This window comes from Panthera uncia, chromosome D2, assembly GCF_023721935.1.
Source record: "Panthera uncia isolate 11264 chromosome D2, Puncia_PCG_1.0, whole genome shotgun sequence".
Lineage (NCBI taxonomy): Eukaryota > Metazoa > Chordata > Mammalia > Carnivora > Felidae > Panthera > Panthera uncia.
In genome coordinates, this window is record NC_064818.1 from 45,407,877 (window position 1) to 45,479,965 (window position 72,089).

Genomic DNA, 72,089 nt, shown 5'->3' on the forward strand with positions numbered 1-72,089 from the left:
CGGGTCCAGAGAGACAGGGCCCACACTGGCCAGTGCCTGGAGTGTCACGATGGTGGCCCCGGCTCACGGAGCCCGTGGCCTGTCTGATTGGCCCAGCTGCCCTTGCTGGAAGTGCCCAGTGGGCACCCCCAGGCCTGGCTGTGCCAGCCCGTCCTCACCCTACAGCTCAGCTTCTAACCTAACCCAGCCTACAACCAATATCCTCCAATAAGAGGAAGGGGGCGACGGCTGCTAGTCTCGGTGGTGGGCAGTTGAGAGTCCGTTGGTGCGTAATGTAACAGCACGACCCCGCTTCGGAGCGCAAGACTCAGCCCTGGATGTCTCTCAAGGATGGCCCATGCCGCAGTTCTTTGGGTTGGTAAGACCTTCAGAGGCAGCCCAGGAAAGGGTCAGGAAGGCGAGGGGGTGAGTAACTCTACTTCCCTCCGAGACTTCTGGGCCCAGATGGAAACCCCAACGGTCTCACCACAGAATGGGCTCTGGTGCCCACGAGTTCCATCCAGACTTGTCACCAAAGAAGCCAGGACAACACAGCCCCGCCGGTAGGACTCCAGAAGCACTCTCCAGATGCCGAGGAAGCCGTGGGTCTCACTTCCCTTCCTGAGTCCGTGAGGAGGCCCTGGGCCGCAGTCTTCCCTTTGCTTTTGGGGGAGTTTTCCACAGGGGCTGAGGCTGGGAGAAGCAGGGGGCAGGGGAGGGCGCCTCGGGCCTGGGCACTCCGGACCCTCATACACTCTTGTCTCCCTCGCTCTGTTCCTTGGCGGGAGGGTTCTTGTCCTGGCTGCCATCGGGGGGTGCCGGCTTGGCCACAGGGCTGGGGCTGCTGCTGGCCGAGGGCAGGAGGTTGGCGGACTGCAGGACGGCCTCCGAGTGCTCGCGAGCCTTCATGCGCAGGGCGGCCACGCTGGCCGTGCGGTTACTCTGGCAGCCGTAGGTGGGGAGGAACGACAGCCCCATGGGGTCTGGGACACAGCAAGAGCACAGTGGGCCCCCTGAAAGGAGGAAAAACAACAGGCTGCCATCACTGCTCACATTCTGTCTCCCGGGGACACGAGGTAGGAGCAAGGGGCCGAGTGATTGTTTGGTTCAGGACACTACAGGGAGAGGTGACGTGACAAGTGCTCAGGACCCCGAAGATGGACAGCACAAGGGATCCAGTTGCTAGCCCAAGGGATTAGCAGAGCACTGGGGCGACCTGACCAGTCCTGCTTCCCTCAGCAACCAGCAGGGTGGCCTTGGGCCAATGTCTTGGCTTCTCCTTCTGCAAAATGGAATGTTACCTACTTCACAGGATCATTACGAGGATCCAATGCAGTAATCCCACACTCCCCAAACTATGTGCCAAAGCACCCCTGTGAACTCAGAGGGACACTGCAGGAACATTTTTGACTTCTGAAGACAAAGGGAACCCAGCCATTTATCAAATGGCTACTAAGTTGTTGGGACATTAATACTTCCGGAGTTGCTCAGACCCAACCATTCGATGAACAAAACTGCTAGGTGTTTCTCATGGCCCAAGAGAGTCATGAAAAATTAACTGAGACCCTCAGGGCACTGTGAACTGAGGTTTGAGAACCTCCGAAGGAATCAGTTTGGAAAGCACTTAGCACAGGTTGGGTATGTGCAGCGGGGCTTAGGAACAACTGCCCGGCCCCAAGCCTGCTGGCCAGCAGTACATAAACCATCCCAGAAATACAGTGAGCACAGCCCTCTGCTATGCTCAGTCTGAGGATAGTACCTCAGACTAATGATAGGCCATCCTCAACTGTGCATTCATTCAACGACTATCCCACGAGCACCCAGCATTTTTCTAGAGCCTAACGACCATCAGCAGGAATATGGCAGCAAGACCCGCTGTCTTGGAGTGCAGCTCTAGTGGAGAGGCACGCCGGAGCCCTCGAGTCCCTGATACAAAGGCAGGTGGTAGCGTGTGCTATGGAAAACTCGAGTAGAGCATGATGCTTGGCAAGAGATCTGAGCACAGCTAGTCAGAGTGACAGCCGTGTGAATGCCCAGGAAGGCGCAGGCAGCCAGGGAGAAGAGCAGTGCAAAGGCGCAGACACAGGAACTGATGTCACCTGTTCGGGGAGCAGTGGCATGTTCAGACTGACCGAAGTCAGAGGCTGCAGGCAAGGGCAGCGCCAGATGGGTCAGGGTCATCAGGGCCAGGCTGCCTCGCAGGCTGTGCAGGATGCAGTGGGAGGAAGCCTCAGCAGCTTGGAGCAGAGAGTGTTGCGAGCTTATCCGCATGAGGAATGGGGCAGGCAGGCTAGCGGGAGAGTGCCGTCCTAGGGGAAGGGAGCTTGACTCAACATGGCTGGAGGGAATGTGGCAAGGGGTGGCCAGATTCTGGTTTAGGATGAAGGTTACAGCCTGTGCAAACTGCTCCTGGACCACAGGGAAGGGGATGGATAGGAAGGATTCACACATGATGACTAGGTTTGGGCCTGAGCACCCAAATGAATGGAGATGCCATTGCTAGGATGGGGGCAAACAGAGAAAGTGGTCTGTGTGTGTGTGTGTGTGTGTGTGTGTGTGTGTGTATGTGTGTGTATGCATATGGAAGAGGAAGATAGAGTCTGGCCATAGAATCCTGTGGTCCTGTTGCCCATCTGAGTTCCGAGGAGAGAAGTGAACAGCACTCAACAGTGCTAGCCCCACCCCCGTGTGTGAGGGACACCCGTGGGCTCCAGCTGCCCACCACAGCAGGTGTGGGGGCAGGAGTCACATAGACTTTGCCCCCAGGCTGGTGGGTAGACTCGGCTGTTGGGATGACATACTTTGAGAGACTCTCTGAGCTCCCAGGACAGGTCAAGTGGTGGCCCCCGTGTGTGATCCTTGTGGGAGACGCGTATCCCCACAGCCTCCACGCCCCTCCCCAGCCCTAGTCATCCCGGACCAGATCCAAAGCCATATCCTACAAGGTGAGCGAGAAATGGATCACCATGGCCCCGCCAAGGACGGTGGGGATTTATTGCCTGTCCCTGAAGCCGGAGACCTGAGTCAGCCATGGCCACTGGCCCCATGTGGGTGGGCCAACCACTTCGCCCCTTCTGACAAGGGAGGCGTCCCAAAGCCAGTCCCTCATCTCTTTTTGAAAGTGCTCACCAGCTTTGGAAGAAGCAGCACTGGACATCAGGTGTATTGGGGAACAAAATCCATATTTGTCAAATGAACCCAGATTCCTCCCAGCAGCCTCCAGGCCCTTGTGTGATCATGTCCCCAGGGCCCTCCCCTCCTTGCCATGTGCCAGACAGGCCTCCCTTTCAGGTGCTCACGGCAGCATCACAGCAGAGCCCTACACAGAGCTGTATTACAGAGAGCAAAGGCTCGTGTGGGCCAGGCACAGCTCGGAGCATGCCATGCCCCACACATCTCGGCTTCAGAGAAATTCTAGGAAGCAGACTCCGTAGTCATCCCCTCCCGCAGGTGAGGAGACTGAGAGTGAATAATAAGTGGCCGGCCCGGACCTCACCAGGCAGGAGGCCTGCCCCTTAACCATTGGGTCCCTCTGAAAAGAGGGCACATTCCTCCGCCTGTGAGGGAAGAGAACCTCCCTCTGCCTTGGAATGCTCTCCTCACACCTCTGTCTCTCGTTAGGGCTCCATTTGACCACCACCTCCTCAGGGATCCTTTAGGTCCTCCCCATCCAAAGTAGGCTCCCCGGTTATGCACAGGCTGCTCGAATCTTCACAGCATTGGCCACAGATGGCAGGTGGACTATTGACGTGTTTGTTGTCTGTCTCCCCACCACATACCCCCAAGACTGCAGACTCCCAAGGGGTCAAGTATCTTCCTGTCTCATTCCCCACTCTGTGCACACCTAGCACAGCGCCTGAAACAGGCCAGGCCTTTGGAAAATGCCTATGGAAGAAAGGGAGGGGGGAAGGGCCACCAGCCCCAGGACCCACTTGTAGGATCAGCCTTCCCGAGGCAGCCTCAGCAGCATCCACAGGGATGTGCCTGCCTCCTTTCCCCGGGGACAGGCTTCCCCCTGCCAGGGCCAGCCACCTTCCTCTCCCCTCAAACACATCTGGGCATCTCTCTGTTCCTTTCCAAGCCTGCTCAGAGACAAAAGGCAGCTCACGTTTACCAGCACCCACAGTTGCCTCTTGTCACCTTCCCGGCCACCCTGAGGGATAAGCATTACTCATCCCTGCTCTCCAGGTAAGGAAACTGAAGCTCCAGGTCCCAGTTTTCACAGTTCATTGATAGGTGGGACCAGAACCTTCTGGTGGTGTTTCAGTTCTCCAGTACTGTAACAGGAAGTTCAAATGCAGCGGTGGCCTCCTACCTCAGTTCTGAGTGAGGGTCGATACAGCAGGTGGCAGACCCCAAGAGGAGGGCCGGAAAAATCACAAGTGCCAACTTTACAAAGGGAATTCTGAGAGCCCATTTCACAGCCCCACACCCCTGGTGGGCTTCCAGCCTGGGACCATTTCCAGCAGCAGCAGGAAACACACAGAAAGTCACATTCGGGCGAATCCCGAGTCCGCTCTTCCCACTGGCCCTTGCTTAATGCAGCCAGATACACAGACACCAGTTGGGGCTCTGCGGGGAGCTGCAGCCTTTGCTGGGATGGTGCCTGTGCTGTGCCAGCCAAGGACTGGGACCCCCTCTGGGTCTCCCTCCCAAAGGGAGTTCATGGGTTGAGGAGATGGCATATGAAGAGCGGTGAACCCTCTCAGCAGTGAGAATACTAGACATTTTCCTCTCTGTATCTGTTTGGAATTTTTCTCATTTTCCTACAACAAATGTGAATTTCTTTTTTTTTTTTTTTAATGTTGATTTATTTTTGAGAGAGAGAGAAGAGCGGGAAAGGGGCAGAGAGAGAGGGAGACACAGAATCTGAAGCAGGTTCCAGGCTCTGAGCTGTCAGCACAGAGCCTGATATGGGGCTTGAACTCATGAACCACGAGATCATGTCCTGAGCCAGAGTCGGACGCTTAACCGACTGAGCCACCCAGGCGCCCCAATGTGAATTTCTTTTAAAATCAGAAACATAACTTTACCTTTAAATGAATGTTAAAAAGAGGCACATGTGAGGAGGGGCCGTGAGAGGCTGGGTTGCCTGAGCCAGGCAGGCACTGGAAGTCTGAGGGGAGCTTATCTGGAGCTATATATTGTCAGGAACCCAGGAGGGGCCACAGTCCTCAGGCTCAGCCCAAGGCAGCCCTGCCCGCATCAGACACGCCCCAGAAAGGCGGGCTCCACGTGATCAGGCTGATTCTTGCCTCCAGCCATGCTTTGCTCCGATGTAAGCATCAAGCCAGGGGTTAAATGGTCTGTGACTCAGTGATGAAGAGGCCACTTACAGGATGAAGAAGTGCCACGTGGACAACACAGAGCCTTCTTCCCTGGGATCCACAGCCTACACCTGCTAGGTCACATCTGCCATCGGCGGGCTCCTAAGAAAGCCACCAATAACTACACTCCTTGCCCTCAAAACCCAGATTCGGTGATAAGAGAAATACATTCGTTCACAGGACCGAGGCTGCAGACGGGAGCAGAGTCTGTGCCCAGGCCCTAGTTCATCCCCCACAACAGATGGATGAGGAAACTGAGGACCGCGAACCCAACAACTCTGGGACACTCTGATTAAAACTATAAGGGCTATGCATACAATGGAGAATTACTGAGCCTTAAAAAGGAAGGAAAGTCTGACACATCGACAACATGGGTGAACCTCAAGGACATTATGCTAAGGGAATAAGCCAGTCACAAAAAGACAAATCCCGTGTGATGCCATTTACACAAGATTCCTAGAGTAGACATATTCATAGAGACACAGAACAGAATGGTGGTTTCTGGGGTCTGGGGAGAGGGGAATATAGGAAGTTCTTGTTCAATGGGCACAGAGTTTCAGTTTGGGAAGATGAGAAAGTTCTAGAGGTAGATGGAGGGAATGGTTGCCCAGCACAAGGGACGTATTGAATACTTTGGAACTGTACACTTAGAAACAGTTAAGATGGCAAAGTTTATCTTCCACATATTTTATCACAATCTAAAATAAAGTAAAATAAATTCTTAAAAATAAAGCTGTAAGAGCCAAAAGAGAGTTCAGGTCAAGGTGATCGGGAACATGAGGAAGGGAGGAAAGAAGGAGGGAGAAATGAAAAATGAAAGAACTGGGGTTATTTAGCTGCGCTGACCCCAGGGCACAGTGGATACGAGGTAACTGTCTCTGTATCTCTCTTGGTGCAGAGGGTGAAATCGAAGCAATGGGCAGAAGTGTGAAAAAAAGGAGTTTTTCTTTCCTTACCATCACATGCTATGTTTATGCAGAGGGCTTGTGAGGTTCCTGGTCTGCACCCCCTGAAGGTCCCCTGACAGGACATTAGAGAAACTTCATGCACGATATGGGCCATTGGACAAGAAAAGGTTTGAAATCCCTTTCAACAAAAAAGGAGGGGTTTTAGAATGGGATGTGAATTATAAAGTTGAGTTCTTCCAACTTTAACGTGTTTTCAGAATTTCAATTGGTTGTAAATGAACTTAAATTATCCAACAACCAGAATCTCTCTCAACTCCTACAACAATTTTCTAACAGAAAAAACAAGTGATTTCCACAAATAGGATTCTCATAAAAGTAACTCTTGATTTCTTCATGATTCCACAGTACCAAGAGCATCCCCAGCTTTCCCCATACGCCTCCTGCCTAAACAACGTCAGCAACCCGCCCAGAAGGACGCTGACTGAAAACCAGAAATAACAAAATAGAGATTCATCTGGATGGCAGATGAACACATAGTTACCAAATAAAATCCCAGATCCCAAAGCACTGGCACTTTGCCCCTGCAAAGCCATACTCAAGACCCTCACCAAGTGCTTAAAGTTTCTTTCAAGAGCACTTCTCACAGAAGTTGTTCAGTTTACAAGATTACCACAAACTAGAGAGAAATGTGCTAATGGGAGACATACTGATGGATAACATTGAGAAAAGAGACAAAAATTCATGACAGCCAAAAGACTCAACATGCACAGAAACCTGGAGCCGATTGGCACAGGGGTGAGCAAGCAAAGCCATCCCCATGAAGATGGCCTGACACCGCTGGCCGACAGCAGGAATCATCACAAGAGATGAAGTCTGGAAGTCTTTCAGAAAACTGCACCAAGCCTGCACGTCGCTGTTAGTGATGGGGTGACGCTGAATCAGCCACAGGAGGGGCCGAGCACCCCCCTTTATTATGTCGGAGAGGTGACAGAGACCCTTGAGAAAATGTCTACCCCAAAAGCAAGTCATCCATTATCAAGATTCCATAAAATGAGAACGACCATAGGTCATCTCTGGGGCATCTCAGCAGCCTGCTATGGCAGAAGAAAGTGGACTTGGAGGTTTGGCCCCCAGCCCCATCCTTCTTCACCAGTCATGGGGTTTCACACCATCTTTCCACATTTCAGGTTCCTTATCTGTGAGAGGAGGAGAGACACCTACCTTTGAGAGACATTCCGTAACGCAGCTAATATGAAGGCCTCAAACAATTACTATTTTCATAACCCCATACTAATTAAAGGGTAATTCTAAGTCACAATTCACAGTTTATTCCAATTACCGATTCGTTTCAGCCAGCAGCTGAAGAACACAACTTGTAAGCATCCCCCGGGACACCCAGGATGAGCAGTGAGCTCTGCCACAGGCAGGGAGTGTGCAAGAGGCATCCCACCACCTCTACTAGCCACACACACACACACACACACACACACTCCTGGAGATGCAGGGCTGTCCTGCTTCCTGGGTGGAACCTTTCCTATTGGACCAAAAAGTAAAATAACTTTTTCTGCCAACAGAATTGTAAGGAGTAAGACAAATAAAGTTTAAAAGTGTCATCTTTTAGGGGCACCTGGGTGGCTCAGTAAGGTGAGCATCCAACTCTTGATTTTGGCTCAGGTCATGATCTCAGGGTTCATGAGTTCGAGCCCCGGGTCAGGCTCTGTGCTGTCAGCATGGAGCCTGCTTGGACATCTCTCTCTCCTTCTCTCTCCCTCTCTGCCACTCCCTGTGCGCTCTCTCTCTCTTTCTGTCTCTCGATAAATAAACTTTTTTTAAAAACTTTAAAATACAACAAAATAAAATAAATAAATAAAAGCATCATCTTTTAGTTACTAGATTTCCAGACCTGGGGCTCTAGGGTTCCGCCGGCCTTTTTTTAAACCTATCAAAAAGCTATAAATCATGAATGAGCTAAAAATTAAATTAGCTACAAAGGAAGTCAATCCAGTGTGGCATATAGTAACAAAAACTGTGACTAACCTCATGGCCCAATACTAGGGAACTGACTGAAGAAGTTATAGTCACCCACACAGAACACACTAAAGCTCTGGCAAAATTCTATTACAGGAGGACACTTAGTGCCATGAACAAAAAAATAATAATGAGGGGCGCCTGGGTGGCTTGGTCGGTTAAGCGTCCGACTTCAGCTCAGGTCATGATCTCACGGTCCGTGAGTTCAAGCCCCACGTCGGGCTCTGTGCTGACAGCTCAGAGCCTGAAGCCTGTTTCGGATTCTGTGTCTCCCTCTCTCTCTGCTCCTCCCCTGTTCATGCTCTGTCTCAAGAATAAATAAACGTTAAAAAAATTTTTTTAAAAAATGAAACACAATAAGGAAATGTTAAGTTTAAAAAGCAGATTGAGGAACAATAAGTCAACATGATCCTACTTTGGTATATGCATGTGTGTGTATACATAATACACACATGTATACACATAGTATATATGTGTACGTGTATATGCACAGTGATGTGTCATATCCATGTGGAGTCACAGGTATAGCACAAATATAAATGTATTTATGAGTAGAAAATATTGATAATTTTAAGCTTTTTGGTTAAAAATTTTTAATTTCTAAATAAGCTATAAAACACATAAATTCATTAGAGATACACACATTTATAGATGGAGGAAAACAAATGTACCAATATTAGATACTCATACTGCTTGATTCTGGGTACCAAGTTTATGAATGATAATTATCTTTTTCTTTGTGTTTTATTGTATTTTCCACCCTTTCTATACTGACCAGGTATTATTGTCATAAAAATGGTGTCCTTTTCGTGACTCGTGATTTCCAGTCTCCTTCTATTCAGATGATGAGAACAGATGTTCTCCTTTAGAACAGAGTCTCACTGAAATTGCCAAGGAATAAGGGCTGTGTCCTCAGCACCTCACTGTACCTCCATAACTGCTAATGGAAGGTCGGCACTGACCAGTGAACATGGGGCAGAGGAAGCACCCTGGAAAACCCACCAGGAATACTCCACCCCCCTCCCATTCGGTGGGATTCGAGGTCAGTGAGTCCCTTTGCATGGGGTATGACCAACCTGCCAGCAAGCGAACCCCCTAAAAGGCTACAACCTCTCCCCTCTAGCCCTACCAACATGAGCCATCACCAACGTCTGCACAAGAGCCATCTGACCCCTAAATGCAGCCTGAAAATGGTTTTGTTTGGAGAACATACTACCTCCTGGACACTAAATTAAAACACACAATTAGATTTCCATTAAGTTACAGCAAATTCTGCTGAATTGATCTAATCGGCCTACATTCCTATATGACATCATGCTTTAAAGGCTTGGCCTGGACATAAATACTTAATGTAATAAATACAGTCTGAAATATTTGATCTGCTTGGCAGTTTAATTGATCTACTACAGACTGACAGGAAAAATTAAGTTAGTTCTGTCTCGTCTCTGCCGATAGCACATTTTCATCATAAAGGCACGTGAACTACAATTTCGGTTACAAGTAAAGCTCTTGCGCACTGATTTCTTGTGGAATGTTCAGGTTAAAGATAACAGAATTGAACGAGGAAATGAGTATGTGGATTTATGAGACCTTTAACACAAATACTGTAGTTCATGTCTTTTTCTGTGTAGATAGATGATAGATAGATAGATAGATAGATGATAGATAGATATAGAATAATAGATAGATGCTAGACAGAAGGAAAATGTATTTTATAATTCATAATACCAGTTCCTTGTCATTCACAGGAGTGCCTGAGTGGAAGGTGTTGGCAGATGCCTGCCATATTTAAGCACGGATTTTTAGATGTGGTGGTTATGCGTGCTCACCAATAATCAAGTGGACAAGGTCTCATAACCAAATGTCTTCTGACTCAGAACCCCTGAAGTGCTTTCTCCTGTCTCCGTTTTATGGTCTAAATTGCCTTTTACCATGAGTTAAATGTGGTAAACGAGTTTAACACGTGGTGCCTTACACCACGAGTTGTGTCTATCTGTGTACCCAGCTCACCTCCCAAACTTGCTGGAAGCACCCTTCACCCACTCTCACCCCTGTACTCCTGATGCCAGAACTGAAATGCCCCATTTGGGCACAAGGTAAACACTGAATACTTGGGGAAGGAAGAAAGGGAGGAAGAGTCTCTTTCCTGACTGCACTGGCAGAGTTTAGGTCCTCAGAGTTACCATCTCCCAGGTGGTAATCTTCCTCAGCACTTCATGGAAAGAGAAGCCGTGGTCATGACAAAGTTGCTCAATCTGATTAATGTCAAAACCCCCAGGTTAATCTGGCAGGGTATTCTGCTAGAATCAACACTAAATCCCACCCCGGTCTGAACTCCACCTGTTACTTGTATACTCGATGTCTTGACGTCTGTTCATTTGCTCAGCAAACACTCCCTAATGAGAGGCAGCCCAGCCAAACATTCCTGGGACTGTGATAGTCTCAGGGCCAGTGCCACGGCCCCCTTTCTGCTTGGATGTCTTTGAAGGGGCAAACAAATAACGACAACACCCAGCTCCAAGGACCCTGGCACAATCAGATGCCCAGATTCTGGGCAGACTGATGCCAGTTAGCACCGCCCTCCCTCCTTGAAGCAGCAGCCAAAACCCTGGACAGGCAGGCTGCTTCTCCCACTGCCTCTGGGCACAAGCCAGAAACCTTCTGCTCAGCTCCCTGCACTCCAGGGCCCCATTGATTAGCAGGAAGGGCAAACCCATCAGCACCCATAGGAAATGGCTTCTGGAAAGTGAGTTGCAGTTTTTAAAGCCAGAGAATGACAGCAGGTGCCTGTAAAAGGAACAGAATCAATAAAGGGTGTAGGGGGCTTGCCAATGGGACACCTGGGTCCCTGACTTGTCCTACTTCTCACAGATGCACTATGTGACCTTGGGCAGTCTTATCTCCTCTCTGAGCCTCAGTTTCCCCACTATATCCTGGAATGGTAACACACTCATTAAGAAGATTCCTAGGGCACCTGGGTGGCTCAGTTGGTTAAGCATCCGACTTCGGCTCAGGTCATGATCTCGCAGTTTGTGAGTTCAAGCCCCGTGTCAGTCTCTGTGCTGACAGCTCAGAGCCTGGAGCCTACTTTGGATTCTGTGTCTCCCTCTCTCTTTGCCCACCTGCTCGCCCACTCTTTCTCTCTTTCTGTCTCTCAAAAATAAATAAAACATTAAAAAAAAGATTCCTTACAAATCTTAGGTGCTGGGATTCTCTACCCCTGTCTTCCTGATATCAACTAGGCATGGAGAAGATTAGGGTTGACCCAATCACTTTCCCCATAAGGATTGACCACCTTCTGCCCCTCAAGTTTCCCTGTTCCCCAAATACCTATACCCTTACAAACAATACAGGGGCACCTAGAGGGCTGTGTTGCTTTTCTGGAGCTGCACACACCCCAGACTTCATAAAGTGTGCCTTAGAGGCTAAGAGGCTCTCCCATTGAGGAGCAAATGCTTGCAAGAAATAAGATCCTCTGCCCCAGAGTCAAAAACCAAACACTAATTAGATCCCGAGTGACTCTCAGCCTCATTAACATAGCCCTAACAATTTCCAGCACCTACTGGATGCTTAGATGTGCCAGAGCACAGATACACAAGTCCTGTTGGGTATGGCCATCATGATCCTCATCTCACAGGTGAGGAGACTGGGGTCTGCCCTAAGTTGACCCCAGGATGAGAGGGAAGTAGTTCTGGGTCATGGCCAGACTGACTCCAGAACTTGGGCTCACCTTGAGGCCATGCCATCCTCTCCTGAGAACATGCCTCTGTCCAACTTCATGCTCTGCCCTTTCCTCGACAAACTAACCCTGCCAACCTCAGTGCCTTTGCTCACACTGTTCTGTCTGCCTGGGGTCCTCTTACCCACTGGGCAACTCCTATGCTTCCTTCAAGTCCAACTCAAACATCTCTTCTGGAAAGCCTTCCTTATTCCTACAGGGAAATGTGTCCTCCCTCCTCAGGGCTTCCCCCACTCCTTGCATGCCCTTGTTGGCTTCTAAGAGAGCACATGACTATGTCACATGAGATGGAATTCTTTGTTGACTATCTCTCCAAGCTCACCCTTAGCCTGTGAACCACTTAAGACAAGGATGTGTCTAATTCATCACCAGAGGCTCAGCCTCTGGTTTAGTCTGACAAAGTAGGGTACTCAGTAGATGAAGAATGAAAAAAAGGAGGGCCCAGTTGTTCCTGGCATCCAACAGGCAGCCAGGACTGCAGGCTAGGATGAATAGACCAGAGCTTCCCAAGTGAGGTCTGTCTCCCACACCAGAGCAGCATGACTTTTCCTTCTTTACCCAAGCCTAACTACCATTTGCTCTGCATTTGGGGCAGATGTAAGTGGCTTGGAAGGTCCTAGAGGTGAGCCAGATATGGCCAGTGCCCTCAAAGTGCTTGTAGTCAAGATTGGGAAGCAAGGTAGGTTCAAAAACACCCCAACTCAAATCACAATGCTGGAGTATCTTTGATGCTTGTGTCCATCAGTGTCTAAAAAGGGCCTTCAATGAACCAACCTCCTGGCATTCATGCCTGTATGCAGTCCCCTCCACTAAAGTCTAAGTTGGCCCTGTGACCAGCTTAAATCAATAGACTGAATCAGAAGCAACACGGTGCCTGTTCTGGGTGTAAGCTTTAAGAAGGTCTGGCATCTTCTTCTTTTACACTCTTGGGAATCAACCACCATTCAATCTCACCCCAAGTTCACCATGGGGAGAGAGAAAAAGAGAGCTCCCAGCCTCCCAGCATCCCTACCAAGCCCCCAGACAAGGAAGCAATACTATGTTGTAAGTAGCTGAACCAAGCCAGCCCTCGGAATCAGGAGAGATAATAAAACAGCTGGGCAGTTCTGCTGCTGCTTTTACTAGACTCAGTTTTGGGGGTAAAGTAAAACAATATTAAAACCTGGAATGGAAATTATAAGAAAATCACAAGCCAATCTTCTCATGATCATAGATGCAAAAGCCCCTGAACAAAGTATTAGCAAACAGAATCCAGCTATAGATAAGAAGGAAGACATGTCACATCTAGTCTGGGTTTATTCCAGGAATGTACAGTTGGATTAACATTGAAAAAATCAATCAATGTAACTTACTGTATTAACCCATTAAGAAAGAAAAATCATGTGATCGTCTCAATAGCAGCAGAGAAAGTATTCAATGAAATGCAACATTCATTCATATCCATGATTTTTTTAATAATAATTAAATAAAACTCTTAGAAAACCAAGGCAAGAAGAAAATATCTTTACTTGATAAAGGATATCCAAAACATAAATAAATAAAAGACCACAAATATAACTGAAACCCTGAGATCAAGAATAGGCAAGGAGTGGTCACAAAGACCACATATTGTATGTCTCCATTCATATAAAAAGTCCACAGCAGTAATAGCAAAAATGTTCACGGTCAGTGGTGTCCTGAGGCTGGGGGCATTGGGGAGAAGTGGGAAGTGATTGCTTATAGGTACAGGGTAATGACAGTATTCTGTGGTTGATCCTAGTGATGGCTGCACAACCCTTTGAATATACTAAAAATCATTGAGTTGTACCCTTCAGGGGATGAATGGTATGGTGTGTGCATTATATCTCAATAAAGCTGTTATTAAAAAATAGAATAAGGCAAGGATGCCCGTCATCACCACTTCTACTCAATACTGTGCTAGGGCTTCTGGCTGGCACAGACAAGAAAGAAAGAAAGAAAGAAAGAAAGAAAGACCATCAGGATCTGAAAGGGAGAGACCAGCTATCTTTATCTGCAGATGACCTGATCATACACATATCATAGAGAATCTACCACTGAACCTAATTACATTAATAAATCTCCCAAACTTAATGCTGAGCCAAAGAGGCAGACATGAAGAACCTGGGTCTCGTATGATTTCATTTATACGTAAAGTTCAAAAGAGTCATGATTCAATAGTAGTGTTTTTGTTTAAGAAACAAAACAGGTGAACACAGAGGAAGGGAAGGAAAAATAAGACAAAAACAGAAAGGGAAGCAAACCATAAGAGACTCTTAAATACGGAAAGCAAACTGAGGGTTGCTGGAGGGGAGGGGGGTGGGGGAATGAGCTGAATGGGTGATGGGCATTAAGGAGGGCACTTGTTGTGATGAGCACTGGGTGTTGTATGTAAGTGATGAATCACTAAATTCTACTACTGAAACATAACTTGGAAGAAGTTTCTTGGTAGAAGAAAGAAGAAAGAAAGAAAGAAAGAAAGAAAGAAAGAAAGAAAGAAAGAAAGAAAAAGAAAGTTTCAGAATGCCTGCTTAGGTGGTTGACAAAGCTATATTAGCATAAAAGTCAGCACAGTGCTCTCATTTAAGGGGAAGAAAAAGGGGCCCAGGCATTGGGGGGCTTCTGGGGTGCAGGCAAAGTCCCAGAGGGTAGGTATATTAGGTGCTTAAAATGGGTCACTACACTCTAGATGCATGCTTTATGAATTTTTCTCATGAATATTATATTCCACCATAAAACACTTTTTAATGTTCTTTAATTGTGTGTGTGTGTGTGTGTGTGCGTGTGTGTGTGTGTGTGTGTGTTTTAAACTCCCAACCCAGAGGAAAAAAGTGCTTAAAGAGGAGTAGAGGGAAAATGCTTTTTGGGGGACTGGGAGAAGGAAAAGACTGCCTCCAGCTCTGAGTTTAGCTTCGGTGGGCAGATGTTTATTGCGCAATAAAGCCCTTTCAGTTCCAGAATCTGGACACTTTAGCCTGGCCTGAGCCCAAGGCCAAGGCCAATGTGAAGCAGGGAGGGAACATACTTGGCTAAGTAAGGGGCCTTGCTCTCTGGAAGGATGTGGCCAGACCCTTCCCCAGTATGGACGCCCTGTCCCTCGCCTCCCCTTGGTACAAACACACACACACACACACACACACACACACACACGGGACTCAGGACCAGGACTGCTACTCCAACTGCTAGCAGCTTCTGAGCTGTGCCTCAAACAGATAATAGGAGATGGGATCAGAGCTGTCTGCCTCGGGCCCCTCCAGCATGGGATGGCTGGGGCCACCTCAGCTCCCTGGGAGGGGATGGAAGGGGAGAGTAAAAAGAGGTCAGACCTCATTCCCTTGCTCTGTTGCTGTTCCCTCCCCTCAGACATGACTCCATGACTCCAATGCCCCCATGCCTGCCTTGCCCAGCATGCTTTCTCACCTCCTCCCCTTCACCGCCCCCTCCAGTTAAGGACAGTCGGATGGGATGCCCCTGCCCAGTGCAGAGAGTGACTGTGATCCCTCAGCATGAGCCCAGACTGAGTTATGAAAGCTCTCCCCTGGCAGCTGTAATTAGTCTCCACCTCACACCCCGCTCTCCGCTCTCCGAATCACAGGTTAGAGGCAGCCAGGCTAAGTGCACCAGGGAGAGGGGGCCTCCGCCAACGACCGTGGCTCTCCTGCCCCCATCGCGCTCGTCCTGTGGCCAGCACTTCCCCGGAACAAACCCAAGCGCCTCCCTCAGCCATTAATAACCTCCTCTGCATTAATGAATTGTGAACACAAGGCTGGCCATTAAGACAGCACAGGAAAATTCTTTGTGTTGCAAAGGCTTTTTCTCTGGACACCCATTACTGTTATGCAAACCCTCCCTGCATGGGGTAGGGTCCTGCTGCCTTTTTATTTGAGAGTTTCCATGGAACCCTCAATAAGGAAACACACTAACTGCATGCCTGGCCAGGACGGGCCCTCTCTGACCATCCCAAAATACAAAACTTATCACTGCCTGTCAAGTCCCAGAGAAGGAATGGGTGCCCTGCCCAGGAAATCCTACCAGGGACAGGAAGGAACCCCCATCGTTGCCAAATTTGGAACAAGGAAGGTTACAAGAAAAAGATAAGTGACAGCTGCAATAAACTTCAGAGAAATGGAAGACATTTGGAGGAAGCAGACATTTCACAGGCTCCTTTAAAGGTGAGTGGGACCCAGGGACTTGGAAATGAGAACGGAGAGATGCGGTGATAATGATAGCATTTACTGAGCATCTCTCATGTGCCACACACTGTTCCAAGAGCCTCAGGTGTTCTAGCTCACGTGCTTCTCGTTCAGTCCTATGACTTCAGTCTTATTATGATCAAGATCCCCATCTTATAGCTGACAAGAGGCAGAGACTCCCAGGACCGTGCTCAAGACTTACATGGCTAGGGAACAGAAGGACAAGGACTCACACAAGGCGGGCCACCCCAGAGCGCTTGCTTGAGGCCACTGTGCTAGTCGGCTGCTTGATAATTAAAGGATAATTAAAGGAGGAAACCCCCACAAGTGCCTGGTTTTCAATTACGTAGCTCTGTCCCCGGTGGGCAGTTTCCCAGCCTGAGGTAGCCAGCTGCCTCACTCCCTGATGGGCACAGCCCAGTGCCTGTCCGGGGCCTGCCCAGCAGAGCCTGGAAGCTAGCCTGCCACGCCTCCACGCATGGACACTCTGCTTGACCAGCCATCCTGGAGGGGCAGTGACCTCCTGTCCTTCAAGGATGCCACCCCCACCTCCCACCCTTCCCTGGCTCCCTATTGCCCGAGCAGGCCTGCTGACCTATCCATGCATGCACCACTCATCCACCCCCCATGCCAAGCCTGCTAAATGAGTATCCCCGGCACTCCACCCCAGAGCTGTGTCTCAGCTACCCTGACCAAGCCCTGGGACCTGGCCGGCAGCAGAGCACAGTCCCCCAAACACAGGATGATGGGGCTGCGGCAGAGGGCAAAGCTCTGGAAAGTCTCTGCACTCACTCCCTGGCCTGACGCAAAACCGCCGAGTCGAGCTTTGCTGCCACGGCAGGTCTGAGATGCCATGGTGCAATTCTCAGTCTGATCTTGGTTTCCCCAGCTCTCTAGCTGCTTCCAAACCCCAGACCCCTTCTTTCAACAGGTTTCTCCAAGGAATCAAAATGAGTCTCTCTACTTTGCTAAGAAAACCATATTCCATAGCTTTCTGCTACTGACTCCTCAGTCTGTGTGCCGCTGAGTCTCAGCAAAATGGCTGGCCGAGAGACTTGCTCCCCTTCATATTTTCTGGGCTACTTCCCCCCATAATCCATTGGTATGTTCTGGGCCACAGTCACAGAGCTTCTAGGGCCCAGCCTGTCCACCCCACTCACATTGGAAACAGGGTTTGGCATCACCACACAGCTCTGTATTCTGGGAGGCAAGTGTTGGGGGGGGGTGGTGGGGGGCTGGAGCTCATTCCCTCTACATCCAACATCCCTGCTGGCCCTTCCCCTTCTCCAGCACAGCCTGCTCGAGGAGCATGATAGCCAGTATTCCAAGAATGCTCCTGTTTTCAGAGCACATTCAAAGTCCAAAGATTTCCTGACAAGTGAATAGCCATACAACTACGTTAAAGGACATACAGCCTTCAGGGACTGCAGCTTAAAGGAACTCAGCAAACTCAACAACCCCCAAGCTATCCCACAAATGCCCCTGGAGGTTCTCTTAATATTTCCCAGAGAAAGATGTCGCATCTGTCACAACAACGCCTGAACCAAAAGACCAGAACCCCCAACTCAGAGTCCTTCGACTTGTAACTATACATAATGCTCTCCAGGCAGTTAGCTCTGGGAACAGTAGCTGAGGGGCTCCAAATGCCCCCTGGGAGGACTGATCCTGCCCTGGAGCACAGAGAGCCAGGCATTTCCTTCACACTCTGGCCAGCTGTTGGCTTCAGCACAGGACAGTTTTTGCTTAGATCCTCAGCCCCTGGTCTGGAGCTACAGGTCCAGAGTGTCAGAGGAGTGGCACCTAGGTGATGTCTAGGGTGGGGCCAGACCTCAGTGGCCCACCCAGGATACTTGCTGTCTTCAACCCAGGGCCATACGATCCCACTAGGACCACAGAGTCTAGGAAAGGAGACATGAGCACTAGTTTGAGTCTGTAGCTGACACTGAGTTTGATTTATTTCTTCTGGGTTATTTGCAAGTCGCCACAGCCCTGGAGAAGTGAGTTGGGATCTCCAGGCTGGAGGGACTGTGGCGCTCAGCTTACAATGGTCCTGGTCTCTGATAGTCCTGGGTAAGTCTAGACTCCTCCCCAGGGCTCATACCCAGTGGACTCACAGCTGTCCTTACTTGCTGGGGAAAAGGGGAGTACGGGTCCAAGGCCCCTACCAACAGGTGCCCATCCGAGAGAAAATGAATACATGGTGTCTGGATGAAAGGGCACATTAGGATCCTGTGGAGGGCAACCTAGACCCCAAAGGGGAGACCTAGCCGAATAAGCCATGTGTGAGCACGTGACTTTCCCTCCCTGAGCTTCAGTTTCTCATTTGTGACAAGAGGGATGGGCTTAGAAGCCCAGAGAGGTGCCTTCTAACACCAGTAGGCATGAAGCATCTCCGAGTTAGGTGAGCAGTCCCCCGGTTGGCCAGCACCCCTGGGAAGCAGGGCTCAGGCCACTAGTTCTGCCAGCATTGGTTGACCAGCCACCTCTGGGGGTGTACTGAGGGAAGGGAGGCCAGGTCATAGCCCAGAAGTCCTGGCACCAAGCCAGGCCCTAGAAAATCGGGGGTATTCCTCTCTTGGGCCTATGCACTTCATTTCTGTAGCCTGGGGAAGCCTGGGAAAAGAAGGTGCAGGAGACTGAAATCTTCCCTGTCCCCAGACCACTTAACAAATGTTCCACAAAACAACCAGGTGTTGGACCCCAGGGTATCTAGAAACTGACTCGTAGGCACACACTTGTTTCCCAGGTCCTGAGGCAGAGGCCGGACGTCCCAAGCCGGACCTCCAGGGAAAGCAAAGCCCACCAGGACTAGAGCCCAGGAGTTCTGACCAGCTGACTCCGAGACTTCCAGCTCAGAAAACCTTGCTTCCAGAAGTGCCACCACATGGGGTCGGGGGCTTCTAGAAGGCAAAGATGCCCCAGCCGACACCAGCTGTTATCTCACACCAAAATATCAAGCCAGACCAACTGCTCAGACCAACTGTGTGCCGCTTTGGCCTAAAGACTTGGAGATCACATTTAAAAGATGGGGCTATCTAGGGCCCCCTTGGTGGTGGTTAAGCGTCTGACTTCAGCTCAGGTCGTGATCTCATGGTTTGTGAGTTCAAGCCCCACGTAGGGCTCTGTCCTGACAGCCCAGATCTTGGAGCCTGCTTTGAATTCTGTGTCTCCCTCTGCCCCGTCCCCACTTGCTCACACGTGTGTGCTCTCTCCCTCTCTCTCAAAAACAAATACACAAAAAAAATGTTTTAAATTTCTTTTTTTCAACGTTTTTTAATTTATTTTTGGGACAGAGAGAGACATAGCATGAACGGGGGAGGGGCAGAGAGAGAGGGAGACACAGAATCGGAAACAGGCTCCAGGCTCCGAGCCATCAGCCCAGAGCCTGACGCGGGGCTCGAACTCACGGACCGTGAGATCGTGACCTGGCTGAAGTCGGACGCTTAACCGACTGCGCCACCCAGGCGCCCCACAAAAAAAATGTTTTGATAAAAAAAGATGGGAATATCTTAACTAAAAATCCATACTTCTAACTTCTCCAGAAAGTTCAGTAGTTCTGGCAGTGCTGTGTCCTCATACCCACTCGGCCACCATCAGCTGGCCTGAGTAACAGCTGACCCTCGAGTGGGAAAAGTGCTCCTGCAGTCCACCCCCAGCCCCACCTGTGCCCAGCCCAAATCTGAGAGTGCCCCTTAACGTGCTTCTCAAATAACTGTTTCTGACAGTAGAGAAGTGTGTCTTTTCCCGTGCCTTTCTCAAAAGCATGTAAATGACATATAGACCAAGAGGGTTATATCACTCAAGAAAAGTGAGCGAGAGCTCATTCGTATGTGGGGAAGTGAAGACAATGCCTACACACATTCACTTCACTCACCGCCTGCCTGGCTCTGGAAACATCTGAGCACGTCACCTGCCCCAACATATGACTACAGTCAGGAAGGACTTCTCACGGGCACACACAGGCTGCCCAAGCGAGAGCCAGTACAACATACAAAGATACACCCGGTTTGACGAGCACACTGTGACTGATGTCACCTCTGCAAGCTCTTACACTCCCCAAGTTCCACCCCGTGTGTCCCCTTAGCAAGGGTAGCATCAAAGGAAAGTCTGTTTCTAATGAGGCAGGCACAGGACAGGCCCCAGGGGTCAGAGCCCGGCCAGAAAAGTTTAGGGAAGGGCCAGAGGGGAGTACATATCAGTGAGGGAAGAAGAGGAGGGGGTGACAGATTTAACCTTTACCAGCCTCTCTCACCAGCCCCTGCCTCTGTCCTGGGTCTTCACTCAGAAGATACAAGCCTCTGTCTCCCTCTCACCACCACCCTGGGCCTCCCGGCTGCAGACAATGTCATGCCCTCCCTGCCCAGCAACCTGGCCCTCTCTCCCCTCCTCGAGCCACTACAGGCCTCTCCGTGGGTCCCAGCTTGGCTAGCCAGAGAGCCCAGCCATGGGCTGCCATAGCAGAGACATGGGAATCACCTCCAACTCACGAGGCTGGAGTCGGGCAAGCAAAGAACATTTAGAAAAGAGATGGTTACTCTCAGGAGCTGAGCTGGCCCCCACTGAAGCAGAGAGGATTTGGGAGACAGACACAGGATTGCCCCTCTGCCCAGACCAGTCCCTGACATGATACCGAAGTCCCACTGATCATCTTCCAGAAGCCCCTTCCAGTTGGGACTCCACCTCCATAGTGCCCTATCATCCTACTGTGTCCTGTGAATATGTTCCAAGGTCACTCTGCGAGGGGCTCTACACGGCCCCTGGAGCATCTGGGCCCTGGAGCTGAAGGAAGCATTAGAAAGGGCACAGGGCCCAGAGCTGGATGGACAGAGGTGAGCCTCATCCACTCACGCCAGCTGTCTAAGGGAGGGGATTTGCCCGCTACCGGGACCACTCAGAAGTGGCTCCGGGCCTTGGGGCCCCACCTCCTACAGTAGAAAACCCAAACCCAAAAGCATGGCCTCCAGCCTTCAAGATTTGGTCCCTGTAGGACACCTCCACCTTATCTGTGGGGTCTCTCCCATGGGCACCCAACATACCAACCACTCTCCAGACAAATCTCGTTCTCCTCCCCTCTCCTGGCATTCTGCATGTGCTGTTCTCTAAGCCTAAAATGCCCTTCTTTCTCTTCTAGAGACTCTCCAGGGAAGCTCCTTCATGCCCTCATTCAGCTTCCAGAAACCACATTTGCAATGCAGTTGCCATTGTGCGCACACACGCGTGTGTGACCCCCCGCAAGGGCAGGAGACCCCAGATCCTAATGCAGAACAAACAGGGGACACCCTAGGAAGGTCCTCTCCCACTGCCCATTACCAGGAATAAGCTTACAGCCTACACCTGCACTTGTAGCTCCCAGAGCCCCTATGACAGACAAACCCCAAGAGTAGCAGTAACCCGTGCTGCCTCAGACCCACGGTAGAACCCAGCCCCACTCCTGGCCAGCACAACTGCCTGGCCTCATCACAGAAGCAGTAAGTTTGAGGCCAGGAATTTACACACAGTGGATGGGCACATTCATCCGGTGGGGCTGCCCCAGAAGTCGCCAAAAGTTCCTCTCTCTGGGCCTGACAAAACATCGCTGATGGCTTGCATCCTTCAGACAACAGCTATTAAGAAGAGAGCAAATCCTGGAAAATCATAAATCCTAACAGTTCAGACCTCTGCCATCAGGAGTCCCCAGGGAGGCAGGTGGGCGAGCCGCCCATAAGGAGAGGGTCCTCATAAGCTGGGAACAACCGCCCACCCAGGCCTCACCCATGAGCTGCAGGTTAACCCCCAAAACTGCTCAATGAGAAGGAACAGCCTGTGAACATGGAGGGGTCTCTTCAGAAACAACCACCGCTCAGACATTCCCCATCGGGTGCAGGGTTACCTAAGACATTCACCCACAATCTCAGGCCATGCAGAAATCAAACAAGACAGCACATTTGGAAACGGATGCTCTGCAGGGTGCTGGCTGTGACTGACAGGAGAAAAGGAGCTGCACCAGCCCTAGGTACAACGATGGATGGAACTGAGAAAACAGGATGACTGCACAATCTCCACACCCCCTTGGAGACAGTGGCAACCAGCAAAGCCCCAGCCCTGCCCTGCCAGCCAACGGAGACGAAGCTTACCTTTCAGAGAGGCAACGTGTGACAGAGCCTGGGCATACGTGGCCGTATTCAGGAGGGTCCCCGGCAAGCAAGAGGGGAAGAAGGGTCCTGTGGGACCCACAGTTCTCCCCAGGCTGCTAGAGAAAGAAACGCACACTGAGTTCCCGACCCTGTGTCCCCCTCAAGCCTCCAGACCCCAGGGCCCCACCAGCCTCACCTCTGTTGGGCTTCCAGGACCTCTTTCTTGCTCCGGGCCTGGTCCCCGGGGGGCGGGGAGTTGATGTTTCGCACAGGCGGGGGTGTCACCTCTGCCATGGGCTCCTTGGCTCCTGGCTCTTGGTCGGAAGCTCCTCTCTCTGTTTTCCTCCATTTGGCCCTTCGGTTCTGGAACCAAACCTGAGTCCCCAGTGGAAATGCATACGCAATGGAGGCAGAAAGTAAGACAGGAGGAGAGAACCAGACTGAAACTCACATGCCTGGTTCCCGTAGCCAGTGCTCACTGCTCACCTTGCAGCAGGTGTGGGGGACACAGCCTCCTCTCTCCAAAAGATCTCCCAAAGCAGTGCCCTCTGAACTGCAGTTTCAGACCCAGAGAGGGGTCAGAAGATCAGTGTAGGAGGCACGACAGGCATTTTTTTAATGACTGTTAAACCACAGAAAGAAGCCAAATGCATGGCCCATGAAAGGGTGCAAGTGTTGTCTTGTGGAAATGCTCAATGTATTCAAGGGCATTTATTTGATGTGAAATGTACTTCCTATGGTTGGGGAGGAGGGAGGTGAGGGAATCATCATCCAAGCAGTTTGTAAAACACTGCCCTGGGGTTTCCTCATCAAAAACACTCATTCACTCTTCCGGCGGCTTTTCCTAAGCACCTGAGTGTGTCTGTCCTCAAACCTGGGGTTTAACCCTGAAATCATCTCTGACACATCACAACAAGCTCATGACCAGCAGCCCAGCACACCCATGAGAAACACTGACTCTGGAGTCAGCCTTAGTTTAGTGTGAATCTGGTTTAGAATCTAACCCAACTCTATAAGGCAGGTAGATCTATCCCTGCTTTTGAGATGAGAAAATTAAGCACAGACAGGTTAATCGACTGGCCCAAGGTCATTTAGGTGGTAAGTGGCAGACACACAGCTTGAAAACCAGTGGTTTGTCTAGGGACCATGACCCAAACTCCTTGGGGGTAATAACAGTGGCCACCCCCAAGCACTGTTAGCACAGAGAGGCACGAAAAACACTGAGCACTGTGCCCAACACACAGCCATCAATCAGTCACTCAGTAAACATCAGGTAGCATTATCCCTGCCATCCTCAGGTTAGCAGGAGGCTTATGATTCACCTGCTTTAAGTGCCTTCTTAGAGACCGGTGTGGAAATCTTCAAGCTTTGCCAATCAGGACGGCATCTGCGGAAGGCCAGCCTCATGGTAGCCAGGCAGACGGGGCCCAAGGTGTTCCCAGAGGTCAGTGGAATTCTGCCGCTCTTTACCCAGCAAAACCTCTTCCCTCCTCTCCTGGGGAACCATGCCTGGCTTTAAAAAAACGCTTGGCTAGACCTCCCTCCTCCTCTCCCGGGGGGAAATCCTCTCCTCCTCCGCCTCACGCTGGCCCAGAAGAGAGCCGGGGTCCCGGGGCTAAGCCCTCTGCCAGCCCACCCCACTTCTGAATTTTCATTCTCCTCTAACTGGGTTTCTTTCGTTTTTAATCGAGTTGGCTTTTAATTGCACATATCAGCAACCATTGAATAATGATTTTATCTATATTCTAAATTTAGGGCAGTTAAATGCAAAGCAAAATGCAGACACTTTCTTGTGTCTTAATTGAATGAAGGTCACAGCTATAACAACATTTAATTGAGCTATTTTTCATTATCATATTTTAATGACTTTGCACTGACAGTTCGCCTGCTTCTGAGGAAAGAGCATGATGGAGTCGTTTATTTCCCTATTTAGTTATTGTTTGACAACATCAGCTTCGATTAAGACCCTGCTTTATAGAACATTAATCATATTTGAATGAGCAAGGGGTATAAATGTAAACACATCTCCCTTCCCGCCACCGAGGCCCACATCCCCACACGGAGGCTCACGAAACAAATACTTCACAGCCATTGTCTGTTTGCATAATAGCCAACAACAGCCGGCACAACAAATCCCCGCTTTAATTGTTACCACCCCTATCTCACCCTTGCACCTTTCAGGGAGAAGTTATGATCTTCCACTTCTGAATGCTCAATAATTGTGTCATTTATCTCAATTTGCAGTTCATTCTTTAGGCAGCTATTGGCAAGCTGGCATTAAATAAAGAAGGGATAGACAACATCCTGGCCAAAGGAGATTTTCATTTCCAAATAATAATCAGTTTAATTTGCCCGCATATGACCAATGATTCATGTTCAGATTTAATAATCAGGATCACATAATCTGATTATAGGGGAAATAATTTGTTTACAACCCCCAATTTACTGCTCAGAATTCCATTATCTCTCTTCAGCCATTGGTTTTTAAGAGATACTAACATGACCCAGGGGAACCAAAAGCAAACTATTATATTTCCTACAATTAGATCTTTGCATAGTCTTAACCCCAAGCCCCTACATAAAAAAGAACAGAAACAGCATGGAGGAAACCCCATAAATAAAATGAATATATAATTGTGCTCAAAGAATAGCTCTCCCGGAGAGGCGGCGCTGCGAATCTGTTCCTCCCGAGCTCGGGCACATCTGCTGGGCTCGACGGGTTTGTGCACTTAAACATAATCACCGTGTGGCTTCCAGAAAAAAATCCTGCTTAGAGACGGCCACCGTGAGCCGTGCTCAGCTCTGAGGCAGCCCTTTCGCTGCTGCCGTTTAAAGATTTTTAAATTGCACACGTTCTTCAGATCCACTTCGCTGAAAGAGCCCACGTCCAGGGGAAAAGTTGGACATGATGCAATTTCTGGAAAGCAGATCCTACCCTGTTCCCATCTGAAAACACAGTTCTCTGCAATTGACCAGCCTTACCCCAGAGCGGTCAGAGCTGCTTTGAGAATAGCATCTCAGCTCTTTTTTTTTTTTTTTTCCAAAGCAAGGAAATGGATGTGCATTGATGTAATTTAGTACCTTAGAGACGCGGACAAATTAGTGTAGAACATTATCACTAGTTAATTATGAATGACCGATTAATCAACCTAATCTAATATTCCACATTATGTTGATGTTATTAAAGTGCATCATGAAAATGACAGATAGTCTTCATTTGCTTTCTTTGGCCAAATGTGCACTCTGCAGTCATGATGTCAAAAAAAAAAAAAAGTTTGCCAGTTTTAATATTAGAGAGTTAAATAATTAAAAAGAAGGTTTACCTGCACTCTGGCTTCTGTGAGGTTTATTTTCATGGCCAGCTCTTCTCTGGTGAAGACATCAGGGTAGTGTGTTTGGGCAAAAACTGCCTCAAGAGCTTCCAGCTGGTAACAGGCAAAAATATTTACCGGTGAGAGGCTGTGGCTAGGTGAGAGGAAGCAGATGCATAGTGCAAATTTGCTAGGAGCGGTGAGGAAGTGGTTTAGAGGATGAAATAGGGGAGGAGGAGGGAGAAGAGAGCTCTTCGAGAAGACGCCACAGAATTAAAATTTTAACCACGGATGATGGAGGAGCTAAGACTTACAATATCAGTGCTCCCCCAAGAAATAAGAGTAAGGGGAGAAGCACAAATATTCATTTGTTTTTCCATTTACATATCTTCATAGGAATCAAAGCCTAAGAGTGGCCTTACGAATCAGAGCAACCCACACAGCTTTCCCCATAAGACAGAGGAGAATAGAAACAACTAACAGAGGTCCTCACTGTGCCAGTCCCACAGAAACAAGCTAGAGGTATTTGGGTTACTTTCCTGACGGCTCCCAGTTTGCTCCAGGGGTGGCACAGACCTAAGGGAAAGAGCCCAGGTCCAGGAAACACACTATGAGGGTCCCGGTTCTAGCCCTTCCGTTTATGGACAGCAATACCTTCTACAAATCAGACAACTTTGGGGGCCCCGGTCTTCCCATCTCTCTACTTGGAATAAGAATGTCCTACCTGCATTTCTCAAAGGGTGATTTCAAGGTTCAAATGACATTGCTGATGTGGAAACGTTCCCCAAACTAGCAACCTCAGGCACATGTGAGCGATCATTATTACCGATTCACTTACTGCCTGGCGTCGTGAAGTCCAAATCACCTGCCCTCTCCCCAGACAGATTTCTTGACACATAGAGTGTTCAAGAACGATCCAGTTACCATAGTTGCCTTTATTTTAAAACACAAAGAAGAGCTGCTCAAACTCTGGGTTTTTTGGAGGCAGGAAGTAGCCGACTCTCAGAAAGGGAACGCCATCATTACCTGCTGAAGAGTAAATGTCGTCCGGTTCCGGCGCTGTTTTCTGCGCAGAAACCCATCATCGAAATCTCCTGGAGAGTGGTTGCCAAAGGGTGCAGTGCCTACTGGGAGCAAACTGAATCAGCCTGAGCAGAGGACCTCCCTGTTCTCACACCAACCCCCGACACACCTGCTCTATTCGGAGGCACCTCCAGGCATAGTCCCGTCTGTCCCAGAGCGTCTTTCTCTGCTGCTCTCATGAAGGCCCCTTCTTTTCTACTCTCTCCTGCTCTCTCCCTCTCCCAATAACCTTTGACTTCAGGCCCAACTATGCCTATTTCATAGGGCGGATGGCAACCTTACTCCCCCCAGGATGGCCAAATCGCCTTCTTGTCAAATTCCAGACTCTGTGCCAGGAAAAATCACGGGCTTGAGGCAGAGCCTTCACCTGCCCTCTGGTTTCCATATGCACCTCCGTCCACTGTGTTTTTATCTCATCCCCTACCTACCTCTGACTCTTTCATAGAAGCCTCAACGGCTCCCTATTGCTTACCTGTTAACTTTCCCTTGTTTCTATAAACAATAAAGCTTAACAGCTGGGGGCGGGGGAGGAAAGAAAACACCAAGAGCTTTCACTGCACGTTTCTCCTAGAACTTCAGGACACGAGGAGGTAAGAAGTTTATAAATGAATATTAATTACCGTTGGTCACAGCTCATCAGCACCATAGTGGATCTGTTATATTGATGTCAATTAACAAGAGGTCTGCACCAATAGCTACTGTCCTGAATTCCAAGCAGGCTTAGACACGGCCACTCTCTCCCCTCTCCCCAGGCTCATAAAGGACCCACTGCTCTCCACTTCCCTGAAAAGAAAGGCGTCCTGTCCACCGTCCTCCCCAACAACCTCCCAAGCCAGAACAGAGTTTGGCCCCAAACATGCATTCACATCATTTTCCAAATCTGCACCATGTGCTCAACAGTCTACAATGGCCTCTTAGAAAAACAAATGAGCAAGTTCCCATTAACCCGTGCATGCTGTACCTGCCATGGGCTCTGGTCTCAGAATCACTGCGTGTTTGGCATTAGCAGCCGGCAAGCCACACAGGCAACCTCCCTCAGAAAGACCTGAGTCCCAAAGAAGCAAGGTTCTCCGGGCTCTTTAAAATTCTATCCGCTAACAGGGGTCCCTCCTACTTATTATCCTGCTCTACAGTGCCACACACATCCTTTGCCATAATACCCCATGCTTCCCTGAAGCCTTCTGTTCCATCTTCTTGTCCAAACTGCACTCTTCCTAAAAACCCTAGTTACAAATATTTCTCTCCCCTCATTGGAAACTTCAAAAGGACAGCCCCAAAGCGGTCTTATTTCCAGTATTTTGCGGGAAACCAAACTGTCTCCTTTTGAAACAAAGCACTTGATTGGCGAGGACAGAATGCAGGCTCTCAGATGCTCCAATCGTTATCTGCCTGAGCCTTCTAACTTACACCTGCCGGTCCTAAATTGTTTCACAATGCGTACACATAATATCTGTAGGTGAAACATCATATGTCAAATTGGATCCTAAAAAAGACTGATGGTCCATCAAATGAATAAAAACAAACAGAAAAGAGGAAAACCTTTGAAGAAACTTTTTACTTAAAAATAAGTAGACGTGTTGATAACACTACGAAAATGTTAAACCTTGCCGATAATTAAACAAAACAGAACAATGAACTGCTATTTTCACCATTCTGGCAAACATAAGATGCATAATGTTACCCAGTACAGTTAAAGGTATAATAAAATGTGTGTGTTCATTAACTATTTGTAGGAGCATTAATTGGTGCAGCCTTATTAGAGGGGTAATTTGACAATATTCATCAAAAATTTAAGGGCACATACACATATTTAATCTGTGAATAAGTGTTCCAAAATAGAAAAAGAAGAACATTCCTGGCAACATGGCAATGGCGGGGGGGGGAACTACTGGAAACAGCCAAAGTTCCCATCAGTACAACATATAATGGAATATTACACAGCTGTTTAAAAGAAATCAGTAGATCTGTATATATTGACATGGAATAATCCCCAAAATATAGGTTACAAAGTAAAAAAAAAAAAAAAAAAAAAAAAAAAAAAGCAAAGTCCCAAATGATACGGCAATATGATCTCAACACAAATAAAGCATAACATATGGGGGGTGTTTTTCATGAAGGAATCATAAGAAACCAACAATAGAGAGTATCTTTAGAAAAGAGGTGGAAGGAGGATTTCACTTTTGAATGCAGTTTTCTCTTCTATTTGAATTTCCTTAGCAGGTATATGCAGTACTTTTTAATTCAATATCAGTAGAATCCCAGAAGTGAGATTATGAGTCATGCCTTGCTTTCTCCTTTATGCCTCTCTAGATTAATAAGAAATGAAAATTAAAAAGCTGAGAGCCTGAGCGAGATGTCATATTCCAAAGGTCGGTTCTCGGCCTTTCTATCTGCCGCAGATCACCTCCTCCCCAGCAACATTAGAGTAACATACAACACCACTTTCTGCAAAACTGGCTCAGAAAGACATCTTCAAAGGGATAAAAAGGTTCTTAAAGACACCTCCTTTTCTTCTGGTCGAAGAATCAGCACTGAGGTGGGATGTGCCTCGGGTGAGGTGGGAAGGAAGGGTGAGCAGCATACAGCTCAGTGCACGGAAGCCATGATAAGGCCAGGCCACGACCCTCCTTAAGTGACTTCTGCAACCCACCCTGCGGACAGGGCTTCCCCTTAATTATCCAAGCAGCCCACCACGCGCTAAATACCCAAATCTTTGCCTTCCCCTCTTTAACCAGAAGAGTAGGCTGCGATATGTCAGTCAGTTCAAATCTCCCCTCCGGACCTGGGGTACAATGTCAGGGAGTGCACCTTTTAACCTCTTCATAAAACAGATCGGCGTGGGTCCTTGGAGATTAAAGGACATGAAACGTAGGCAAGTGTCTGGTCTCCCCTTCTTAGGAATGCTGACCCGAGTTAGCAGGGTTTAAACACTGATCCTTAGCCTCCTTTAGAAAATTCTACTGAATTCTTAAAAGCTTCCACGGTTAAGACAAAACAAACTTTCTGAAATCCCTGTGCATGTTGGCCAACTGAGGCTCAGCTACTGCTCTAGGTAACTGGAGAAAAGGCGGACTAGTGTCCTCGGATATCTCCGGGTCCCTCAGTGCCTCACCACCTCTGCCCTCCCCCATGCCTCCCTCAACGTCCTGGCCTCCAACATTCTCCCACCCCACAAATAAATCATAGGAGTAGGTTGTCAAAGCCTAGCCTGGTATTGTTCCCAGTTAGAAAAGTTCTAATAGTGCATGGCTGAGACTCTTGTTCTGAGGAAGATGCTGTTAAAAGGCCAGAATGTGTGGCTTTGCATTTGTCTGACGCCGGCTCTTGGGGGTCCCCCAGGCCCTGTGTGGGGGCACCAGAGAGCCAAGCTGTCCCCTTCTCACAAACCTACTTCCACCTAACAATCCAGTGCAGAGACCACACAAGGGATCCTGAGGCAAAATTTCTTCTAAGGCCTGGAGACCCTCAAAGTCTCAAACCCTGGCCACGGGGCTCCCCCTGGGAGTGGGGAGTGGTTGGCATCTGGGATCAGGAAATCCAGTGAGTCACAGGGAGGAGCCAAGCCAGGGCACTCGAGGGGTGCGGGGGTGCGCAGGGCCACCTAGATCCAGAGAGCCACGGTGGACCAGGACAGACGTTACAGCTTCCCTGAGCAGCACTGCCCTGTGCTCCAAGTGGGAGCAGACTACCATGGGTCGGGCTCAGGGTCCATGTCAGACCATGCGGGCCAACTCCCTAGTCTACCTTGGCTTTTCTGGATGTTTGCAAAACACCGTGAAAGATTGATGCGGCCCCCAGGGCGGAGGAGACCCGATTAGAGGCGTGACACCAGCATCTGTGCTGGGAGGACCGGCGGGTCCCTGCTGTGCCAATAGCCCGGGGGGGCCGACTGGCCCAGGCGGGGAGGGAGGTGGGAGGCAGGTGGTGACAGGGCGGAAGGCTGGAGTGGGATGTAGGGAGGAGGCCAGGGGCACCCGTATCCAACGCCCAGCGGCTGCGACCCTAGCGGAGCGGGAACCCAACCACCCACCTGCCACACCGCCGCTCTGGCCCTTTCTGGCCAGCACCGGCCGTTCGGAGCGGCCCCAGGCGCGGCGCTTACTCACCCTCTAGCTGTGGCGGACAGTGGAAATAAAACATCGCCGACGGCCAGATCAGCTGGACGGCGGGGCCCGGGGAGAGTGACCGCTGGACAGACAAGGGGCGCGTAACTCCGGCCTGGCTGCAAGGCAAGCATTGATAGAATCTAAGTTTCACTCTGCCTGCGCCCCGGACTGGCCCTAGTGCGCACTGGGCGTCCTCCTCCTGGAAACCACCCTTCCCCCCCACCAACGCCCTAAGTCCACTGTGGGGACTGGAGGGGACGTGGCAGCCCCACCTCAAGCCCGGTCCCCTTGGGACAGCCCCTCCGTTCGGGTCCACCTCCCGGACAGCCATGCCCCCACCTCGGCCCCAACACCGAACCCGGGAAATCTGGCTCCCAGCTCTCAGGGGTCCCCCCCTCCCCGCTCAAGCTTTGCACCCAGGCCACCGCAGCCGGGTCCAGCGAACGCGCCAGGGCATCGGAGCGAGCTGCAGCCCTGGCCAGGAAGGCAGCCGAGCCCCAAGGCCAGGCGCGCGGGGCCGGGTGAGTGGGTCGGGAGCCGCGAGTACCTCGGTGGGCTGCGGGCGAGGAAGGCCGGAGCGTGACTGCCTCCCGTCCGCACGCTGGGCTCGGCTGGAAGCGGGCGGGGCTCGGCGCGGCTGGCGCCCGCAGGACCAGAAAAGTGACTCGGGAAGTGGCCAGATGTCTTGCTGTCTGTCTACAGCGAGCGCCTCGGCTCAGCACTCGCCTTTATAATCTCACGCATAATTGGCCTTAATCTGATTATTTCCAGCGCTGTCTACAGCGAGTAACTTGGATAGGTCTATTGGGCCTTACAAATGGCCCACGTGGTGTTAAAAAAAAAAATCCATCATTTCTCAGCAAACATCAGAAATGTTTTCCTTCTTTTAAAAGAGGATAGAAACAACCAGCACTACCACCACCCCCAAAAAGGCATTATTTTCTGAACACTCCACCCACACCCACCCCGAGTCCCCTCTGACTCAAACCTTCTTTCTCCGTGAAAAGCTTGGATATGGGCTCGCCCTTGTCAGGCCTGGCGACTCCCGGGCTGCGAATTGACAAAGCGCTGCTAATTGTAGCCGCCGGATGGGTTTTTGGGGGGACTCTGCACACGGCTTCCCTTTCCAAGCGCCCGTACAAAAGGAAAGTTTGATTTTGTTCTCAGCAAGGGGTCCCTGAATTTATGTTCGCTTCTCCATGCAAATGATATGCGGTGGGACCCCTTCGCAATTACTTTTAAAATGCATTCGAGGCAGACACTCAGCGGAGAGAGACCGCCCTTCCCTCTGCCTGGGTGAAAATTAAACTCTAAAGTACCGGGCTGAAATTTTCAAGTCAGGGGCGCGGGATTGGATCAAATCACATAAACTGCAAAAAAAGCAAGTCTAATGGCGCATAATTGGTTCTGTAATAGCATTACACCAGGATAATAGCCCGTTACGGCCCCCTGCACTATTAAGTGCTTCCCTGGCGGAAAGCCTTTATGATATTAAAGGGGGAATATAATGATATTTTGGTTATTAAATGCGTGTAATTAATTTATGCACCACTGAAAATAAAGTTGGTATTATGACCCACTCAAGATGCATCAGAAGAGGCAAGTCAGACAACTGTTGATAAGTTTGGTGTCTGTGTTCCGTCTAGACTGCTGATTTTATTTTGGGACGATGGCTTCTTGGACAGACTGCATAAATTGAATATTTTATAAACATTCTAATGCTGCGTTCGGGAGCCCTGGCGAGGTGGTGGGTCGGGTCCCTGCACCGCCTGGGTTCCAGCCTTGATCTTAAAGACACAGCGCGTTGGAAACAAAAGGCCTGGCGACCCCACACGTGGACACCCGCCGTGGGCAAGGCGCGCCAAGCTGAAAGGCAGCGAGTGCTGGGGCCCTGGGACTCCGGTGGACAACCCTTCGGAAAACCGCTGGGAGGAAGACACAGCAACGCTCCAGCGGAGGCAGTTTAGGGCCCAGGGCACTTCAGCGGCCCCTCCTGGGCTCGGCCCACTCTGGCTCGTGGAGTCGGCCGCGCCACTAGGAAGAAACCGCTGGAAACTCTGGCTCAGTTCAGAACGGAGAGAACCCCAGCGACAGCTCCGCCAGGGCCACTGACTCCGAGTCAGGCGGCCGGCTCCGGGGAACACGCCCAGAGGACCGGGAGGCGGGTGCGGTAGCCAGAGGGGCTGGCCGGGCAGCAGAGAGCGCCGTTGCCACTTCATCCAGAGAGGGCTGGAGCCCCAAGAGCGGACCCTCCGTCAACCCAGGCCAAGAAGCTTGGCGCGCTATCTCTGTCACTTCCTGTGTCGCCCAGAGGACCCGGGCTCTCTGGAGACCTTTCAAAGAGCCTGAGGCTACCCTTGCGTGCCCGGGTCTGCCAAAAGCCCCTCGGGCTCGCATCTGCCCTAGGCGGCAGCTCCCCGTCTGCGCGCGCTGTGAGCTCCAAGAGCCTGGTGCCCATGAAGCGAATTGAGGAAGGTATCCGGGAGGGCTTGGTCGAGATGCTCCAGGCGCACCTGAGTATCTGTGCGGGAACCCGCGGCACCAGGCGCCCGGCGCCGCATTGGCCCCCAAAGCCCACAAAGTCCAAGCCCCAGTCTCAGCTTTCCATCCCTCACATCCGCCGAAGCAGATTCCTATCAAGGCCCAGAGAGGTCCCGGGGAAGTAGGCAGGCTCATCCTAGCGCTGGCGGGCAGCGCACTCCCCAGGCCTCCTAGCCAGTCAGAACCCTGGACAGCGGCCCCAAGACCTTCTGGGGCTGCGGGAGGGAAAAGAGGCCAGTCCCGCGGGCCCCTCTGGGGCTCTGTGCTGCGCGGCAGTGGGACCCGCCCTGCAGGATCCCAGGCTTTGAGGGACCAATCCTCTCCCGGTTCAAACCTGCGGAAGTTACTTGCGACGCGCGCTCAGCGCTCAGAGAAAGGACCGAACTCTCGACTCCGCACCCCGCGCGCTGCTCCTGTCTCTCGGCTCCAGCCTGGAAGCCGCCCGCGGCGCGTCGCTGCCTGACCATGGCCTTCGCAGCGTCCCCGACTCGAGCCTGGGCGTCTCCCCGGGGTGGACAAGTAGCCGGACTCCCGGAAATCACCCACCTCGCGCGGGGCTCGTAGCCAGCTCAGGACCCTCCGCCTCGCCTCTCCTCGCCTCGCCTCGCCCAACGTTCCTCTCCCGTAGCCGCGAGGCCGGCTCCTTTCTGTTGACAAAACAGCGAATAAACACACAGCCAAGCAACGTAGAAACGAAAGCCTACAACAAACTTTGATGACGCGAGTCCCCTTTTTCTTCCGATTGTCTCTGACACTCGGCCTTCGGAGGTGACCAATATGCATTCGCTACCGTCCCCCTCCCCCACCAAAAAGGGCGTTCGAAACGAAAAGGTTATTTTTCCTTAATTCTTGTGCGGTAAAATGTATTTTTCAATTAACCAAATTCACCGATCTGTCCCGCTTGGACACTCTGATAATTTACAGCCTAAAAGTGTACTTTCTTTATCTAAAGACCAAGGTGACTGCTTTTAATTTTCTCTAACCTCTTTACACTTGATGTTCACCAGACTCATAATGTTAATTGGCTTCATATACGGATCATCAGTTTAATGAAGAAATAAATCCTGTGTTGCTTTATGTTTTAACAGTGATTGCTTTAATGAGGAATGTGACGTGTTCCAAAATCAAAGCTGCAGGAGACATTAGAGGGGGCTTCTATTAGGACGGAAATGCTTATTTAAAGTTAAAACCACGGGTCATATTTCAACAGATTCTCACACGGCAGGCCCTCCCCACCCCCACCTGGGTTGCTTCCAGCCTGTGGAAGGAGACAATTCTGTGGTTGGTCCTCAATGCTCCTTCTTCTCCGTATTTAATTCACAGCAGCCGCAGTCTCCATTCCCTCTAAGAATCGTTTTCTGGTTACCAAACAGTCCGTGCTTCTTTACCTCCTGTCCAGCAGAGCGGAGAGAAGCCAGAATAGGGTGGGTTGTTCAACTTTCAAGGTTGTTCACTTTTTAAAAAATAAAGTGGGAAGAAAGTATCCCACACACCTTAAGATTTGTGTGCAGATGTGGCTCCCGCCCCTGGCAGTGAGGGCATCTCTACCACCGAAAATTCAAGCCTCCACTCCTAAAGACAGACAGACAGCTCCTGTTTAGGCTGAGTAAGCTGCTGCTGACCCACTGGCCCCTGAAAATGTCTTCAGGGGATGGGCGAGGCTCCCGCCTGGGTGATGGGAGCTTTACATCTCTACATCAATTAATAGCAGAGTAAATCTGCTTTCTCTAATGGGTGTTTGATTTTTCTAATTTTAAGCTTGTTCTGTGAAGGGAAAACTGTCATCTCAAAAACACTGAGAGCAGCAATAAAATGCTGGAAATTAGAGCATCTATATCTGAAAGCCCTACTTGTCTTTCAGTTGAATTATGAGTTATTTTAAATTGATTCCTAAAAAGAATCCCAAATCCTTAGAAAATGTAGGGATTTGAGACTCCAGGTTGATGTCGCAAACATCACACATGGTATTCATTTCTTAGGGTTTGCTCTGTCTGTCTGTCTTTAGGAGTGGAGAAATGTTTCAAGATACCACGGTCAACATCCTTTGAGCCCAAATACATGAACATACGTTGGATTTGACATCTTAGTTGTGATTGGAAGAGATTTTCCCAACTTTCCTTTTAAAACTTGGTTTAGCAGAAACAATTTCAGTAAACATGGCTTAAAACAATAACAATATTTCAGGGGTGCCTGAGTGGCTCAGTCGGTTAAGCATCTGACTTCAGCTCAGGTCATGATCTCGCAGTTCGTGAGTTCGAGCCCCCCATCGGGCTCTGTGCTGACAGCTCAGAGCCTGGAGCCTGCTTCAGATTCAGAGTCTCACTCTCTCTCTGCCCCTCCCCTGCTCATGCTCTGTCTCTCTCTCTCAAAAATGAATAAACATTAAAAAAAATTTTTTTAACCATAACAATATTTCAGTTTTCAAGGAGGAAAAAAACCACACTGAATTCCTAATTATGTGTTTGGAAAGGGTCTGGGTGATTTGTAATGTTGTTTTGTTATTGAATTTTTTTAAAGCCTCCCTAGTGTAATCCCCAGTGGCCATACAGTTCTCCCAAGGCAGAAGGTAAAGCATATGCATACTCAGTATGGACACCACATATTTCTACTTGTCAGCTAATCTATTGTCATTTTGTAGTTTCGGAGACTGCCGAGAAAACTCAAGTTAGCTAAACGTATTAGATAGAATATGTGGGAAAAAAATAGCAGCTAATTGAAATTCCAGATGAGCAGGAAACGATGAACAGAAAAAATGTATATACAACAAGGGATAGATACGCATTTTATTATCTTGGAAATTTCCTATCATTCATTAGTTTTACTGTCATGTGAAAGTAATAGCTACTTAAATACAAGCCAACTTCCAATAACTTCAGCTGTGATGGCCACAGGACAAAGTATATTCCCACGTGGTTCCCAGGGAGTCTTACAGCTCAGCTCAAAGTTGCCTAATCCTCCCAAGACAAGAAAGCGTTGCACGTGACCAGGCCCACCACCTACAGAGTCTATGTCTACTAGCTTCATAACCGAGGTGCACTTGAGCCAGCCACTCATCCTTTCAGAAACCCCATGACTTCCTCTGAGAAAGGAGGATAAAAATGCCTAAGTGCTGATGAAGAGATTAAAAACAGTGCTACAGGATGTTCAGGACAGTGAAACTATCCTGGACGATACTACAGGTGGGTACGTGCCATTATACTTTTGTCAAAACCCACAGAATGGACAATGCCAGGAATGAATCCTAATACAAACTATGGGCTCTGGGGGATTACGATGTGTCAACCTACAACTCTGGTGGGTTGTTGATAAAGGGGAAGCTGTGCACGTATAGGGGCACTGTTGCTGTTCCTTCTGCTCAGTTGTGCTGTGCATTGAAAATTCCTCTAAAAAAGGGGGGAATGGGGGAAAAGTGCTGAAAACAATGCCCAGCACATAGCAACCACTTAACTCCAGCCATGACTGTTCTATCATTATTGTTATTATTGCCTTGCCACTACTAAAACCCACATGCCTAGGGGGCACGTGCCTGGAGAGGTGCTACCCTGTGCTGCTTTGAGTACTTAATAGATGGCACACTCCTTTTCTGGGTGTTTCCAGGATTAGGCAACTTTGAGCTGAGCTGTAAGACTCCCTGGGAACCACGTGGGAATATACTTTGTCCTGTGGCCATCACAGCTGAAGTTATTGGAAGTTGGCTTGTATTTAACTTGGGCCAAAGCAGCACCACCCTGGGAGGGCTTTTCCAAGGTTCTTCATCCTACCTATCTGTCAGTCTGCCATTGTCAGGTTTTTGAGCTTCACCCAGCACACCCCAGAAAACCTAAACCAAAGGCCTTTAAGCTGGATCAGGGGTATTTTATTTGGCCAACAGAACATTTTTAGAAATTCAAATGGACTGCCTTTAGACTGAGCATGTCAACTCTGTTTGGCCACAAGCCCCACTATTCCACACTACATTCCCCCAGGCCACTTTATGCATTTGTGTGACCCATCTGGTTCCTGCAGGCATCTGACTTCCCTACCCCGGACATAAATTCTGTATGAGTCTATCATAATTTTCAGACCGATAAGGGCTTCTTCTCAAGTGTTAGGATGGGAGGGGAAACAGTCCATAGCCTCTGAACTTTCAGAGTTTAATTCAGCCCAATTCAACAAAAACATACCTAGTAACTTACTTGTGTTAGGTGCAGAGGACACAGACCTGAGCTTTTGGTCGTGGGAGACAGTCCCTAGAGATTCTAGCTAGCAAAGGAGATGAGATAGCAGGGAGAAAAAACACTGGCACTATCTGGTACCACACCAAAAGGCATTGGATTCACTGGGACTTCTCTCCATGCCCTACAGAGCTTTCTGAAAGGATAGCTGTCAGAATACAGGTTACCCGCAGCTGGGGGTGGGGTTCCCACACTCATGTACCCCCATGCAGCTTTAGATGGAGAAGCACCCTCTTATTCAGAGAGTCTCCCCTCTGTCCTGAGGTGGTCCAGGAATCTTGACGGGGCTCAGCATCAGCCTTCAGCCTCACCCTCCCCAGTTCCAGCTGCAGTGAGAATTTGGGGGGACTGGATCACACATCAGTCTGGGATATATCCTACAGGTACACCTACAGTTTCAATTTGTAAGATCCCAACATCCAGGACTACTCTGATGGATCTACCAGAGTCACTGGCTTGGAGAAAAATCATTTAATAAACATTCAGTTGGTGAGTCTAGCTGACGATTATTAAAAATGTAATAATGAATTGCTAACAAGAAAATGAAACCAATCCAAGGAAATCTCAAATAAGATCCAGCCAAAAATAGAAGAAAGATCTCAGTCTCCAAGTCTACATTACCTCACCAATAAACCCAGGAAAAATAACTTTCAAGGTCAGCTCTTTGGTGCACAACAATTCTCCATAAGAGTGAAATAAAATAGAGCTGTAGAATCTTAGGAACGGGAGCATAGAGAGAATAAGGTGCAGTAGCCCCTAACAGCAGAAGCGTTACTGGAGTCCAACCCTCCCAGCCCCAAGCCCAGTGCTGTCTGCTACTCTCTTTCATCGGACGTGTTTCTCTTGAAACAAAATATACAGTCAATTGCCCATGCTAAGTGCTCAATAATTGTGTAGAATTTAATCGAAATGACTATTGAAGAAATGAACTAAGTTTGCTACATGAGTGATTAGTAAACACAATGAAAGCATTCCAATTTCTAACAGACTTGAATTATGTCAACATCTATAGCGGGAGAGGAGTGGGTTTTCAATCAGGTGGACTTGGGGTCAAATTTGGCTTCTTCCTACATTCCCTTTTCCTTGTCTGTAAAGCTATGTGTCCCAGCCATGAGGACCTGAACCTCGGTCTTCTGTCCACACACACAAAGTAGGTACTTCATAACTGTGACTTCTCTGTGATACCCTTGCAAACCTGGATTTGTAGGACCCTTCCTCTTCCCTTTGACCAGTCGGCTTCTGCCCATGATTAGAACCCACCCCTCCAGGATACTGCCCCCTAACCTGCCCATTCCACTGCCCTCCTTGTACTGTCCAGCAGTATTGGGTCAGCCAGTCACCTTTGTGACTTGGTCAGCCATCACCTTGCCTAGCATGGCCAGGCCATGAGTGTGCATAGCAGGACTTTTCTGCACACACTAGCGGTAAGGCACTCACTGCTTCCCTCTTCTCTTGCCGGCCTCAGCCTCATCCAACAGCAGACTCTCAGAATATATTTAAGTCCCAACATAAATATTTATTGAAGGAAATTGACTGATGTCTGAGCAAGGCTGGTGCAGGCAGTTTCCACCTCTCAGCCTGGTTGCCATTTAGCCCACAGGGCTCCATGGGCCAGCCAGGCAAGGAGCAAAGCTCAGTGCCACACACTGGGACACACTGGGAGCCTTCTCTATTTACCTGTCTACTCATTTATTTCTTCATTCATTCCACAAATAACTGTGGAGCACCAGTTTCATGCCAGGTAACATTCAGGGAATGCACCTGTAAACAAGACCCCAAAGACCTAGGGGGTTAATATGTCAGGAAAGCTTCTCATAACCGCTGTACTGGAGCTTGCCAAAGCCAGGCCTCCCGTGGCAGGCTGCACCCCTGGAGAGGACCCCAGCTGCCCAAGGCTACTCCCACAGCCCCCCAGAAGCTAGGCTCAGAAAGTCCCAGCCAGAAGGAATGGGTTCCAGAAGCTGCAGGAGGACAGCTAAAGCAGGGATGCAGGGAAGGTGGAGGTCCCCAGCACAGCCCCCCACATGTCCATCCTGTAGCCCCAACATTCCTGTTCTCCCTCACCCTCTTATTCCCTCAACAGATACTCACTGAGAACCATGTTTGTGCCAGCCTTATGCTAAGGGCAAGAGAAAAGAGATACATTTTCTTTCTCTGTACTCAAAACCTTTTAATATATGTGTGTTGTTGTTTTGTATTGTGTTTGCTAATATTATCTCCCCAAGTAGACTATAAATGCCATGAAGGTAGAGAGCAGGTCAGCGTGGGCTTACCATGAGACGCTAAGCACTTAGCCCAATGCCTGGCACCTAATAGGCACGCAGTAAGATCCGTTGAGTGCATAGATGAAGAAGGCAAGATCTCTGGGCTCAAGTCTCCAGGACAGAGACATGAACAGACATTTGGCGATCAATGCCTCTCCCTGCAGTGCTGTCTTATGTCCTTCGATGCTCTCTCAGACAAGTCAGGGCATAAATAAGTACATGAATCAAGGGCCAATCAATCGTCCCTTCTCTCCTGTATCTCTTACTAAACCGTGCCGCAAACCTCTCAGTCACAGCGGTCACCTCCAAGATGGTCGTAAGTGACTCACAGTTTGCAGAGCACGGCAGATGCACTGCCCCGTCTTGCAGGAAAGGTACAAGAGCATGAGAGCATTCTCCTAAGCTGTCTTGCCAAACTTGACTCACAAGCCATTCTCGAGCTTTCTGTCTCCCCACTCCGCAGCCTGAGGTAGTAGAATGCGTATGGCATTTCACATCCAAAATCCCTGTTGCTACTTTCCAGCTCTCTAGTCATCTCACTTTTTGAGCATCAATTTCCCCATCTGCAAAAGAGAAATGATTCCCATCTCAGAAGTTGTTTATGAAGTGGTAAAATGCTCCGTGGATGTGGTGGTGGTCGTTAGCAGGTGGGGGCTCTCTTTCATAAAGGTAAGTGGGGGGTGGGCAGGGGAGTGGATAACAGCCTGCCCCTTCTGCTCCTCTGTCAGACCCCAGCATGCCTGCCTCTCTGGTATTCCCATTATCTCCCTCTCCCTTCTGCCCCCGTCCCAAGTCTTGCCTCCATCTGGCATTGCCTATGCTAAACTCTGTTCTGTCCAAGTGATGCCTACCTCCTTTCCTCTCTGCTGTAAACAGTGTTTAGATGGGGGAGGTCAGAGTGGGGAATGGGTTTAGGGGAAAGAAACCCTCATTTCTCACTGTATGCAGAGGTTGCCACCTGGCTATGAGAGTTTTTCTGTTTGACCAGAATTGATATTGGCTTTATTTTATATTATTTGAAAATTGAAAACAACTGTACAGAACACAACTGGCCATGGCCCCTTCACACAATGATTTCTGCCTGACCTCTGAAGGCATCTGAATTTACAACCCCTAGATTTTTTTTTCTAGATAGATTTTTTTAAGTTAGTGGGCTTATGGCTGACTTTCCTTTTATTGTATTCTTCAGAAAAAGTTGTCTAAAGGAAAAATCAATCAATCAATTAAACATTTTTATAAATGTTTATTATTTATTTTGAGAGAGAGAGCAAGCTAGGGAAGAGGCAGAGAGAGAGGGAGAGAGAGAATCCCAAGCAGGCTCCACACTCAGTGCACAGAGCCCGACACGGGGCTCAATCCCACAATAGTGAGATCACAAACTAAGCTGATATCAAGGGTCGGATGCTTAACTAACTAAAAGCCCCAATAAATGAAATGTTAAAATGTTTTTTAAGTATCAGTAAGACAATGAACTAAAACCATCAATAATCTCACAACCTAAAGATAATCATTAATATGTTATTATATAGCTTATGGTGTTTTACATAAATTTATTGTATGCATACTTTTTAAACAAACAAAAAAACCCCAGGATTGTACCACTACCCAGTCTTTTAGTTTCTTATTCACTTAGTAATATTGTGAATATCTTTCAATATCACTGAATGTTTCACAGTATTCTTAGAGGTTCTATACGGGTAGTTAGACATATGTCCAGGTGCTGTAATAGAGACCTGAAATAGTGACTTAAACAAGACAGTTTATTTCCCTTTTATGTGGACGTCCAGTCTGGTAAGGTGGCTGTGCTCCATGAGGTGGCAAGGCTCCCCCTGACCTGGTTTCTCCACTATTCCTCGGGTGTGGTCCTTGTCCCCATGGCTCAGGAGGACCCCTCCCCAGATCAGCATTGCAGTCACCAGGGAGGGTGGAAAAGGTGACACATCCTTCCTTCAGAGGCACAGCCCTCTCAGGGTCTACATGGAGCACTTGTTACCTCTGCTCTCCTCCCATTGGCCAGAACCGTGGCCACACCCATCCATTAGCCTTAGAAACAGTTCTTATCTTGACATCCCTGTGCCAGATGAATAGGGCAGCTTCTACCATTAGATAGAACAGGGGGAATAGATAATGGGAGACAACTGTCAGTTACTGCCACTATCTTATTTTGGGGACTACTGTGGGATCATACACCTATTGCTATTTTTTGAAGATAAATTTTCAGTAGACAAATTATCAAAGAATAAGCATACTTAAGTTTCAAAAGAGCGATTCTCACTTCTCCTCGTTTCTGTAAAAGGTCATACCCACTTAAACATTTTTCTTTTTGGCTTTCCTTCTGCCTTGAGCACACTTCAGGTCTCCATCCTTTAAAAAGGGACCAGCCTGGCACCCCCAGCCCCTGCCGGTCTGGAATGTCAGGTACTGCTGAGAACACCCTTGCCAGGGGATGGAAGTCTGGATGGAGCCCCTGATCCCCTCAGACAGACTCTTAGGTAAAAGCGCTGGTTGGGGGCAGAGGTCACAATCAGGAAACCTTAGGCAAAAGGACACTGGGATGTGGGCTGGAATGCTATGGAGGCAGGTCCTGGAACAGGCAGGTAGTTAGAGCTTTCTTTCCCAGGGCTGGAGAGAAAGATATTCACAAGGTCAAATGCCAGGGGAGTCAAGACTCCAGGCCCCTGGCTGATTTCTTCCCCAAACAGGTTCATCTAGTAGTGGTCCTGAGGGCCTCCCTTAAACCCACTCCACAACTTTGGTGGGTCTTAGAGGAAGCTGCCACCAGCAGATGGGGCTCTCTGTTTACACCCCTGCTTCCTGGATCACTGGTCAACACCATAAACTCCATGAAAATCTAAATTCAGATTAGCCATGAGTGCCTCAAAAGGAGACTGGGGAAGTGGAAGGAAGGCGGGTGAGGATATCCTAGGCAAGTCCATCTTGGGAAGCAGGGAAGTGGAGCGGGGAGGGTCTCTGCGTTCCTAGTTCTCTCGGATCTCCGCTTTCCTTGAGAAAGAGTTACCAAGCAGCTGGGCGACTTCTGAAACGGCCACTATCCTGAAGTCACAGGGAGCCAATCAACCCAGAATCACCCTACTGATTTCAGCCAGAGCCAACAATTGCCACCAGGAGGCCCCAAGCTGCAAAGGGGGGTAGCTTGTTCCTTTACAGCAGGAAACACCACTGAGTCAGCTTCCTGGTCCATCAGAGAAGCCCCTCCAGAAGCCCTCCCAGCTGCCCCCCCTCCCACCCCCCGCCCCGACCTGGCCAGTCTTCCCACCCTGTCCTTGCCCTTCTCACTGTCTGGGAAGCCTCCGGGCTCCGGCCCACACTTCATCCACCCTTAACTCAAAGTCAGCTCTTCAAGAGATTTCTAGGGACACCACAGCTCCACTCTCCCCACCTCTCTGCTCTTCTCCTGCCTTCATTTCTTTTTTTAGTCATCAACACCTTCTCACAAGTTTAAAAGAATTTTTTAAAATCTTTATTTATTTTGAGAGAGAGAGAGAGCTGGGGAGGGGCAGAGAGAGAGGAAGAGAGAGGATCCCAAGCAGGCTCCATACTGTCAGTGCAGGGCCCAATGTGGGGCTCCAACCCACGATCGTGAGATCATGACCTGAGCTAAAATCAAGAGTTGGTGGTTTAACCGACTGAGCCCCGCGGGGGCCCCAACACCTTCTCACAAGTTTTAATGGCACGTGTTTAGTGTCATCTCCCTGCTGGCATGCAAGCTTAATGGTACATCCGGAGTCTAGAACAGCACCTGGCTGGTGCACAGCATTTTGCTGACTGAAGAGACCCCAGTTCTCCCCCTGGCTGGACCAGCTTCCAGCAGCCCCAGGTCCCCTTGGCCACCACCAGGACTCTCCAGGCCAGGACTCTCCACCACCAGCAGAGTTTGATGCCTGAGAAATGTACCTTCTTGCTGCTGAGAACTTCTCCTTAATTATCTTGCTAATTATAAGCCCTATAGTCCTAGCTCTGCCCCGCCACCATTGCAAACCTCATATCCTTATGAAGTCCAGGATAAACAAATCCAATATATTTTGTTTTAATTATTGCTGTTTAATGGGCCATAATGAAACTACGGCTTGGGTGCACAAAAGGAGATCATTTAGAGAAGGCGCCGGTACAGAGCTGCTGGTGAGTGAAGGCCTTGCTGTTCCGATTTCATTTACTGTAATGCCGGCTGCCTCCCTGTGCCCAGAAACCCATCACTTATTCATCCCTCTTTGCCTTTGGCTCTGAGCCTGCCACCCCTGCAGGATGTCCACCCTCATGGAGAACAGTCAGGAACCCCGGGACCAGGGGGTCAGCGGAAGATCCCTGTGGGCCGGGTACCTGGACGTCTTCCCACATGCTCACTGAGGCAGCGGGAAACTTTTAAAACAATTTGACAGTCTGACAAGCCACACATAAAAGACATCTTTTTCTATGTTCTCTTCTCTCTCTCTCTTTAAATCATTATATGGTGTTAAACAGTTTGCCACACTTATATTGCTTATATTGTATTCTATTTCTTTGGGGGCTCTTTTTTTGGGGGGGGGGCGCTTCTCATTCCATGCCTGTTTTTCTGTTGGAAATTTCAAAATTTCTACTGGAGTACTAATGCTTTGTAAGAGCTCTGGATGCCATAAGATTTTATTCTTCTGTTTGGCCTCCACGTGGCCAACGTTTTTCTTGGTTTATCACGCACCAGTGGCGGTGTGTCCGTTCACAGGACAATCCCAGTGACTCTGTGCTTTGGCCTTGGTGAGGGCAGAAGTGGTCCCTCCATGGCCCAACCCCTGTGTGTGGAGTCGGTGGGAGGCAGCACCCTCCCTCCTCACTCAGGGGCTGGTTCCCTGGCTGCCCAAGAAGAACGACCCCCTCCTCTCCAACCCCCAGGAGGACCCTGTCCCTCCTCTACCCTGTGCTCCCCACTCGGGCTTTTCCAGCTTTAGGAAGTAGAAACACTCTATTCTACTTCCACATTCAGGCTCCTGCCTCCTTTGAATCTTTGTTTCTCCTCTGGAGGAGACTGGGGAAAAAACATCTCTGGGCAACAGTGAGAGAATTCAGGGGAAAGGAAATATCCAGGCAAAGGACCCAGCGGAACCCTGGAGAGCACCCCACATGATGGCTTGTCTTCACCCCACATGATGGCACCCTGCCTGATGGCTCCCAGAAAGACTTCTCAATACCCTGCGGCCAGTCAGCGAATGGAAGAGTGGGGCCTCCTTTCAGCTCTTGCCCACCAGCAAAGCAGTGTTTAAGGGTGAGATCTGGGGGGCGTCAGCTGCAGAGAAGGTGGGGGAGCCTTGGAAATAGCCAAGGCTGCAGGTGACACTGGGCTCTACAGAGCCATACCTGGCCCTGGAGCTGGAGTCCTGGGAGGAAGGGAGGTCCCACCCCCACCCCCACAGCATTTCCAGGTGCAGCCAGATGCTGGTCCTGGGCACACAAAAACTTGAAAGGGCACAGTGGCAAGTCTGGCCCCTGTGGTCAGGGGATTATCTGAAGACAGTGGGTATTGTGCATGCTGTCATCTAACCAGTCAATAATGTGGACCAGGCCAGAGGGGCCTAGACATACCCAGAGCAGGACACCTATGGGATCAAATAGCAGCAGGCTCTGGAGGTCTGTGAAGGAATCTGTGCCTGTTGTCCCTGCAGACGGCCAGTGCTCCCATAGACTCCTGCCTGTGCAGGATAATGAAGCTTCTGTTTGGGGTGCAGGCTAGGGGATGCTGGTGGTTGAGAGCTGGGGGACCCATGGGCCACGGCCTCTGACAGCAAGCTGCTCTGCAGGCCCCAGACTCACAGAAGGTGGGACAAGAGGGTAAAACCACAGAACTGTGAAGAGACTGAACTGGGGCAGGGCAAGGCACCACCAGTAGCCCCCCACCCCATCACAGCAGACTGGTGGGCAAAACCCAGCTCTGCGGCTCAGGAACTGTGCCCTGTCTCCAGCGGGCCCAGCAGGCAGGGCTGTGTTGGGGGGCAGGGGAGGGGGTGATTGAAGAGAGGGGAGAGATCGAGCCCAGGGCGTCTGAGGAAGACTGAGCACTTTTTCCACAGCACCTGCTCCCCTCTTACCTTTGAGAGCTCCCAGCATCCTTCTAGACCTGTGGTTCTCAACGGGGGAAATTTTATCCCCAGGGAACATTTGGAAACCTCTGGAGATGCTTCTGGTTGTCACAACCTGTTGGGGTAAGGGTTGCTACTGGCACCTAGTGGGAGAGGCCAAAGATACTGTTGAACTCCCTGCAATGCAGAGGAGTCCCGTGCTCACAACAAAGAATCGTCTATCAGGCCCCAAACGTCAACAGCACGGAAATCCAGAAACCCTATTCTAGACTCAGCTCGCCCATCCGTCCATTCATTCATCCAACACGTATGCACTGAGGGCCAAGTGTGTGCCAGGCTTAATGGCCCCTCTGCTGACATGCCTTCCTTACCCCAGGCACGTGTAGGCCCCATGTCTTTCTCCTCTTCATCCCATGTCTTCATTAAGTAGTAGACAAGTCCCACACACCAGCTCTGTGCCACACTTTGCCCTGCAGAAGAGGGGCCCGTGAAATCTTCTCCTAGATGCTCCTGGCCTGGCCCCACACCATCTTCTCTGCCACCTTTTCTGTGAACTAGTATTTGTTTCATCTCCCTCACCAGAGTGTCCCTTTACTCTTATTTTCTTACTGTGCGTCTGCCCCTCTGCTGACACTTTGAGAGATGTGCCATTTCCCTCTCTCTACAGATAAGGAGGCTGCCATTCAGAAAACCTGGGGCACTCTCTTAAAGTCACACAGCTAGCTGGCCAGGGGCAGAGCTGGGTTCAGACACAGGACTCTGACCACATTCTCAGTGTGCAAAGGGCTGTAAGCCAACAGCCCTCATTTTTAGGTCTGCAGGACACCGAGAAAAAAAAATCCTTGAACGGGATCTTAGGTTGATCTGGGAAACCCAAGTTGTGCAAAGCCTCAAGGTCACCAGATCCTCATTTGTACCGGGCAGGAGCCCACCGCAGGCTTGTAGGCAAGGCCTGTGTCCCTGGCCCTCCCTGCTTCTTCCTGCAGAGACACACATCTCCCTTGGTCAGTGTTCCATGCTGCCCAAATCGGAGAGTACATCTGTTTTGTTTTAAAATGGTTGTTTTTTTCTTGTTAATATCTTTATTGTAGAAAAGGTGGGAAACATAGTTAAGTAAGAAGAAAACAAAAAGCACACAAGATCTCAATAACCAACTTTTGTAACCAGTTTGTAACCATTTTTTTTTTCATCCAATGATGCTGTGAACATCTTGCTATGAACATCATCTTCTATTTCTTCTCCATAACTTGGATGGGAGAGTGGATGAATGGGTGGTAGATGAGTGGATAGGTAGATGATGGGTGGATGGATGGATGCCGGACGGATGGGTGGATGATGGAAGGAAGGAAGGAAGGAAGGAAGGAAGGAAGGAAGGAAGGTCACTCATTCACCAGTTAGTGCCCTAGAAATGGACATTTAGTTCACACCTATTCTTAAATGTTCCAAATGGTTTCTCCTTGATAATATACTAAAGAATTTTCTGGCAGGAGTTTTTTCTTTCTTGTTTGCTTCATTTCATCTAAGCAACACCACGCACCTACAATGGACCATAGAGGAAGACTTACTTCTCTTTCCACTACATGGTTGACAGTGGTAGCTTACAGGAAAGGCAAAGTTCTTGTTCTGATTTCATTAGACCTCTGGTGATCTCATCTGGGATCCAGCTGAGTTTGTCAAGGAGAAGAGTGAGGATCAAAGACACCTTTTGCTTTACTGCTCTCTCAGCTGCACAGAGACACAGGTGCCCCTGGCCCCTTGGCTTTGCAAGGTCTCAGCTGTGCCAGTGACCTACTTCCCTAAGCTTCATAAACACCATTGGTGATCCACCTTCTAAGATGGACAGCCCCCACCATCCATTGTCCAGCCAGCTGGGAGAGGGAAAGACCCCAAGCTAGGACTCAGACCCAAGCAGTGGAGGAGATGGAAGAAGGCAGGGAAGACATGAAACCCTTCCTCCTGCTTCCTCCAGACATGGCCTGGTAAGAATGACTACAGAAGCCTCCAGTTCATTTATTATTGATTCAGTACTATCAAGGACTGACTCTGTGCCCAGCCTATGTGGTCCACAGGGACCCAGCAGTGAACGACCCTGCAGGAGAGGATGACACAAGCAATAACAGCCCCTCCCAGAATGGAACCAGCCACCCTTTCCTACCCAAGCCAGTACCATTCCCAAGTCCTTGTCTCATCCTGTGAGGTCAATCAAAATTCAGATTCACTTTGCAGATGGATAAAGCAAGGCTTAGGGAGAGTCTATGCCTTGCCTGTCACACAAGGAGTTCAATGCATCCTTAGGCAAGATCTGGTGCTCTGGGCTTCCAAGTGGATCTTTTTCTTCCCATGCCTGATTTCTGCTCCCCCTACTCAAGGGAGTCAAGTTTTTATGCCAGGGTGAGGCCCCAGGAAGAACTGCCACCCATCCCTGCCTCACTGGCAACCACAATTCTCCACCAACATGCCTGCACACCACCATGGTGAGGTGTCTTCTGCTCATTGCAGTAGAGGGAGCTGACAGCATTGAGCTTATTGGAGACACAGGAAGGCCTGGAGATGGCGGGGTTCACCTTACAGTGGGAAAGGAAGGACGTGAAGGAGGTGTGATTAGAAGTACTGATCCTATGGCCCAGTGGATGGACATGCTGTCCCGTGCAGTAGTTGACCTGGGGTGGGCAAGATGACCCAGCCTCCACTAGCTGATATCCTGGAGGTCCACGTAGAAGAGGTGCTTCCGGCAGGCCATAGGGCCCTTTGAGCTGCCTCTGGCACTCCACAGTCCCCCCACCCTGGGTGGCCAGTGGTGATGTGAGAAGGAGCTATAGAGGATGTGCACCTAGCCTTGGCCGGTGCCTCACCTCCCTGCCCTTGTCCCAGCCCCCACCCTCCACCTCTGTTCTCCAGAGGGCAGTAGGTACAGGTAGGGCTTTACCTGTGACCAAGCACTCTTGTTGCCTCTCAGATGCAGGTCCACTTCTTCCCTGCCGGGTGGCTGTGAGCAACACCAATCAAGCGTCAGACATGGTTCATGCGTTTTATCCACGTGCTGGGGTCCAAATGGGTAGGAGTTAAACAGGATGGCCCTGCAGCCACACCACCTGGATTCAAACTCTGCCTCTGGCCTTCTCATGCCTCAGTTTCCCTCCCCTGCACAATAGTAATAACAATGACATAAACCTCAAAGGCCTGCTGAGAACATTAAAGTCATTTGACTTGGTGTGGATGAGCTTAATTCGATAACTCATTCAACCCCACAAGATCCCAAGCTGACCCCAGTTTTTGCAAAAAGAAATGAAGGTTAGAGTGGGTGAGTAGATTCACCAAGTCATCAGGCGGTAAATGGCAGAGCTAGAATTTGAACCCAGGCAGTGAAGCTTCAGAGCCCATGTTCTTAACCACTACCTCATACAGGTGGCCTCTTGGTGCCTCAGTGTCAGATGTGTAAAATGCAGAAAATGCAGACAGCACCACCTCTTGGCAGAGTTTTCCTGCTGGTATGTATGATCAAAGAGGGGGATATTGAAGGGCTTCATAAATGCACAGGCTGCCCATGGACTATGGCCGGGCCGCATCACAGGGCTGCCTGCTGATGTCAGGGCTCTGTGTCGCCCTCTGGCCGGGCCTCCCTCCTGGCCCACCAAGCCACCTTCATGTCTGATGCTTCCCCTGCCTGTCGGATGGTCCTGTGACACCCAGCACACTGTCAACAGAGCTCTCGCTCACTCAGGCTGAGCGTGGTTCATCCTCACCAGCCGGCAGGGCTGGGCAGTCCCCCCAAGGGGCTTCTTGCCCCTGTTGTTGGTGTAGGCAACCTACAAAAGGTTCCCATTCCCTTTCCTGCCCCACTCCTGGTCACTTCTTGGGCTTGCCCACATCCTTTGTGGTCAGAACCAGAAAGCTCCTGGCCAAGGCTTTTGTCTGCATCCAGGTAGTCACTGGGGGACAGCATCCAAGTGCGAGGGGCCAAACAGGTAGGGGTTCAACAGGATGGTCCTTCAGCCACACTGCCTGGGTCCAAACTCTGACTCTGGCTCTTATTAGCAGAGTAGTTTTCTTTTAATATTTAGTATTTACTGGGCACTTACTATGTGCCAGACACTTGATAGTTTATGTGCATTATCTGAAACCAATCCTCACAATAGCCTCATGAAATAGGAACCATATTTATCCCCATTTTATATATAAAGAATCTGAGACTTGTGAGACATGTAGAGACAGGTAAAAAGTCCTTAATATGTACCACTTCCCCTTAAGACAAACTGAGCGAGTAAGTCACAATTTTCTGCTTAAACAGACCCAAGTCAATGTATGTTTTGAATGGAAAGACAACTCCAATGAACATTTTATCTTTGAATATTAGCAATATAAGAGACTTGAAATTTCACGCAGCCCCACATCTGACACCCCAGATTAGGAAAGCAGAGATCAGCATCCCTGGTCACCATCATGGACTTGAATTACTGCAGCACCAAGGAGCCCTGCCTCACTGAGTAGCCTTTTGTGCTGCAGTTTCCCCATCTATATGATAGCAGTAAGAATGCTATAAGCCTCACAGTCCTGCTGAGAGCATTAACTCCTATGACTTGGTACAAATGAGCTATTTTTCTTAGCCTAAGCCAACTTTGCCATGAGCTGGGCATTCTCGGCATTCAGTGTTTTATGGGGGGAGGGGAGGAGTACTCCAAAGTGCCCCTTGGTGTTCAAAACCAAGTCCACGGCAATATGATCTGGGGCTCTCCTGACTTCACTGATTCATATCCCACCTGTATGATGTGATACAAATCCAGGGCTTACTATCGACTTCAGTTTTTTCTATAAATTGCCTCATCTAGGTAACCCAAAATTTATTTTAAATGAACACTTTAAAGCACTATCATAAAGCCATTATCTTTCAGTTCATGAGGACAGACTGAATACAGAATACAAACAATATTCTAGTAGCAATGAGCACATACTACTTGGTTTCTAAATAGCATTCCCCACTAAAACAGAGCCAGACTTATGAACGCTATGTAAATTTGAAATTATTTCAGAAAAAATAAAAGGTAAAAAATAGAGGGAAAGAGAGAGAGGAACAGAATTCCTCAGAGAAATGGCTATTCCAACTGAGGCAAGGAAAGTACGCTATGAGCCTGAACGAGCTTCTTGTGCCAGGAGGTAAGGAAGTGGCCAAAAATGATAGGAACATGTCAAAAGGCCACAAGAGCTCACTTAAAGCAGCTCCTGGCCAAGACTGGGAATATCTGAGCATCAAAATAAATGAGGATACTAATGGATTATAATTTACTGAACAAAATAAAATTCTATGAGTTCGTTCTGCTGTAAATAAATACATAAGCAGTGACAGCTCTTCCTTCCAGTAAATGCCAATAATAAATATAGAGGGAATGGCGGAGTTAGAACATTTCTGGCAACCATTGTAGTAATCACGGACTCAGGCGAAACATTTCAATGAAGGTTGAAAATACTGGGCAAGTTTGACGAGAAACAGCCACAGAATCTCATATAATTTCTTCACAAATTACTTACTGAGCTCAAAGGGGGAACGAAAGAGTAGTGCAGAGTGGAGGAGCCCACCATCCCCAGTGGTCAAGTTGGCATGACCTACATGGGACCAGAGGCTCCTTGCACCTGCCCATGCCATGCCCTGAGGGGACACCACACCACCTCGGCTAACAATGCTTCACCTAGCCCTTACCATGAGGACCCACAGGCCCCAGTGGAGAGACACCCTGCCAAGTTCAGGCTGGGACTATCATGAAGGCAGAGGAAAGACAGAACTGTAAAAATTGAAGGAAATTAAAAGGCTGGAGGACACAAGGCAGTGTGTGGTCCTAGACAGGTAGGCAGGGGGAGCTTCTGGGGACAGTGTGGGACAGCTGGCAAAATTTGAAGATAGGCTTTGTATCAGGTGACAGTATTATATCAATATGAAATTTTTGACTTTGGTAAGTGTACTGTGGATAACGGAGATATTTTCCTTTTTCTTGGGAAAAACACACTGAAATATTTAGGGGTAAAGGGGCATGATGTCTGCAATTTACTCTCAAATGTTCAGGAGCAATAGTTGTGTGTGTGTGTGTGTGTGTGTGTGTGTGTAGAGAGAGAGAGAGAGTGCACATAAGCAAATGGGGCAAAAATGTAAACCGTTGGTGAATCTGGGTCAAGGGCACATGGAAGTTTTCTGCCATTTTCATAACTTTTCAGTTAGTTGGAAATTATTTCAAAATAGAAATATTTTAAAATTAAAGGTGTTTGTGTGCTGACCCTGATTCTCTGCTTTGGGCATCCTTGAAAGAGTGGAAATGGGGTGCGGCCAGTGGGCACCCTGCGGCCCAGCACCCATGTTCAGTCTCCAGAGACCTCCAAGCCTGACGGCACCACCTGGGACCTGGAACCATAGAAGTCTGGGCTTCAGGCTGGAGAAGGCTAGAGGAGACGCACCTGAGACAGTGCATACGGTAGCAGTGGGAGCAGTGCTTGGCACACCATTGGTACCCAGCAATGCTGCCTCCTTGCCCCCAAGCTCTTCCAACCCAGGGAGTTGAGACCCTGCCCCCTTACCATCCAGGTGCCATCAAGCACCAGCCAGTGTTAGAGGCAGATCCCCGGCTGAGGGGAGACTCCCTCGCTCCAGCTCTGGGGTCAATCTCAGGATCTCATGGCCTTATACATGAGGACATGCCAACCTGCCACAAGCTGTGCTCATACTCCCAAAAGAGGAGAGAGGCTGCCCTTGGCACCATTAAGAAATAAAACCCAGATGCCAAGAAATGCCATAGCTCTGACAACTAGGAAGCTGGCCTCCTCCTTTCTGGAGAAGTTGAAGGGCCACTGACCTGGGAATCCTTCCAAGAAACAAATCCAGAGTGAGAGGGGAGATAAAGCCTTCGTGCCTGGAAATGTCCATCAGTATTATCTGTAACAGGAGGAAATGGGAAACTGATGTTAACTATGACACATCTACATGATACACTATTATGTGACCAAAAGAATTTTTAACATGGGAAAATAATATAGTGAAAACATCAAGTGAAAAACATATTTGTAAAATATAATCTGCTATAAAAGAAGAGTCACGAGAGAGAAAAAGATTGGACATGAATACATCTAGAAGTTGTTAAAGTTGCCCATGAGAAGTATGATTATGGATATTCTTACTGGTTCTTCTTTATACTTTATATAACTTCCAGAGTTCCTCCAGCAAGCATAGTTCTCCTTGTTACCTATGGAATAAAGTCCAGTCTGTTCTCATTCCAGGCCTTCTACAATTACTTCCAACCCACCACCCCACTCATGTTCCTACACAGTTTTCCCTGTCCCCTTCCTAGAATACCTTCCCTTTTCTGCATAGTAGCATCTATGCATATCTCAGGGCCAGCCCAGATGGCAGGAACTTGTCCAGGGATGCTGCCTGATAGAGGACTGTGGAATGAATGAGTACAATGGCGTCTCCCACACCAGCTCCCTCAGAATCCGTGTTGCAATCCATCTGCCGCCTTTCTCTTGAGTCTCACCAGGGCATTGGTACAGCCTGCCTCTTGATGGTTCATTGAGAGCCTGTCTCCCCTAGGATTAGGGTCTCTGAGAACAGAGTCTTTACCCTCTTTTCCCCTGAGGATGGATTAATGGCACACACAGTTGGGGCACCTGGATGACTCAGTCGCCTAAGCATCGGACCCTTGGTTTCAGCTCAGATCATGATCTCATGGTTTCTTGAGTTGGAGCCCCACATCAAGGTCTGTGCTGGTGATGCGGAGCCTGCTTGAGATCTACTCTCTCTGCCTCTCTCTCTCTTCCCTTCCCCCACTCACTCTTTCAAAATAAATAAACTTTTTAAAAAAATGGTACATACAGTCAACACTCAATAAACATGACCAAATGAAAGAGAGGAAGTGGGGGGGTGGATAAGGAAGGAAAGGTGCATTTGGGGACTTGCTAAATTGATCCCAGAAACACAGAGCACCCACCCTGCACCTCCTGGATTCCTGCTGCTGAAGATGCCTACCTATCCTGTCTCCTTCAATAGGAAACCGTCCATGGCTTATCTCCCCACAGGCCTCCTAGTCAACCCAAGAGCGAGAGCATTCCCTCAGAAATGGTTTCCCACCAGAAACCAGTGGGAACCCACCTGCCTCTGGGCCGACAATCTGTGAGCAACCTGAGAGCCCCAGGGAAATGTATTTGGACAGGCTGAGGCTGGTTGTCCGCTTCCAGACACACTCCCTCCAGCTCAACTGAGACCGGTACAGAGAAGCAAGCAGCCTCCCCACCTATCACTGGTGGGCGACACCCCCCCCCCCAAAGGCCCTGCTCACACTGTGATAACTGCCGTATTGGCTTGCTCCTCTCACAGCTGTTTCTAGACCACATTCTTCTGTAAGGAAACCCTCACTGATCCCCCTCACCCAGCCATAGTGTGCTGTACAACAGGGACACCAGAAATCAGCCTGGGCCCCTTCCTCTCCATCTTATCCCTCACCCAACTACCTCACTTCAAGCTCCTGAGGAAGGGAAACACACTCAGCCTCTCAGCTCTCCCAGAGAGCCCAGCAAGGCCCTACTCACTGCAGGCAGAAAGGGCCTGTTGATGAGAAAACCAAGCAACCATAGGGATACCTTCAGTTCAGTCTTGGAGGTTCTCTTGGCTTCTCCATGCACAGTCAGCCCTCATTTATATAACCAAATCAACAAGCCCCTGGGCCCTGGGTTTCCCCCACAGCCTTCACCACTAGCCCAGACAAGGTCATGAGACCCAGCCTGGGTGTCGCAGGAGGTGGGGCTGCAGACACCATGTCCCTTCTCCATCCTCCATGCACACCCAGCTCACTTTGATGGGGTTCCATGGGTGTATGACATGGATGCTGAAGCTGTATCGGGACCACTCACTCGAGGGAGTCCATGTGTGGTTGGAGATGAAAGAACCCCTCAGAGAAATGGGGCTCTTTTGTCTTTCTTTAACTTTTCTTTTTTAACAAAGCAATATATGTATATGTTTTAAAAGTCAAATGCGACTCTAAAGCTGGTAATTAAACAAAAGCATTGTATGCCTTCATCGGGGTGGGAGTATACAGGTATACACGCTGTCCTCAAATGTTGGATCTTTACTTGCCTGTTCTTACTGCAGCAGAAAGAGGTATCAAAAGTGGAAGCTCCATGCGCAAGGACAGAGCTGGCTGGGTGATGGTCTTCCAGGAGGGGCCCCCACTATTTGCAGCCCCTCCATCCTGAAGGACATGAAGAGTGAGGTCTTTTATCTTGGTCATTCAGCTTTTCCAGAGGATTCTGCCAATTTCTTGTCTAGGGGGTGAATTCTGGCCACTGGGACTCTGGGCCCAGGTTGGAGAAAGTGGCTTGGCTGTCACTAGTTCCACAGACGTCCACCTGATTTCTATCTTGCCGACAGCTCTGTACCCCCAGTCTCTGCTATGCTTGATGCCCAAAGCCCACAGGTCCTCCAGTTCATTTCTGCAGAAGGTCAACTTTCCTGCACTGCTTGGGTAGCAGAAGGGATCTGGCATTTCCTGATTTGGAGGAGATTCTTCTGCATTCAGTCTCCAGCAGGCCCTTGTGTTTCTAATTCTGAGCCTTTCTGGCCATCCTCAGCATACTGTCTTCCTCCCCCTTCAACTTTATTCTGCCAAATTACTTACCCTCCCTCATCTGTGTCGCCTTTTAAAAACAGTTTTGGGGGTGCCTGGGTGGCTTAGTTGGTTAAGCATCCAACTTCAGCTCAGATCGTGACCTTGTGGTTTGTGAGGTCAAGCCCTGCACTGGGCTTTGTGCTGACAGCTCAGAACCTGGAGCCTGCTTCAGATTCTGTGTGTGTGTGTGAGTGTGTGTGTGTGTGTGTGTGTGTGTGTCGGCCCCTCCCCTGCTCGTGCTCTGTCTCTCTCAAAAATAAACATTAAAAAAGAAGAAGAAAATACTTTTGATATTTCTCATCTACTCTTTCCTCTTCTGTTCTCATGCCCTTGTGGGTCTACACCATGGCTTCAGGAAGGAGGGGAGAGAGCTGTGACCTCAACCACACTTTCTAACTGGATGTCTCTGGTTCATTTTCTAAGTTGTTACATTGCTTTGAAGAATGTTTCTTGACTTCTCTGGGCATGAGTAAACACCTTTGAAAGCCAAGAATGCAGACTTCCAGTCATCTTTAAGATCTCAAAGTGTTTGATGACCCAAGTGCCTGGGTGTGTTGTGTACCCAGGATTCAGCTCTGTCTTTGGAACAGCAACCTCTCCATCATCACTGAACAAGGCACTGGAAATGACAGCATGGGGAGAAGTTGCTGCACCCATGTTCAATGGTGCTGCTGAAAGAAGGCTCTAAAAAGAGGGAAAGAAACACACCCACTCTGCCCCAACACTGGGTGAATCGCTCACCTCCTGCAGCCTCAGCTTCTTCATCCTTATGTTGAGAAGAAAACCTACATACAGGCTGTAAGGACTGAGAGTGAAGGGACATTAATGAGATCGAGGTGGATGGCGGATGGTGAATGGAGGTGGACAGTGAGAGAAAATGGATGGTGGATGGTGAGTAGAGGGGGATGGTGGGTGGTGAATAGTGGTGAATGGTGGTGGTGAATGGTGGTGAATGGAGGCTCGGAAGCTCTTTCCCATCTCTGAGAGAAGGAAAAACTTTTTCACATTCCTGTAAGTTTCATATCCACCTTCAAAGTATTTTTTTGCTCCAATCCATTTGAAAGAGTAGGGATTTGGGGATGGCTCTCAGAGGGAGGGCCTGGTATGAAGGAGAGGAAAGAAGACAACATCCCACTCTTGGAACAACTAATCCCCAGAACTTTGCTCTAACCTAAGTTCCAGGGATATATCTGGCTATTATCTTCCAGAATATATATAGAATAGGTGGCTCTCAAAGTGAGGTCCTCAGGCAGAAGCCTCAGCACAACCTAGGATCTTATTAGAAATGCAGATTCTGGGGGCGCCTGGGTGGCGCAGTCGGTTAAGCGTCCGACTTCAGCCAGGTCACGATCTCGCGGTCCGTGAGTTCGAGCCCCGCGTCAGGCTCTGGGCTGATGGCTCGGAGCCTGGAGCCTGTTTCCGATTCTGTGTCTCCCTCTCTCTCTGCCCCTCCCCCGTTCATGCTCTGTCTCTCTCTGTCCCAAAAATAAAAAAATAAAAAACGTTGAAAAAAAAAATTAAAAAAAAAAAAAAAAGAAATGCAGATTCTGGGCCCAGCCTAAACCTACCGAATCAGGAACTCTGGTGGTGGGGCCCAGCACTCTGATTTAAGGAGCCCTCTAGGACATAGTGATACCCACTCAAGTTTCAGAACCACTGATCTCTAACATGCACACAAATCACAGAGATCTTGTTAAAATACAGGTTCTGAGGCCTGAGGTCCTGCACTTCTAACAAGCTCCCAGGTGATGCTGATGCTGTTGGCCCAAGGACTTCACTTTGATTAGTAAGGCTCTCGAAAATATCATCTGAGCCACAGATTAAATTAGACATTTTCTAGTAGCCACGTTTTTAAAATGTAAAAGGAGGCTAACTTAGTTAAATGATGTTTTCTTTACACCAATACACAAAAACATTATTATCTCAACACATAATCAATATAAAAAGGTACTGAAATAGTTTATATTATTCTTACATTATTTCCATATTTACATTCTTTCTCACACTAAGTCTTTGAAATCTTTTAAATTTGAAGCACATCTCAGCTGACACCAGCCACATCTGCCTGGTGGTTACATATTGTAAAGTGCAGCTACAGATGGTCTCCCCACAATCCCACTCACACATCCCTCTTCCTCCTCCAAGGACGCATCCTAGGATGAAGACATGTGCCCACAACTCTATGGGTGGCCTTCCTGTGGGACTGTCCCCTCATTAGAGTGTACATTTCATTTCACCAGTGATTTAATATTTAAAAAGATTCCTACCTGTATTTGGTACATTTCTATTGCTTACCAGAGATAATTACCCCTATGCTTTAACATCCCACAAAGAGACAGTAGAAAACTCATTGTGCCCACTCAAGCCAGAAAGCTGGAACTAAAACCACTGCACAAAGCTGGGATTCGCAGCGGTGGGGGCGCTACAGTCAAAGGGGAACAAATAAAATCCCGCCCAGCAGCATAAAAGAGGTCAGAGTAGCTGGTAACATGCACAGGGCTCTGAAGTCAGGGGAAGACAGAGGAGTCTCCCAAGGCAAAGTGAAAACCTAAGCTTACATCACGCATGGGCTTGCAGTCCCCATGTACACAGTCAGGGAAACGTGGAAATTCCTAAACCGAAAAATGAACATGAGAATTGGTCATGACTGGGTGAGACCTCAGGCATGCTAGAGAAAACAAAGGCAAAACCAGTCCTTAAGAATAATTTCCCAGCCCAAAGATTCCTACATTCAAAAAAAACAAATGAAATCCCTGCTTTGTAGAAGGTGTCAATTTAAAAATTCCAAAATACACAGGGAAATGAGACACGATGAGTAAAAATTAGCAGGGATATCAAACAAGAGGATTAGCCTCCCCTCCCCCACCAATTTTGAGTGAGGACAACATGAAAAGGTTTCTAAAGAGAGACTATTTTCTTTCTTTTTCTTTCTTTTTTTAAATTCACATCCAAGTTAGTTAGCATATGGTGCAATAATGATTTCAGGAGTAGATTCCAGTGATTCATCCCCCAGGTATAACACCCAGTGCTTATCCCAACAAGTGTTTTCCTTAATGCTCCTTACCCATTTAGCCCATCTCCCCACACACAACCCCTCCAGCAACTCTCAGTTTGCTCTCTGTATTTAAGAGTCTCATGTTTGTCCCCCTTCCTTGTTTTTATATTATTTTTGCTTCCTTTCCCTTATGTCCATCTGTTTTGTATCTTAAATTCTTCATATGAGTGAAGTAATATATTTGGCTTTCTTTGACTAACTTCACTTAGCATAATACACTCTAGTTCCATCCACATCGTTGCAAATAGCAAGATTTCATTCTTTTTGATTGCCAAGTAATACTCCATTGTACATACATACCACATCTTCTTTATCCATTCATCTGCCAATGGAAATTTGGACTCTTTCTATGCTTTGGCTATTTCCAATAGCACTGCTATAAACACTGGGCTGCATGTCTCCCTTTGAAACAGCATACCTGTATTCCTTGGATAAATACCTAGTGGTGCAATTACTGCGTTGTAGGGTAGTTCTATTTTTAATTTTTTGAGGAACCTCCATACTGTTCTCCAGAATGGCCACACCAGTTTGCATTCTCACCAACAGTGCAAAAGAGATCCTCTTTCTCCACATCCTTGCCAACATCTCTTCTTGCCTGAGTTGTTAATGTTAGCCATTCTGACTGGTGTGAGTTGGTATCTCATTGTGGTTTTGATTTGTATTTCCCTGATGATGACATCTGGATGTCTTCTTTGGAAAAGTGTCCATTCATGTCTTTTGCCCACTTATTCACCAGTTATTTGTTTTTTGGGTGTTGAGTTTGATAAGTTCTTTATAGATTTTGGATAATAACTCTATATCTGATATGTCATTTGCAAATATCTTCTCCCATTCATTCTGTCGGTTGCCTTTTAGTTTTGATGACTGTTTCCTTCACTGTGCAGAAGCTTTTTATCTTGATGAAGTAAGTCCCAATAGTGCATTTTTCCTTTTGTTTCCCTTGCCTCTGGAGACATGTTGGTAAGAAGTTGCTGCAGCAGAGGTCAAAGAGGTTGTTGCTTTATTTTTCCTCTAGGATTTTGATGGCTTCCTATCTTACATTTAGGTGTTTCATCTATTTTGAGTTTATTTTTGTGTATGGTGTAAGAAAGTGGTCCAGGTTCATTCTTCTGCATGTTGCTGTCCACTTTTCCCAGCACCATTTGTTGAAGAGACTGTCTTTATTCCACTGGATATTCTTTCCTGCTTTGTTAAAAATTAGTTGGCCATATGTTTGTGGGTCCATTTCTGGGTTCTCTATTCTGTTCCAGTGATCTGAGTGCCTGTTTTCGTGCCAGTACCATACTGTCTTGATGATTACAGGTTTGTAATACATCTTGAAGTCAGGATTGTGATGCCTTCAGCTTTGGTTTTCTTTTTCAAGATTGCTTTGGCTATTCAGGGTCTTTTCTGGTTCCATACAAATTTTAGGATTATTTGTTCTAGCTCTGTGAAGAATGCTGGTGTTATTTTGATAGGAATTGAATTGAATATATAGATTGCTTTGGGTAGTATTGACATTTTAACAATATTAGTTCTTCCAATCCATGAGCATGAAATATTTTTCCTTTTTTGTGTGTTGTCATCAATTTCTTTCATAAGCTTTGTATAGTTTACAGTGTATAGATTTGTCACTTCTTTGGTTAGGTTTATTCCTAGGTATTTTATGGTTTTTGGTATACAATTGTAAATGGGATCAATTCCTTGATTTCTCTTTCTGTCACTTCATTGTTGGGTGTATAGGAATGCATCCAATTTCTGCACATTGATTTTATATCCTGCGACTTTGCAGAATTCATGGATCAGTTCTAGCAGTTTTTGGTGGAATCTTTTGGGTTTTCCATATAGAGTATTATGTCATCTGCGAAGAGTGAAAGTTTGACCTCCTCCTTGCTGATTTGGATGCTTTTTACTCCTTTGTGTTGTCTTATTGCTGAGGCTAAGACTTCCAATACTATATTGAATAACAGTGGTGAGAGTGGACATCCCTGTCTGGTTCTTGACCTTAGGGGGAAAGCTCTCGGTTTTTCCCCATTGAGGATGATATTAGTGGTGGGTCTTTCATATATGGCTTTTATGATCTTGAGATATGATTCTTCTATCCCTACTTTCCTGATGGTTTTTATCAAGAAAGGAAGCTGTATTTTGTCAAATGCTTTCTCTGCATCTATTGAGAGGATCATGTGATTCTTGTCCTTTCTTTTATTGATGTGATGTATCACATGATTGTTTTGCAGATACTGAACATGCCCTGCATCCCAGGTATAAATTCCACTTGGTTGTGGTGAATAATTCTTTTAATGTATTGTTGGATCTGGTTTGCTATTATCTTGTTGAGGATTGTTGCATCCATGTTCATCAGAGAAACTGGTCTGTAGTTCTCCTTTTTAGTGGGCCTTTGTCTGGTTTTGGAATCAAGGTAATGCTGGCTTCATAGCAAGAATTTGGAAGTTTTCCTTCCATTTCTATTTTTTGGAACAGCTTCAAAAGAATAGGTGTTAACTCTTCTTTAAATGTTTGGTAGAATTCCCGTGGAAAGCCATCTGGCCCTGGACTCTTGTTTGGGGGAGATTTTTGATTACTAATTCGATTTCTTTACTGGTTATGGGTCTGTTCAAATTTTCCACTTCTTAAGTTTCAGTTTTGATAGTTTACATGTCTTTAGGAATTTGTCCATTTCTTCCAGATTGCCCAACTTATTGGAGTATAATTGCTCATAATATTCTCTTATCATTGTTGGTATTTCTACAGTGTTGGTTGTGATCTCTCCTCTTTCATTCTTGATTTAATTTATTTGGGTCCTTTCCTTTTTCTTTTTGATCAAACTGGCTAGGGGTTTAGCAATTTTTTTTAATTCTTTCAGAGAACCAGCTCCTGGTTTTATTTATCTGTTCTGTTCTTTTGTTTGTTTGTTTCAATAGCACTGGTTTCTGCTCCAATCTTTATTTTCCATCATCTGTTCGTTTAGGGTTTTATTTGCTGTTCCTTTTCCAGGTTAAAGAGAGACTGTTTTAAATGATTAAAGAAATTAGAGGGGCACCCGGGTGGCTCAGTCAGTTAAGCGTCCGACTTCGGCTCAGGTCATGATCTCATGATTTGTGGGTTTGAGCCCCACATCAACCTCTGCTAACAGCTCAGAGCCTGGAGCCTGCTTCAGATGCTGTGACTTCCTCTCTCTCTGCCCCTCCCCCACTCACGTTCTGTCTGTCTGTCTCTCAAAAATGGATAAAAATTTTTAAAATTTAAAAAAAAGAAATTAGAAGTCCTGTAAGAACAAGAAACTTTGAAATATTAGCTAACAAAAAGGAAATGAAATAAAATATTTAAAGATGTAAATCACAGAAATTCAAAATGCAATAGGTTTAAGAGTGAGTTAAATGCCTGTGGGGGGAGAATGAGTGAGAGGGGCAGCTCTGAGGAAATCACCCAGCATGCATCACAATAAAAGAAAAGATGGAACTCTTTGAGGAGTTCAAGAACTATAGACTAGGATGAGTAGAACTGACACATATCAATAGGCATTCAGGAAGGAAGGCATGTGGGGAAGGGAGGAGAAGTGATCTTTGAGAGGTTGGTCACTTTAAGAAATTATTTAAAAAAAAAGTGAATCCTCAGACTGAGGAAGCAGAAACAGTCATGAGCAGGAAAAATGAAAAATGAACCCATGGCTATACCTCACTAAGAATCATTTAAAAGGCAAAAACAAAAAGAAAGTCTACAGAGCAACCAGAGAGGAAAGACCAATGACCTTCCAAGGCAATGACCATCTATCTGACTGACAGCAGGTGTCAAAAGAGCAATAGAAGAAGCCATAAGACAAGAGAAGGAAATCTTCAGCACACCGGAAGCACATACCTATTAACCTAGCATTCCATACCCTGGTGTAGAATAATAGTTCCAGAATGAGGGGAAATAAAGTAATTTTTCATTCAAGTAGAACATGCCATTACAGTCACTCATTTACTCACTCACTGTGATAACTATTTAGAAATGTACTTCTGAAGAAAAACACTGGACCTAGAAGTAAGGAGTGAGATGCTCACAGCAATAATGAACAAAGAATTGAGTGATCTGTAGGTACATCTAAGTGAGCTTAAGCTGTACAAAGTAACACTATGATCAGTGGGTATCATTGGAAACAAGACAGACCTAAAAGCAAGACAATGAGCATGCAAGTTAGGGGGAGAGATACAAAAACAGTTCAAGGTCCTGTGGCTCTTTTATTTTTCAGAAAAATTATAAAAATGCTGATTTTTTAAAAAGCATATTCAACTTTTAAAGAATAGGGATAAACTATATCACAAGTAAATAAAAGTTAAAGGGAATAACAAAAATTCGGTTAATTCATAGAGGACAGGACACAAAAAATGAAGTTGAGGATTGAAACTAAGCATGATAATAATAAATACAAAAAAAGAAGTAAATACAGATTTATTAGTAACCTCAGTTATAAACTGACTATATTTTCCCATTAAAATACAACAATTTCAGATGGGATTTTTTTTAACCCAGCTATATGCTATTTTGTAAGAGATGCAGCTAAACACTATGACACACACGAAAACAGATGAATGTAAAAAGGTGAGAAAATATAGGAGGAAAATATTATTCAAAAGAGAGCAACTGTAGCCATACTTATATTGGACAAATAGACATGACAAAAAGCATTATTAGAGTAAAAAAATCATACATGATGATAATGAGAACAATTCAGCATAAAGATATAAAAAATCCAAATTTGTACATTTCTAACAACATAGTTATAAAACAAAGAAAAAATCAATACATTTATAAAAAGAAATGGAAAACTCCACATCATAATAGAATTTTATAACCCCCCACTCTGTAATTGATAAAGTAGAGGGAAAAAAATATTAGTAAGGACACAGAACATTTAAACAACACAGTTTACAGGTTTTATCTGACAAACATTTACAGTATACCCAACAATCAGCATCTACACAACAAAACTGACCTCAGCAAATACAAAAAAAATCAATACCATGCAGATCATGGTCTCCAACCACAGTAAAATAACATTAGAGATCAATAACAGGGGTGCCTGGGTGGCTCAGTTGGTTGAGCATCTGACTTCAGCTCAGGTCATGGTCTCATAGTTTGTGGGTTTGGGCCCTACTATTCGTGCAGAGCCTGCTTGGGATTCTTCTCTCCCTCTCTCTGCCTCTCCTCCACTCACGCTTTCCCTCTCTCTCTCTCAAAATAAATAAATCTTAAAAAAAAATCAATGACAGTCAACCTTGCAAATGTATTTGAAAATTCAACACTTTAAATAGCTTATGAGGTGAAGAAGAAATAATACTGGAAATAAGAAATTAGAACCAAACAATGATGACTATATAAGCTTAGAAACTTTAGGATCCACCTAAAGTAGCACTTAGAGGGAAATTTATAGCTTTAACTGCATGCACTAAAATACAAGGAAGATTGAAGATTCATGAAGCAAGAATCCAACTCAAAGTGTTATTAAAAGAATTAAAGCTAAAACTCCAAAAGCATAGAAAGAAGAAAATGGTTTTTAAAAACAAGTTCATTTGGGGAAATAAATGAAATTGGACCTCTACTTCACACCATGCATAAAAATTAATTCCTAGGTGCATTAAGTACTTAAATGGCAAACTAAATTTTTTTGTAAAAAATGTAAGTAAACATCTTTCTGAATTTACTGTAGGAAAAGATCTTTTAAACAGGAGATAGCAGGTACCAGCATTAAAATAAAAGTGTGATAAATTTGACTGTATCCAACTAAGAATTTATGTTTATCAATAAACACCTTAAAAAAACAGCAAAGACAAGCTAACTGGGAGAGAATATTTGTAACATGCACAGCCTACACTAGATTAGTATTAAGAATATGAAGAACTCCTACAAATCAATGAGAAGGACAAACAACCCAATAAAAATGAACAGGAGAAAGAAATGAAGAAGAAAGAAAACACATATTAGGAAATGTTCCCTATCATTTGTGAGTCAATGATCAAGGAAAAATCAAATTAAGATTAGGAGATTTTATACTCATTTGATCCACAAAATCTAAGACGTCAATAGCATCAACTATTGGAAAGGATATGAGTTAATAGGATTTCTTATACTTTGCTTGAAGGGATGATTTTTGGAGCAATTCATACAATTGTATTCCTGGCTATTGTCCAGTAAAATATGTCCAAGAGACAGCCCTACTCATGTAATACCAGGAAGCATATATCAGAATATTGATAGGTACTGTATTTATAATTTTAAAAACCTGGAAATAACTGAATGCCTTTCAATAAGTGAATAAATTATTCACCAAATGGCATGTCATACAATGGTGAAAATTGAAGAAGTACAGCTACATGCAGCAACAATGGATGAGACACAGTAGTATAATATTGATAATATTGACTTTAAAAAAACAAGTCCTGGGGCACCTGGGCAGCTCAGTGGGTTAAGCGTCAGACTTTGGCTCAGGTCATGATCTTGTGGTTCGTGGGATCGAGCCCCATGTTGGGCTATCTGCTGTCAGTGAAGAGCCCACTTTGGATCCTCTGTCCCTGTCTCTTTCTGCCCCTCTCCTGCTCACACTTTCTTTCTCTCAAAAATAAAAAATAAACATTAAAAAAAAAGTCCCAGAGGGGTGCCTGGGTGGCTCAGTCAGTTGAGCGTCCAACTCTTGATATTGGCTCAGGTCATGGTCTTGTGGTGGTAGGATCAAGTCCCACATCAGGCTCCCCACTGAGCGTGCAGCCTGCTTGGGATTCTCTCTCTCTCTCTCTCTCTCTCTCTCTCTCTCTGCCCTTCCCCATGTTCTCTCTCTCTCTCTCTCAAAATAAATAAATAAACATAAAAAATAAATCCCAGAATATCATGTACCGCAATATTCCCTTTTTATTACATTAAGAGCACCCCAAAATAAACAATGTTCTTTTAGAAATATACACAAATACGGAAGCAAGAAAATGAAAAGCACATGGTCCAGAATAGTAGTACTCAGTTGGAGGAGAAACGTGAGGGAAGGGGGGAGGAATAAATGGGTAGATGTGAACTACTGGGGTTGTCCTCTCTCTAATGTTGAGCAGTGGGCTCCAGCCTGATTATTATTACATACATAAACACAATAAAACAGGCCATGGCAGGATAATGATGAGCATCCTGAGCCAAGAATTCTCGCTTATCCAATTCTGAGCACCTGAGGTCCATTAGAAAGTTAATAACATAGTAATCGAAGAAATAATAGAGAGAATGACAAAACCTAAAAGCTGGTTCTTTGAAGAGACTAATAAAAGAGACAAACCTCTAGCACAATAGCGAGATTAAGGAAGGAGAAACACAAAAACAATCTCAGAAACACAAAGGACCATAATTACAGGTACAGTCAAAATTGAAATAACCATTTGAAAATCAGATGAGTTAAGTTTATGCCAATAAATTTGAAAACCTGGATAAAATGATATATTTTCTACAGAACTATAACAATAAAGTAACACAAAAGGAATGAAAATGCAGAATAGATTCGTACCTATTTAAGTAGAATCAATAGTTGAAACTCTTCACACAAATACGGACATATACAGTAAAACAGGTGGGTTCTTTCAAAATTTCTAGGAACAGATAATCTTACACATATTACTCCAAAGAGTTGAAAAAGCAAGAAAACTATCCTAACCAACATGTATTCTAAACAAGAATAGTACACAAAAGGAGAGTCATACTCTGGATTCGTTTATGAACACACATGCAACTACCCTACATAAAATAGTGGCAAATGGTACCTAACAGTATATTCAAACATAGTAGCAAAGCGGGATTTATCACAGGAATATAGTGATGGTTTCACCTTAGACACCAGAGCAGTGTGCTTCATCACATGAAAAGATCAAAGCAAGAAATAAAACCACAATCACCTCAACAGATGTAGAAAGAGGATTTGGTAATATTCAAAAACCCTTTTGTGATTACCATTCTTAGTAAAATCAGAGAAGGAAATTTCCTTAGTCTGATAAAGGCCAGCTACCAGAACCTAAAGCAAATATCATACATAATAGTGAAACCTTGAAATCATTACCTTTAAAACAAGGAATAAGAATTTTCTGCAGAGGAAAAAGCAAGAGACCCTACAGATAAAACTAATAGACCTAATCAGAGGATTCAATCACCAGCTGATAAATACATCAACAAATAATGAGAAAATGTACATTTCTAAAAGGTATTAATCCCAATAAGCAATAAAATCTATAGATACGTTTGACTAACAAAATATGTGTATGAACTTTTATTGTTAAAAGTATAAAACTTTACAGTAGGCTATAAAAGACCTACATAAATGGAGAGCATACCATGGTTAATGGACTATTCAAATCATAAATACAGCAATTCTCACTAAAATAATCTATAAATTCCATGCAATTCTAACTTAAATCCAAACAGGATTTTTCATAGAACCCAAAGAGCTGATCTTAAAATTCCAATGGGAGGAAAAAAACCAACAACATGAAAAGCCAAGTCTGTTCTAAAGATAGAGATAATAGACTTTCTACTTCACATATCAAGTCTTACCACAATGCTACAGAAATTGAAACCATGAGATGTTTTATATATATATATATATATATATATATATATATATATATATAATTTATATATATTTATATATATAATTTATATATATATATTACATATATATATATAGTTATATATTTTATATATATGTATAAATATATATATAAAATCATGTACACATATATTGTATGTGTGTGTATGTAAAACCTGTTATCTGACAGAGGTAAAATTATCAGAGGAGAAGAAATAAATAAATTATGCTGGGTCAATCAGCTATCCATATGGAAAAAGAATCAGGCTCCTGTCTCACATCATCCACAAAAACAAATTCCACACAGATTGAATACCTAAATACAAAAAAACTTTAAAACTTTAAATGAAAATACAGATGATCTGGGGCATCTGGGTTGCTCAGTCGGTTAAGCATCCAACTTCTTTGGCTCAGGTCATGATCTCACAGTTCGCGAGTTTGAGCCCCACGTTAGGCTCTGCACCAGTGGTGTGGAGCCTGCTTGGGATTCTCTTTCTCTCTCCCTCTCTCTGTCTCTGCCCCTTCTCCACTTGCTCTCTCTCTCTCTCTCTCAAGATAAGTGAATAAACTTTAAAAAATTTAAAAAAAGAAAATACGGGGGGGGCACCTAGGTGGCTCAGTCAGTTAAGTGTCCAACTTTGGTTCAGGTCATCATCTCACACCTGGTGAGTTTGAGCCCCGTGTCGGGCTCTGTGCTGACAGCTCAGAGCCTGGAGCCTGCTTCAGATTCTGTGTCTCCCTCTCTCTCTGCTCCTCCCCGACTCATGCTTTCTCTCTTTCTCTCTCTCTCAAAAATAAGTAAACATTAAAAAAATGTAAAAAAAATAAAATAAAATAAAATACAGATGATCTTTATGACATTGGGGAGAGGGAATGATTTAATAAACATAGGCTCAAACCCTAAATAAAAAGACTAACAGCTGAAAACTTCTCTGATAAGAGATACCTTGTACAAAGTAAAAACACAATCTACTCAGAAGCAGCTTTTGCAACATACAGATAGAAAGACTGGTGTCTAGACTATGTAAGTCAGTCCTAAAATCAGTAAGAAAAGAGTAATATAAATAAGCAAATGATATAAACAGCCAATTCACAGAAAAGGAACATGAACAGTCTCTTGAGCAAATAAAAAGATGCTCAACGTTCCTAGTAATCAGAGAAATGAAAATAAAACAATGAGATACAATTTCACTATCTATCCATTTAAAATATATTTTAGGGGCTCCTGGGTGGCTCAGTCAGTCAAGCATCAGACTCTTGTTTTTGCCTCAGGTCATGATCTCACGGTTTGTGGGATCGAACCCCACCTTAGGCTCCGTGCTGACAGCACAGAGCCTGTTTAGGATTCTGTCTCCCTTCCTTGGCTCATGCGCTCTCTCTCGCTCTCTCTCAAAAATAAGTAAAAAATTTTTTAAAAATCACTCAGAGGGTGCCTGGGTGGCTCAGTGGGTCAAGCATCTGACTTCGGCTCAAGTCATGATCTCAGTTTCGTGGGTTAGAGCCCTGCATTGGGCTCTGTGCTGACAGCACCAGGGCCTGCTTGGGATTCTTTCTCCCTCTCTCTCTGCCCCTCTCTTACTCACATTCTCCCTCCTTCTTAAAAGAAATAACAAAAAAAAAAAAAAAAAAGAACAAAAAAATTCCATTTAGTGTATGGCTAGGCATATAGTCAATAAATAAAAATATGCCTGGAAGAATACAGGTCAATTTTAGAGGGTTAACATATGCCAATATTAGGAATCTAGTTACCTCGGAGAGAGGACGTGAAAAGGAATTGAGATGGTGGATCCCTTTGTCACATTTAGTCTAAGAAACAGATCTGAAACAAATTTTGCACAATCTTCACATTTGCAAAAGCTCGGCAAAATATTCTGCCTTCATGAAAGAACATAACTTAAAAGGTACTTCATTGAAAACTAGTAAGAATCTACTTAGAAAAAGGGGAAATGCAGGGGGTAGGGAAAGCACCATACAAATGAAGATTTATCCCCAGGAGTGAGAAGCTTGAGAGTCGGGGCTGAAATCTCTGAAGAACAGGTGAGCAGTAAGGCAGAGAGTTACCTGGGTGGAGGCAGAGAGAAGCAGCTGGAAACACTATTAAGATATCACCTTCCTGGGGCACCTGGGTGGCTCGGTCAATTAAGCCTCCAACTTCGGCTCAGGTCATGATCTTATGGTCCATCGTCCATAGGTTCGAACTCCATACTGGGCTCTATGCTGACAGCTTGGGAGCCTGCTTTGGATTCTGTGTCTCCCCTTCTCTCTGCTCCTCCTCCGCTCACGCTCTGTTTCTCTCTCTCAAAATAATAAACACTAAAATTATATATATCACATTCTTGCCTTGATATCTCAGAATGTTTGAGGTTCCAAAGTGTGGCTATTAAATGGAGGGAGACTCCTTTTTAATGCAAATCAAAATTATTCTAAAATGTGACCTATTATAATAGTTCGACAAATGAAAAAGAACTTTAAACCCACTTTGTCCTCTTAAAGGCAGAACAGCTGTTTACATCTTTCCCTGTTCCTCTGCCTTTTACCCAGATACAAACTCATCTTATATGGTGCACAATTCTGCATCCTGATTTCTTAACAGTGAAATGTGTGGTCCCACAGTTCCCAGGGTCTCTGCGGCCACTCTCCCAGGGGGACATTCTGTGCACCCCAGGTGTCACCCAGGGCACAGATTTTCCAACCCTGAGCGCCCTCGGGGCTGAGTTCCATCCACAGCACCAGCAGCCTGTACCGACTACAGCACAGCTTTACAAAGCCATTTTCCTGATATCATGGGTTTAAAAATGGAGCTTTGGTTATTGCGATTACTGGTTATGACCCACTAAAAACCAAATGGAGAGGAGGCAGAAATGTGAAAGAATGAGGAAGAAACAAATGAAAGCGGGGAGAGATGGTGTTTCAAATTTAAAGTAAAACTTTACCTTGTGAGATAAGCCAGGACGGTCTCCTGGGAGCAAGGGAAACCTGAGGCACCTCTGTCCCTTGCTGACCATCTTCTCCCACCCCTGGTGTTTGTATCCAAACAAGACCCCTGCCCTGGAGGTGTCGGCCTCTCCCAAAAACTAAAGTGGACAGCCACAGTTGCAAAGGTCTAACTCCCACCCCCCCACCTCCCCACCTCACACCGCCCACCACCTCCTCCACCGCCCCAACCCCCGGCCAAGGCTGGAGAGTTAAATGCCTAGTTTTCAGAAGCCGTATCACTGTTTTCCAAAGTACAGTTAGAGCCCTAAGGTCAAGGTTACCAGAGAATGTGAACCACCCTCCTCTCTGGGCCTCCTCCCTGAGGGTCCCCATGTTGAGTGAGAGTGGTCTGGTCTACCCTGTCGTGAAAAACAAAAAATGTTTGTAGATTTCTTTGTACAGTGCCTACAAGGTTGAAAGCACCAAATTCATTGCGGAAAAGAAAATGATAAATGGAGGTGGCCAATATTCAGATACACAGTTTCTCAAACCAAGATTCAAGCTAAGGTGCTGTCCTTTCTTCTCCTCCAAAGAAGCAGCGTGTTCTAACAAGCAGCTTAGAAGAAGTTATTGACAGTGACAATACTAATGAGATGCATCAGTCAGATGTAAAGATGTGTTTGTCTTAAATTCAGACTCTATCCAAAGCCATAATCTAAATTGAAGCTGGTTTTCGACTTTTTTCAAATCTGAAATCCACAAAACAGGTAAAGGAAATAGGCAGAACAAAGGTTTTTAGATCTGAAATCTACAATACACAGATGCAATACATAGGTTTGGGGGCACAGGTCTCCCACACTCTTGCTGGGTTGGTCTTACCAGGGGGCAGGTGGTCGTAGAACTGCAAAGAGCCTCTTCTGTGGGGATGAACTGATTATGGTCCTGTTAGATTCTTCACCTCCCAAATTTCATTCCTATAGTTAGTGAAAAGTATTTTCCATTTACTCTCAGGTTACTTGCTTAGCAAAATGAAATTTTTATATTCCAGGGAAAACAATTTCAAAATTACATTCCAGGCATTAATTTGAGGATTAAAACATGTCCAACAGACTAAAAATGTTAGTTGTCATTCTTCTCCTGTAGATAGTTACTTAGTTTGCATTCACTTCAGACACTTGTGCCAATGGAGGTATAAAATGTCCCCTTGGTGTGACTGGATCATCAGGAGGTTACCTTCCCTTCCCTCACTGCATAAATGAAGCTCCCAGAGATTTAACAACAGAGGACACTGAATGGGAAAGTGAAATTCAACTTCTGAAAGAACCATTCCCACTTGGGCAGTAAATTAAGATTCAGATAAAAAATATGTTCTAAAATTACTCCCATGAATTAAATGTTAATACATTTAGGTTAAAGAAGTTAAATCGGAGTCATTACATGGAGACTGAATGAAATGGTAGACTGAGCATAAATATTTGACACCCCTTCCAGACAAAATATATATACACATATAAAAATAGTTATATATAGTTGTATGAGATATATAGATATATCAATAAGTGTTGGAAGATGAATAAAGGAGGGCCCACTGTGAATCAGAAATTATGAAGCATCCCTGAAGGGCAGACACAATGGGATGAGAGCAGGTGGCGGCTGCCAGTGTGGGAGTGGCTGGGTGCTGAGCCCACAGTCAGCGGTTCTGCAGGCAGCAGCAGGTCATTTTGTTAGGATGAGGCAGAGGTTGGGCCCTCTCCCCCTGACCTTCGCCCACCCCTACTGTGGCCTTGCAGGCAGGTACTTGAACAGAGGGGCTTTGCCATGCCCTCTGCTGGAAGCAGTCAGGAGAAAGGGGGCCCGCACGCACCTGAGACTTGCTTTGGAACTCCCTCCCTAGCAGCAGAGCCCGGTTCCCTCCACAGTGCTCAAGACAGGTTAGGATAAACATGAGCATCTGTAGACAGACCGACAGAGGAGCTCAGAGATATCGATGCAAACATTAACTAAGAATCAATCATCAAAGAGGAAAACCAGCACCATAAAAATTAG

At 47.0% G+C, this 72,089-nt stretch overlaps 1 protein-coding gene across 1 annotated transcript; it reads right to left on the reverse strand.

The window, feature by feature from the left end:
- Positions 1 to 226: 226 nt before the first annotated feature.
- DRGX (dorsal root ganglia homeobox) lies at positions 227 to 30,818 on the reverse strand. Its single transcript, XM_049645353.1, has 6 exons — positions 30,785 to 30,818; positions 26,622 to 26,719; positions 25,608 to 25,709; positions 22,481 to 22,659; positions 22,285 to 22,397; positions 227 to 992 (listed from the first exon to the last, which is right to left on the reverse strand). Exons 1-6 carry the CDS (start codon positions 30,816 to 30,818, stop codon positions 727 to 729), a joined length of 792 nt encoding a protein of 263 aa, XP_049501310.1. The 3' UTR covers positions 227 to 726.
- Between the last annotated feature and the right edge of the window lie 41,271 nt (positions 30,819 to 72,089).

What these genes read in the sequence shown, in the direction of transcription:
- DRGX (XM_049645353.1), bottom strand. Translation starts at nt 30,818, where the DNA reads ATGTTTTATTTCCACTGTCCGCCACAGCTAGAGG. An exon ending in TCACAGAAGCCAGAGTGCAG is followed by an intron (nt 22,660 to 25,607) that starts GTAAACCTTCTT and finishes CTGGGGACTCAG; the next exon opens with GTTTGGTTCCAGAACCGAAG. An exon ending in ACACGTTGCCTCTCTGAAAG is followed by an intron (nt 993 to 22,284) that starts GTAAGCTTCGTC and finishes TCCTCCTTTCAG; the next exon opens with GGGGCCCACTGTGCTCTTGC.